This window comes from Pleuronectes platessa, chromosome 15, assembly GCF_947347685.1.
Source record: "Pleuronectes platessa chromosome 15, fPlePla1.1, whole genome shotgun sequence".
Classification (NCBI taxonomy): Eukaryota; Metazoa; Chordata; class Actinopteri; order Pleuronectiformes; family Pleuronectidae; genus Pleuronectes; species Pleuronectes platessa.
In genome coordinates this window covers 16989356-17061444 of record NC_070640.1, presented here as the reverse complement: position 1 = coordinate 17061444, position 72089 = coordinate 16989356, and the positions used below count along the sequence as shown (strand labels likewise).

The 72089-nt window shown below is 41.2% G+C and overlaps 1 protein-coding gene across 1 annotated transcript; it reads left to right on the top strand.

The window, feature by feature from the left end:
• Positions 1 to 43009: 43009 nt before the first annotated feature.
• On the top strand, positions 43010 to 65965 carry gabrb4 (gamma-aminobutyric acid type A receptor subunit beta4). The gene is made up of 9 exons (XM_053442419.1): positions 43010 to 43122; positions 45811 to 45878; positions 48133 to 48353; positions 57653 to 57735; positions 60927 to 61064; positions 62961 to 63113; positions 63732 to 63988; positions 64645 to 64734; positions 65058 to 65965. The coding sequence occupies exons 2-9, from the start codon at positions 45831 to 45833 to the stop codon at positions 65409 to 65411; spliced, it is 1344 nt and encodes a 447-aa protein (XP_053298394.1). The 5' UTR covers positions 43010 to 43122; positions 45811 to 45830; the 3' UTR covers positions 65412 to 65965.
• The last annotated feature ends 6124 nt before the right edge of the window (positions 65966 to 72089 follow it).

Sequence of the window (72089 nt, the reverse complement as noted above, 5' to 3'; positions counted from 1 at the left end):
AGCTGTGGCCCTTTTTAATTTGCACTCTGATCTGTTGATTTCCCTCTACATGTGTCATTTTGAGGGTGCTGTGGTCCATCAGCACTTTATCTAGAACATATTTGAATTTTCTGAACCATTTCAGAGAATTAAAAGGACTGAGACGTACAGACAAAATCATGTTTGGCAGTAAAACCAGCACTGTATCTCTGCCAGGAGAACCACTGTGATCTGATTTTCCAGCAGGGACATTTCCTCTTTGAAAGTGACGCCAGTGCCATTCCCGCTGCTGATGGAATCACACGGCTGAAATTTGAGAGGGACTCAGCATTCTGTTGAACATCACACGTGGGCTACAACTGGGATGTCCAGGACGTCAGCAATTGCACTCGCTGATAAATGGTGCCGATCATACCTATGGATGGATAATGAAGACACGGACCTGTGCATAGACGCCTCAAAACACCCCAATATTAAAATGTTTTTCTAAGGTCAGACTGAATCCGTACTGGGAATTTCCAGATCGGATAAACAAGGTTTGCCCAAAAGAACACGACACACATTTATTTCCTGCTGATTTCCTTCAGGCTAATTGTCCATTTAGAATCCAGCTTGTGAAGAAATGTGGCACGATATCGACTCGAACACTTAATGATTGGACAACTTATAGACTGGATTTGGTCACCAGTCGTCCTGTAAGGTTCGAGGACTAAGCCCCAGGTGTGAGTCCAAAAAATCCAATGAATATGATAAACTTGCCTTCAGAGGGCTGAAGGCAAGTTTATCATATTCATTGGATTTTCATTGATATTCATTTGATCTATGGTTTCATTTGAGCCTGTTCACGTGAGTTATAGGATGTGCACAGTGAAAAAAAGATGAACATGATTGGTTGGATTTACAAATGCAGCTCGCTGGTAGATGATTTTGTTATGCTTGCATTGACCGCTTCTATTGGCAGCTCCGGAACAACCATCATGAATGCATGTTCATGGTGGTCGGGTTGGCAGACACGGGTAGCTGGGAAAGCCAAGAGGCCTCACAACCGAGGGACATTTGCAGAAGCTGTAGTGTGTGCACGGTGACGGCTGAGGTCAAGTACCTTTTAATAGTGCTTCATTTAACAATCAACCTGGATGGATGGCCTCTGAACTGTCATATCTGTTTTGGACTTTGTCCATGGCTTGGCTGAAAGGCACCCTGGACTCCACCGCACTGCACAACACGTTGATGGTTATTGTGGGTCATTATACATAAACCTCTGGCCCGCAGCTGGTATCTGTTACTCCCTTTCCCATTAAATTGATGGTTCTCTTAAACAGGTTCTGGATAACAATGGCCGTCCTGGACTTGGTGTCCCTGTCCTGTGACCAACCTTTGGTACAGGTCAGCCAGTAACATAATGTGCTGGAGCGAGCCTGGATGCAAGCGGCTAAACTCATTGCTCTGGTAATTTATCAGTCCAGCAGAGTGGGTACAGTTTTACAAAGGCCTTCCTCAGAAGCGTTGGTTTGCCTGCTACCAGACAGTCCACCTTGAGGGGAGGGGATTCAAGAGTCTCCATTAACATCTCCACCAAGACAAGCATCCTTGGGAATACCCAGTGATGGGTTTCGTGGAAAAAGTAGGAATTGTATACATAATGGAGAAGGGGAAATTTTGGCACTTTTTAGCCGTGAGTAGTGGTGCACTAATGGAGCAGCAAGCCAGTCCACAGGAACCCATATGAATTCAAAGATTCATATGGGCCTGAATGTCAGCTTTGATAAAAATGAAGATTGAAGGCTATAAAAGAACTGAAGCAACATGATGAGTTACATATTTAGGCTCCTGAGATGAGTAGATCCAGCGGGCAATCACATTTACCTGCCTATATCTTATACTAAAGATTTTAGGAATTACAAAAAGGATTTCTTTGCTACAGAACCTCTCTGCACCTCAGCAGTGGATTCCTTCTAAAGCTGCAGCCCTGAAACATGGCTCTTTTTACAGAAGCTGGTAAGTGTGTCAACGGGAGTGGACATGTTGACAGCATTTGGCACGCTGACAGATTGGCTGTAATCTGCTGTTGGGTCTGGGTGAGGGTCTAAAGGTCAGCAAACAGCTGTGTCTGAAGACACGACCTGAAGCATGTAACACCTCTACCTCACTTTTACTACCTCACATTTAAAGGGTTTAAACGAATTAAAGGAACTGACAATATTAAAGAAGATCAACCCGTCTCTTCTAGTTCAGTGGGGGTTTGTTCTAGTACAATTATCCACAAATCAACATTAATTTGACTTACTTAAGTATTTTTCTTGAAAATGGATTTAAATAGCAGGCGATGGAACTCATATGCATAAGAACAAATGAGTTAATACAAAAAAAGGGAATAAAGAATAACAAAAAATTGAAATCAGGCAGACGCTTCAGTGAGGGCTTTAGAGTTGTTGATTCACACTGGTTCACATGCAGTGTACTGTAAGTGAAGTGCACTTTGTTCTATTTGGGATCGTCTCGTCTCCAACACAAATAGAAAAGCTCAGTGTGGCTTGTACGTTTTCAAGTGTAATCTTTTACTCATTGTGATGCATCAAGCCATAATGGGCTATTATTATCCTCTGAGGTCAGGAAGCCATAAATACACTTGAGTATTTGTCGGATGGTGAAAACTAAAGTTTGCATGATCACAACTTCATGTAATTTAGTTAACAGCTCAAAAAACTTGTGTAGTATCTCTTTAAATTAAAGACAATTCTTCAAGGATGAAGACAAACTGGTACATCTGTCTAACTTCTCCACATTCATCTGCTTCAATGTGCTTTGCCTAGAAAAATCCCAAGATGATCAAATGTGCTGTATTGCACTGTATGTATTTATTTTTTAATAATGTAGATACTAACTCCACAAAGTATTGTTCACACACAAATTTGTTAGAGGAATTCTTTAAACACAATAAATACTGTTTCACTAGCTTCACATTCAAAACCCTGAAGACAGCCCTTTTTCTTCCATTTGCTGCTGACCAGCTATATAAAAAAATTGTAGATAGCTTTTACAACCCATAAATTTCAGTGCCATTTCACTTCAGTGGAACTTTTATACTCTTTATCTGTATTCATTTTGAGAACACACGTTTTGTAGAAAAGTTAAATGCATTTTAACTTGTTTTCTCTCAGGATTGTATGCCACATGTGCAGATATTCATAATAAATTAAGTATGGTGATAACACAGCGGCTCAGTTTACAACCACAGCTGATTCAAAGCTGAATATCAGGCTAAATAATGTCTGCGATAAATAACAGCTCCACATTACAGTAAAGGGGTAATAAGTAAGATTTTACTGCCCCACCGCAAAAAATGAATATAATATATCTGCGGTTGGCTGACAGGATTATTGATCAATACCAGTGAATCAACACAACTCACCAGACGCTGAGATTTCATCTGAGTTCCTAAATGATTAATCATAGCTGTTGTTTCACTGAGGAATATGGGAAGTCTGATATGTGTTTTTCCTTTTTGATGCAGATAAATAAACAGAATATCAGATTATTGATGCATCTCGGGCATTTTAATTGAGATTTGAAAGTTCCAGTCAGTTTAGAGCAAAATGCAAAGCATACTGCAACGGTGAGAAATGTGAATTGTATGTTTTGGTAACTACTATAATTTCCAGTGTAATAATTTCCAAGAGACCAATATCCTTCAAGATAGTCAAACAAGCAAGATCTGCAAGTCCGAGGTAAATATGTCGGACAATTTACAATCATTGATCAAAGCATTAGTTTGCTGATCAAGTTTCTGAAGATGGTGTTGTTATCTAAACAGAAATAGTGATTGATTGTGTTGACGTTCAACTACTACCAGCAACCTTTGAGATGGAATATTACCATGCATATTCCTGAATGTACTGGCTCGGATTGTGAATCAATCAACAACCTTTACATATCGATATAACAGCTTAAACCATTCCATTTGTTCTTATTGGCTCTCCTGCATGAAGTACGCTTCATTTATGATTGGAATATGAACTGTGAATATTCCACTTCTCTACTAGGTTACTTCACCTTGTCCTCACCCTACGTGTATTGGGACTCTGATATTTCTTCACGTCTTTCGTACTTGACAAAGATATTTGTTTTATTTCCCTCAAATTTCAGACGCTAGAAATCAGTCCCCTCAATATGCCTGATTTTAAAAAACCAAGATCCACGATTTATTCTCTGAGAAATCAACAATAGGTTTCAAGAATGACATATCTCGCAATGTTAAAGAAAATGGGAAACAAATCTTGGATCCACCCCATGATCCAGATCGACACTAAAATGTTTTTTCATCAACACATACGCATCCTTCAACCAGGTTTCTTGGAAATCCTTCCAGTAGTATTTGTGTCATCTTGTTACCTAACAGAGAGAAAAACACACAAAAGATCATGGCGGACGTGTATGTTTGAAACTAAGCCTAAACTTAAAGTTTACATATTGTACAATAAGATCACATTTTCACTGCATTGTATGTGTTATTTAGTGAACTTTTCATGTTTTGGAAAAAATGATACATAAAAAATTTATAACGTCATTATGCTAACAGAAAACGTTATCCTGTTAAATAAACAACATATTTATTGTTGCCATTTATTTAGATAGCTTTGCAGAAACATGATTTGTATGAGACATGGTTGAAAAACGCTCATAACATAATATATACAGTGTGATCCAGAGGCCTTTGAAAGGGATCCTGGTGTATTTTGTAGATTTTTCTCAAATAAAAGATTGAGTTTCCGCACACTGTCCGCACTGATTGTATTAGAGACATGACATTCTGGTCACAGACCTCTGAATTTGATTTCTTGGAAATATTAATAATTTAGATTGAAGGTCTAAGAAATGTGCCTTTAATGTCTCGTCTGCATGTCGCTATAAAAGCGTAGCCGCGTAACATCTAGCTATAAAAAATGATGGTGTCCATCCACAGCTCATTTAGCAAATCCGATAGTATCTTTACCTGCCTGACAAAGTCACAGAGCCTCCCACTAATTTGTGTTATGACTTACTTCTCTGCTCCCGTGTGATGAGCTATGATAGTCACCTAATCTTGTAACTCCTGGCAGCTGTGAGCTATCTGGTCAATTAAAAATTCCCAGTGGAGAATTGGATCCCGAAAGGAATTGCTAAAAAAATGATTATCCAGTTATGATCTGCTTTCAGCTGTGTAATTACACTTGACCACAGTTCGTCCTGCTGTGCGACGAGGGGATTGGTGAAGTCCGTCTCTTTTTAATTAGCCCGGATGAGCGTGGCTGGAAAACTTAACACAATAGGCTGATGCACACGTCGGAGCTGAAATTATGAACTGACTGATCCTGCGTGAGCCGAGACCTGTGACATTTTCTGGCTAATTATAGCCGAGGTTTGTTGATTCCTGAAAATAGCTCAGACTCATTTTTTCTTCGTCTGTGACCGTTTGATTTCATTCTCATGTTTAGTTTTTATTCTCATTTTATCAAATGGAATATCACAGACAGAAGAAGCGTCACTCTGATCCTTTCAAAGCAAACTCTCTTTCCTGTGGAGAAATTTAACACAATGCCGTGACGCTGCAAAACGAAAAACAAATCCCTTGAAAGATCTGGTTTTCTCACACCTGCACAACAGAATGGCCTTTAACACAAAGCACGGAGATTATTGTTGTTACAATATCGTGCAGTTGTCTAAAAAATTGGAGCGTGCTACACATTCAACATCCAGCGCAATGGACAGGACACATGCTGATGGAATATGGTTCAGTTCCTGGGAGAGCTCCCTGCTCTTGTTTCTGATTGGAGGAGGAAAAAAGAAAACAACAAGCTTGAGTGCATGACGGCCTTTTAGTCCAACATGGAGAGAAAGCCCCACGTACCGTAGTTTCCTTAAAGTCTCGAGACGTGCTTTGCTATGTTTTTTAATGTCTCTGCTTGTCCCTGTTTATCTCCCCTCGTTGTTTGTTTAGCGAACACCCCTCGCTCGGCGCCCGCTGCCCCTACACTTCCTTGCATCACCGTGCCGGCTCCTCTGTATGGACTTTAAAAGCTTTTTCAATGCATCTCAAAATATTTATGAATCTGAATACAGTTATTTTGCTCCGGCAACTGAGTGCAGGCAGTGAATGCCGCAGGAACCAACCTATAGACTCATATTTGCAGACTCAAGCATTAAGCAGTGAGAGTGTGAGGCTATTGACTTGCTATTGGGAGGACGGCTAGGGGCACTGAAAGTCTGAATGTTTGTTTGTGTCGCGATGGATTGGATTATCCCGCCGTTGCTGCATCACCTGTTTTGAAACAAAGCAACAAATGATTATTGCATGTTGTGTGTGTGTGTGTGTGTGTGTGTGTGTGTGTGAGTGTGTGTGTGTGTGTCCCTTAATCTATTCCCTCTTTTTCAGCTCAACCGTAAGGCACATTGCCTCAGGTCTGTATCATATTGTGAATTAATTATTCTCTGCTGGAAATTGTGTTAGAGCGTGTGTGTATTTTCGTGTGTGTATACTCCTGCCTGTGTGTGTGGGTATTTTGTTATTCCAAAGGAAATGACAGAGCAGAATATTGCTTCCCATCCAAACACATCCAAACCTTATATTTTTTTGAATGCAACAACTCTGTGATGATTTCAAATGCATCTCCAATGCCAATCACAATTTGAGAGACGGAGAGAGAGAGAGAGAGAGAGAGAGAGAGAGAGAGAGAGAGAGAGAGAGAGAGAGAGAGAGAGAGAGAGAGAGGGGCGAGGAGGAGGACATGGGGTGAAGGAGCAAGGTGGCCGCTCCTCACTCTTTGTGGCTCTGTGCTTGTTAGAAAAAAAAAATCTTAAATGCAGCTGTGTGGACTGGAAAGCCTCCGCTCACTGAATTTTAAAATACCTTTGGCACCATTGTTTTTTTTTCCCTGTGTGTATACAAGCTGCAAGCAGTCACGCAGCTGTTTCCATGGCAATATCTATCTGTGTGAGGAATTCATTAACCCTTTCTCGTAGGAGTTCCGTGTAGAAATCCCACGTAGAATACAGATAGGGAAAGAGGAAGGGATGCTACGCTGCTATTTTTGAGAAGACGCCACTATTTCTGAAACAATACACGTTTTCTGAGGCATACTGGGGGGGATCTGTGTTTGTGTTGTGCTGTTGACATCCATTGTCTGTACTATCAAGGCAATCCGGGCTGTTGCATCGGGCTCTGACATTTGAATGGAAGGAAAACTGAATTGAGGACACTGAATGCAAATAAGGGCATCACACGAGTCACCCCATCGCCAGAGGAACCACAGAATGACCAAATGGCGCCTCCGCCTCGCAGCCTCAAGTCGTGATATGATAAATCAACGGCGCACTCAAATCAAGCATAAATGAAATCTAAAACATGCCAAAAGCAAAGAGGAATATATGACACGTGCGGACAGGATGCACTTACACACTTACATGCACTCACTCCCAAGAGGGAGGAAGAGGTAATGCTGCTTCTAAGTGAAGACTTTGCTGGACGACACACGCACACAGATGTGCTGTTTTGATATTGATAAACCATTGGTAAGATTAACCTCATGCCAGACCTTTTACAAATGCCTAATTATTCACATGGATTGTATCAATAAGAGGCCACAGGGAGGGGGGGGGCCCTGGTTAGATATGCACCACGCCAAATGTCCCATACATGAAACGCACTGAGAGCTGCAGAGGGACACGGTTGAAGTAAGGGCCGGTATTACAGATTCTAATTTGTGTTTGTCCTTCATCAGTAGCGAACCTATTTAGCATTAAGTGTTGCGCTTCATCCATGTTAATTCCGGAGGCGGCAAGCCATGTGCCATGTTTGTGAACATTTCTCTGGTGGGGAGGACGAGTGTTTCAGGTCAGTTGGTTGTGCGCTTGCCTGCGGGATGTCAAAGCTAGTTTTCTTATTACCTTGAGGGTTTAACAGGCAGACTCTGTATTAAGTTCCTCACCGTATATAAACTCTGTATAGGACCTTACAGGGACCACCCACTTTAAGAATGGGTCTGGTTCCAGGAGTAAATTTCCAATTCAAGAAAATCCTTAGGAAAAGAGTTAAAAACTTGTAACCAGGACGCCCAGTCACGAGATGAATGGGACCATAAAACAGTTGATTCAGAGCAAAACAATCTAACAAAATTGAGAAAAAAAAAGTCACCATGCTGGAGGTCCAAAACCAATCCAAGACATTATTATTAGACCTGGGGATTGTGGGTAGTGCAGTATTTCTCCTTGACATTGTGAATAAAAAATGTTTCTCTTAAGCCATGGTTGATATCATTCAGGCTTTTAGAACATTGTTCCACAAACTCGCAGCTTGTTGCAAGTCTACCTTGGGTTGGTTATTACATTACAGCTGATAATCAAAATCTCTATTTAGAAAATGTTAAACAAAAATGTGTCCTTTTTTTTTTTTACACACTGACTATTAAAGATAATTGCACAAAAATAAATGAGAATAATTTCACCAAGAGTAAAGTGACATATCTCATTGCTCAGGCTGATTATTCTGATCCCCTGTGGATAAGCACCTCATGTTGACATTATTGATCTTTGTAAATATATATACCACTTCCCCTGATTTCCACCAAGGGCCATGGTTTTTCTGCTTTATGGCCAATCAGCATGTGTTCATTAATTTTCCATTATACCTGAACATTTGATTCGTCGCTGTGAGCGATCCGACATGAGAACAACCAAGCATGAACTTGCAGCGGTAAATGTTGAAGTCGAATGTCTTTCATTTTTATGTCAATGTTGAATAATCATGAATGCATGTCCGGTCTGATGTCACAAATCGAAAAAGGGATTTCCATCTGCCCTCCTGTGGCGTATACACTTGATCGCATACAGTCTTGTGATCAATAGCGGATCTAATTCATGTGCTGTATCGCTCTGGCTTGTTTACATTGTTATTTCCCCTGCAGAAACCTGAGGTGGAGCAAAGTGGCGGCGTTCGCCTGCACTCTCCTCACGTCTTGTGTGCCATCTGTGGCTTTGAGTAGAAACAGCGCTCCTCACAAGTATGTGGAACAAACCTCGACGAGCAACACGTCGCACTTTGATTGGGCTTGCTGCGGTAGCGTAGCAACAATTGCCCGGGCGCCTGCGTTGAGGTGGTGCTTCAGATCCGTGTGTTTTCAAAGCCTCCAATCTCATCACTGCGGTGAGCGAGTGGCGTAATGTGCATTGAAGTCGAACCCTCATTTTCTCAAAGCTCGTCGGCTGCACTGTCGCACAGTGGGGAAGTGAGCTCTCAGGCGGCGCTGCTTTGACCTGCCGGTGTGATCACATCGTAAGATACCACGCTGAACAGCGGGTAACCATGCCACTAAGTCCCACAGTACAGACATGCTCCATACATATATACACCTGCTGTCAAACTGGTCAATGCCAGTGGTGGCCAGTAACGAAGTACAAATAATGTGCCACTGTTCAGGTATCTGTACTTGAGTATTTATTTGTTATCTGTACTTTCTACTCCTGACACTTTCAAAACGTGTATTACTCTTTTGCTTTAAGGCATTTGACTTTCTCATCACTGTGAGCCGTATCAAGAAGAAAGAGACAAGAGACGGAGACTAAACAGTCTTAAAATGGCGCAGTGCATGTGTCACAAATCTTTTCCAGCTTTAACCCCTGTTTTGAGTAAATTTTTAATTTTAAGTTAAATTGGGTTTGAACTTTATTAATGTGACATGACTCCTGAGTTTTTAAAGCTTTTACCAGTCAGTCTGAATGAATCCATGGGTCTGATGGCAGATTATGCGCCTCACTGCCTATGTTTTGGTTTCTTCTGTGATATTTTTTTAATTATTCATCATTATTTCTTCCAGCTATCTTCATCTACTTCCAAGAGAAGACGTTAACCTATTAGTTGAATCTTGCATCCGAAGGAGTGGGGCAGTCTTGCCGTAGAAGCAGTGTGCCAGAGGTCCTGAATGGTTTACATCGTATTGTTGAGGTAACCCACGCCTCCCACCTAGTCTGAGTCTGTATAAGTAAAAAAAGAAATACAGTATGAAACAACATTTCCATCACGGCCTCTCAGGGGAGTTCTCCTGATCTGTTTCTCCACAAACTGTGAGACAGTGGTGAAACCGATGGGATCACACTGAACTGGTAAAGAAGAGCAACCTCTCCCAGTGGGACTGACCAAACGTGAACTTAAACTGTCACCGCACCTCATCGTTTCAGACCACGCTGCTGGAAATGAACCTGAACGTCTTCATGAGAAGCCTTGATAGTGTTCTCTTATCAAAGGGAGTGCATGAAATCCCACAGCACATTAATGTTAAGTGAACGCTCATTAAGTCAACATCCCCCCTTTTTAAAAAAACGAAAAAACAAAAAAAAACACATACTGTAAATTCACTTAAGTTGGAGATTGATCGTGAAGTTCTGTGAAAAAAGGATAAAAAAGGTTGAAAAGTCTCAGTTAAATCTGTTAAACGTGTCATCTGTTACCTCGAGCCGAGGGGTATTTGACAGCTATGAACAGCAAGAGAGTGACTGGAAGGCACCAATGCATTAACCATGTGATACTATTTATATCAGAGGAGCAAGGGTGACCCAGTAACTCACATGTGTTATGCAACATATGAATGGAGCAAAAAAAAAAAAAAAAAGAGCATGGTACATGTACATCTCTGGGGCTTTGGATCTCCTTGTCATAGATGCCAATTAGATTTAATTGCAGTAATCAGGGAATCCTGTGAATGGGAACGGTATTGCGAGTGCAGCCAACCATATAGAGGAAACTGGAGACTGAGCGTGCTTAGGATCATCGTAGCATGCCATCAAACAGGTTGCAACTCCATAATACATACGGAGACATTGTGACTCTCACCAACATTACCTATGGGAGATGAACTGCTTTCAAAGAATACATTCATGGACTGGTCTGTTTTTTTTTCTCTAGCCTGCACACACTTACTTTTGCCTCGTCACCAACACCGGGATAGACTGATTAGAAAATAAGAACACGTTAAAACACCAGTGTGTAGGGTTTAGTGACATCTAAACATCTATGTAGCAAAGAACGGCTCATTTTAACAAAATCACTGAATGATTCTTAATTTCAGATGATTCATGATAATGAGTATTCAATTTCATTTATTCCTATAGATCCCACAAAAATCCTACATGTTGGTCCTTTAAGTCAGTTTATTCTCAGATCACCCCCGAGGGATAATTTGCATTTAAATCACTGAATCACAGATGTCCCCCCCAGTGTTAATCCACCGTCTGGGAAATTCTGTGTCATGAAAACCATTCAGATGTCAGTAAGGTCACACACCTGTAGGCTGTCAAGTCTATGCCAAAATCATGGTAACCACAACAAATTGTGTATCATGGTCATCCCAGAACTGCTAAATTAACATTATTTTACAAGTATTGTAATGTTAATACTTTCCCTTTACCTTTTTTAGTGGACCCAGTTGAGTAGTATTGAACATGTATTGTACTGGGGTTATGTTTCATGATGATTTAATAATACAGTGGGTCTGTTATATTTCACAGCGAAGACAACTTTGTCTTAAGTGAAAAGAAGACTCCTCAGCTGTTTGTAAAAACTGATATAATGCTTTGTAATGCAATGATGTTGTCCCATGTATCTGGAAAAATACACCTGAATGATCATTAGTACTAAGAAATGGGATCATTTTTATGGTAGAAAAGGATTAAAAAAAAACATTTTGAATATTATATCATCAAAAGTTGAAGACCAAGACAGTTCTTTCTTGGCAGAGGAAAATGTCCTTGTGTTCACTTTGAACTGTGGAATCCAAGTGGACCTTCTTTACTTTCTTTTTTTTTCACTTCTTCTCTCAAACTAGTGTTTCCAAGGTCAGAAATAAACTCTCACACTCAAATTGATGATTGAGGCCCTGAAACTTTTTCACAAATTTAAACTCATCAGCCATTCAAACATAGGGGTCGTATAACTGTTCACTCCTGTGTGTGCAACAAGTATAAAGTATGTGGGCCTGTCTGACTGTTACAGGTCATGTGATGTTAAGTGCTCACCCTTGGGTGCCAGGTCACGTCTAGACCTGGTGTTGCCCTTTGACGGACAGCATGTGACCGCAATTATTGCGCACAAAAAAAAGCACTGTTAATGTTAAGGTTTCGCCCCAAGCCGCAACACAATAATATAATTAATCCCCTTCTTGTGTGATATTGACATTAAGGTCACAAAAATAATCAGAGATGTATTTTGGCTGTTTTGCCATTTCCTAGTTTTGTTAGGTGCTGTGACATTACCTCTATGGGAGGGTTACACAGACTTTTTATTTCTGGGTTTATACGTGGGGCAGAAGAGAATATCCTATAGCAACAACCGTCTGTTGGGCTCAACATAAAGTGAGGCTATGGACTGATTGACCCGGTGGTGTGTCACAGCGCTTGTGGCCCTGACAATGATGGTGATGATGATGATGAGGAGGATGAGGAGGAGGAGAACAATGATGATGAAGCAGAAAGTAGAGAGCGCGATGCCCCCTGACAGGCCACATTTCTTTCTTTTTTTGAACACGTATTATTGTAAAGCCATCATAGCAGAAACGGTTGTGTGGTGCCTTGGCTGCATGTCTGCTTTTGTCCCACTGACACCACGGCGGTGACAGCATCGGGTCTACTCCTTTAAAATGAGCCTTTGCGCATAGCCTTCGAATCACCACAACTGCATCAGTGCTGGCTGGGGTTGCCTAGCAACTGGACAGCACAGAGATCCCTGAAGAAAACCTCCTCCTCTGTATAAAACACAGGGCTCGTGTGATTCTTGAATTGTGTGACGTGCGTGTGTTTTGCAATATTCCAGTAAGGATGCTCATGGTTGACAAGGAAAAGCGATCAAATATGTGTTTACACTTTATTTGTTGACATTAGAAACGGATAAAATATTGTGCGTAAAATGCGTGCGTAAAAAAGATGTGCCAAAGTGGATGAAAACGCACCGACACACACACTCGCGGCATGCTAATGTGTGTGTTCATGGAGAATAGACACACAATTGAGCGCATGGACAGGCTGTCGCTAAGGAATTCACCTTAGGTGTCCCCCCCCCCGCCCCCCAGCACCTACACCACTACCCCCAAAACTGAACATCAGCCTATTTTAAATTCCCACTAACAATCAGAAAGGGGGGGAAAAACAGGAGGAGGAGGAGAGAAATAGAGAGAGAGAGATTCCCCCGATCATGTCTCTTTGGACAATGTTCGGAGCAGCGGAGGAGCGGAGAGCATTAAACGCCCTTTAGATGCCGGACAGCGCATGCAGGCGCGTGGACCCCTCCAGACGGGCTTAGCATCTCTGATATGAAACCTGTGATACATGCGTCCTGCGTATCAGAGGGGGCCATCCATATTTCTTTGGCATCTCGTTTTTTTCCCTCTCTCTCCACCCGAGGAGTGATATAGCCTGCGTTGACGTCTGCATCAGATATTACCCAGTGCTTCTTCAATGTGCATTTTCCCCTCAGTGACTTTGCGCTGATCTACATCATCATCATCAGCAGCGGCGGCAGCAAGCAAGCAAGCAGCAGCATCGGTGGAGGTGGGGGGAGAAGAAGAGGAAAACAAAGGCAGAAGGGAAGGAAGATTTCATTTTTATTTTATTTTTTTTAAACCCACCGCTCCCCTTCCTCTTCTTCTTCTTCTTCTTCTTGAGCCGACCAGCGTTCCCAGTTCAAACACGTATCTGTGAACGGCATCACGTTGTGGAACAGACTGGCGCCGCGGCACCGCTGGAACCATGCCTCTCCTGCAGATTTGGACCGGCAAATTTCACCCGCCGATCTGATCCACCGGGAGGCTGCTGCTCACTCACTCATTCATGCTCGTGTTTTCTTTTTCAACGGACAGAGAAGACTTGTCATCACTTTTTAAAACTATTGTGCGAGCTGCTTTTTTCCCTCTCTGAGCAAGATGTCTGATCTCCTGGTGCTGGTCGAGGGGCTCTGTGACCTGCACGGATTTCCATAGCTGGGGAAAAAACAGCGGGGGACAGTTTACCAGAATATTTCTTTTTTCTTTTATAACCAAATAAAACAGATACATCCAGCAGCGTATTTCAATGAAGACACCGCATGCGTATAGAAGTAGGGTAGTTGGACATTTTTTTAAATTGGCAATTATCCTTTTTTTTTGATTGCCAGTTTTTACTTTGGGGCATTTTTCTGGGAGGAACCACGGGACTGGTTGGATTATAGAAACTATATCTGAAGGATTAGTGGAGATGTTGGGTCGTCAAGAAGATCAATTATGTGGAATTTTCTCTGCTCTGGCGGCTTTGTCCTTCGTTTGCTTTGTTCAAAGGTAAGAAAACGTCGCTGGGAGGAGAAATGGAGAAAAACCTGTCACACCAGTAGACGTGATTACCGCTCAATGAGAGGCTGAGATCGGGCAAATCGCATTAACGGGGTACCCGGGCCTTCTTATTAGGGGCATCACTGCCGATATATGCCCCATTAGACCGAGCTGTGGCGCGCGCGAGCGTAAAAACATGCGCGTGCACGGCTTCGAGCCCTATTGTGATTCGTAACCCACTCGCGATATCAAAATGCATGCGTGTAGTGGTCAGTGAGATCCTGCTTAGATGACAGCCCCCAGACTGGCGACATGACGAGATGACTGAATCAATCATTCGATTATCGATTGACGAAGCAGCGATGTATGGCTGCACAGGGCTGGAGCCAACCCACATATGTTCCATCACGTGAAAACTGCAGAGTAATAATCGTATCTATGCAATCATCTCGACTGCCCGTTCTATAGATTAACCAAATAAAATGATCCGAATCAAAAAATCCTCCCAGCATGCCACCATCATCACCATCATCATCATCAACATCATCACCATCACCATCATCATCATCATCATCATCAGACAGGCTGGGTATCAACATGTAACCTTTTCACTAAGTAAGCTCTCTCCCCGCACAAGCCCGTGTGATGTTTACAGTGTGATTTACAGCACGAGCCTTTGTGCTCATCATCACAGCCACAATCTCCTGCTCAATCCCTTTTATTGTTTGCCTGATGAAGCCACTGATAACCGTCTGAATGCCCCAGTGGCCTGCTCATCCCCGCCTGCAGTAACCTACAGCGTCAGTGATGAAGACTTAAGTGCCCGCCGAGGACTGGGTCGCACTCTTTTTTTGACATCTCGATCCCATTATCAGACTACCCCCTTCCCCAATAACAGATCAAATACAGGGGGGGGGGGGGGGGGGGTAATCCTGGGGTGCGTTTCAGGTGTCAGTGTTGTTCTCTCATAATGACGCTCTCAGGTGTCAGGCCCACAAGTCCTATAGCGCTGGCCGGCTTGATGAACAGCTGCACGGCCTGCGAGCTAATTGAACAGTGCTTCCCTGGCCGAGCCGAGGGCTAGTGCTCCCATCAGGGGAGCAGTTTTACCCCCTATTCTCCCCCCTCACTCTCACCCCACACCCTCCCCGTAACTAGGAACCTCAGCTGTGGAGCTGCACCCGGTCAGGTGACGCAGGTCATGGCACCGAAGTTATAGGCGCCAGTCAGACTATTGAGGGCTATACGCTCCTCCTGGGGATAGTCTGTCTCCGTGCCCAGACCGGCGAGGGCCTCCACTGTGACCCCGAGCTTATTTAAATATATGCACGTGTCAGGGGGTCGACATCTATAATAAGCTGGACAGGTGTATTATCATTAAACCCCCTCGATTGATTATCTGGATGTACCGTAGGTGGGGCCATGGGAGGAAAATGTATATCTTTAAACCTTTTTCATGGCAACATAAGAGTCAGTGTGCTTTTAAGACGATGTCCAATACGAACTAAAAAAGTGCTATCGTTGTCAGGTGGGGAAAAAAACATAGTGCAAGATTGAAACTGAAGCTGACAAAGGCTTAGAGTGAGATATGTCTAATCGGTGCAAGCTTTGACAAAACTGCTTGTTTTACATGAACTGGAAAACGTGGAGGAACATGTCCTCTTCCCCTTTGTCAAAGCCTCACCATGTTGACGTAAGGGCTTCCTCTGCAATGTGCCATACTAGTGTTCTTTCAGGCATTAATCATTACAGTAGGTGTGCAGTAGAGAAAACAAAATGACTATGTGTTTAAAATGGCTCTTACACTTGTGCTTTCTGCCCCCCAGCTCCTCCCCTGCAGGCTCCGGAATGTCTCTGGCCAAGGCCACCGTGGACAAATTGCTGAAGGGATATGACATCCGTTTGAGGCCTGATTTCGGAGGTATGTGTTGTGAGCGCATCTGTTATTTTGTGTGTGTGTGTGTGTGGGGGGGGGGGGTCTCGAGCGCTGTTGTCGAGTGTGTTTACAAGTCAAGGTTTGTTCACAACGAAACAGTATTTATGAGTCACTCCCCCTGGAATCTGTCGAAGAGTTTTTCCCTTGGAAAATTATTGGGAGTAGGTTTGAAGTTCTTGCTACCGGGTCCTTACCATGCGTCTCTTCACATGTGGGAGATGGCTGCTCCTCGAGAATCGGGCAGAGAAGAGCAGTCAAACATTCAAATCGGAGGTTCTGATTGTATTGATTATCAGAAAAGGGAATGGATTTTTGCCCCATTAACTTTTATTGGAAATTGTGCATGTTTTACATCCACTCATTAGAATACTGGTATTTTGATAATTGCAAAAAAAATAAAAAAATAAAAGGAAGGCGTTGAGGAGACGTCATTAGTTTATATCATCTGGGTGGATTGTTTTACTGACGCTAGTCACTAGGGACCAATTATGTGCTATATATATGCACTGGTTTGATAAGGCGTTTTCAAATTTTCTCTAAAAAAAAAATTTACCAGCAACTTTAGCTTTTGCATTTCCTGACATTTTGATTTGAGGATTATGAGTACACATCCAGCATTACGCCCCACATCAACCAGGTACTGGGCATAATATTAGCGAACAAAGACATCATGCTGTACTTTTCATGCTGTGGATGTTCGTTCTTACCGTCTCCTCTCACATCCTTGATCAGATATGGGCTCAAACATGAGATTTTGTGGTTTCCAATCAGTTACGTTTTTTTAATTAGTTACCACTCCTTGTATCTTAGTTTTAGAGTTTGCTCTCTGATCCTCACAAGCCCCATGGCAGGCTTCTGGATGTTCTGCAAGTCAGAGACCTCACTTTGTATGAGGCCTCTTAAGGAGGCCTGAGCTAATATTACTTGTAACAGTCAGCGGCTCAGCTGACGCTCTGAATAAAAAGCAGTTTAACATAAATAAAGACTTTTTGTTAATCTTGAATCATGCAAAGCTTCTTAAGTGATTCTATTGAAAATAATAGGTTTCATTTAACCACAATACATATTAAGCAGAATAGAAATATAAAAATGTTTACGACTTACGTACTTACAGGGATACTGATGTTAAATCTAACATTGGGAAAAAAATTAATTGAATAACTGCACAACATATAGGATCAGTAAAAATCTGATAATTCCATTTTATGGTTTTGATTTACAGCCTCTGAGGTTTGACCTGTTCAAGGCCACTCAGTGATAACGTCATAACAGTGACTGACAACCAGAGCGACGGCTCTAATCCAGTGCAGTACACAAGGTTGTACCTATTAATTTCAGCACCAGCTTTATTGTTCCTGCTTTGGACGTGCGTTCAAAATCTTTGCACTCAGAAGACCTTATGGTCACATATACGGTTGCTGCCTGGAAAAGAAGAACAAAGGAGGCTTTTCACTACAGAGGCACGTTAACGGAGGGTGATGTTAATTTCACAAGAGTAAACAACAGAATAAAGTGTTGCCATTTAAATTTGCTCCTGCTGTTGTACTGCATGGCTAAAAATGTACAGTATTTGGAAATATACCGACGCGCGGAAAAACCCCATGCTGGCAAATTAACGAGTCTCCCATTGTTTTGCCACGATTACATAAAATCTTAAAATTGCTCAATATGTGGTTTGAGAAACATTTGTTTTGATTAAATGTAAAGACTAGCAAAGAAAATTCAACTTAATGAGACTATAAACTGGAATGAAGGGTTAATAGGGACGATGCAGCATGACTCACTTCTAAAATATCTGAATATGCTGTGCAGCCGGGTTATGTGTCCACAGCTTGGACAACATTAAACAAAATCATGCTGTTATTACTTGTTGCATCAAGAACTTCACCCGTCTTTATTCTCACTGGCACTTCGCATTATCTCAGCTAAATAACACGATATGTTTAAATATGAAGTATGATGATTCAGTTCTTAATGTAGAATACCTACATTTACACTGTGTAGACATAATCTAATCACTATTAAAACCGACAGATTTAAAGTAAACCTTGCTTATAAACCAGTATCTTTGTAAATCGTCTGCAGGCAGCTGCCTGTCAGTCCTGACTCTTCACTATTCTTGATGAGGATGAGAGCAAGCATTGAAAAACATATAGCAGGTGCGCCTCCTCATATAACCTTCCACTGGTTGGATGCTCTGCCAAAAAAAGATGCTCTGATGAAGGCTGATGTGTCAAAACATGTTAGCTTGACGTTTGCCATTGTAGAAAAAAATAGGTTGTGGTTGAGGTTACTTCGTCGTTCTGTGTTTTGGAGTGCTGCCATTCCGGAGTCGTTTCAAGATTCAGTGGGAGGAAATGAGAGCAAGCAGAGGAATGTCTGACGAGGTGGCGGTTCGGTGTGTAGAGATCGATTGCGTGTTGCTTGTTCCGTCTGTCTGACTGTCACAGCGATTACTTGGGTTGTTTTAATCCATTTCAGATTCAACTTGGTTAAATTGGTTGGGAACAGGGTCAGGACCTGTGCTATTGATTCTCTTTCAAATCTGTCAACGTTCAAGGTCACATCATGGCTTCAGAGCTCAAGTCTGATGCTAATAATTAGTTTACAATACAAGATATATATATATAAAAGAAGAAATACATCCATACATTCATTCAGTTCCAGATTGTATTCATAAATAGTTACACATGTTCTTCAGTGACATTGACATTGACATCTATAAGGTGTGAGTAATAAAGTGGGAAACTGGGGAATACAGGGAATTTGCATATTTATAATTCCTTCAAAGACATATGTGCTGGAATGATTGAGCAATGAGGCACATATGAGAATTTAAGAGCACATACAGTGTGGGAGTAGCATTGCGCTGAGTGCATCTATAGTTCACTGTGTTTCAGAAATGAGCTGTTTGTTTGCTGAAACAAGCCTAATGCTCAAACAGTGCTTTTGAACATTTCACATTGAAGACATTTCTATTTACAGACTTGTCAAATGGAGAGACATCAGCTTGTAAGACTCGGTCTTTTCAAAAAAGTATGAAATATAACTCAAATGCTGAACAAACAAGTCAATGTTGCAACATTATTTTTTGCTCCATTAATGCTGCTATATGTAGCCCCAAATTCTGCAACTTCAAAATTGTTTGTATGTCTTTTTTATGTTTTGAATTGTGCCATAATTTAGAAAAAGGGATCCAAGTAACTTTAAATGGAGAAAGGATGGTGCTTATAATGTTTTTATTTTTCAGTCTTATTGACTTCTCAAAGCGCTTTACACTCCAACTCACTGTCCCCCAGTCACACACACACACACACACACACACACACACACACACACACACACACACACACACACACACACACACACACACACACACACACACACACACACACACACACATTCATACAACGCCTCTATAAATGCTCTTCATACACTGTTAGCTAAGCGGTCAGGAGCGATTTGGGTTGAGTATCTTGCCTTAGACTCTGGAGGATTTTGGGATCGAACCAATGACATTCTGGTTAGTGGATGACCCTATCTTATAATACTTTACTTAGCTTTACAGTGTTAGTGTACATATAACAAACGCCGTAAAAAAACATACATCTTGCCCACAATTTCTTAAAGTATGCATTTATTATATATATATAAACTTGGGTAAAGGATGCCTAGATAGTGTATATTTGTGTATATGGAGACAAGGACATATTGGTTTTATTACCATTTACCTGCAACAGAGAAAGACACAGAGTCTTAAGTATCACATCAAAGAATGAGTGAATGGGAAAAAAACAAATCTTCTACCTGTATCACTTAAATTGCTGTAAATGTACTTATTTTATATCGGGTTTTTGATACATTTTGTATTAATATGTACAATACTGTATAAGCCACTGTTGTGTAGCAGCCTTTGAATTCACCGGAGTGGGCAGAGCAAGTTTTATAGAGTGTGTGTCCCAGGCAGAGAGTAGCTGTGCTTTACCCTCCGGCCAGAGAGCTGTAGTCCATCATGCCTTGATATTTCCTACATCAGTCAGCTACTTCTGGCGTGACACAACTGCTGACGACCTTCAGCTCTCGAGATTCAACAAAGAGGGTTTTAATTTACCACAATGCTGGACTCTGACTGTGCTCCCATAACCGCCCGGCCAGCACCCCACATTTGTCAGTGGTGTACACCAGTGGGAAAATCCTGTGGTTGAAATGGAATGGTGAGAAAAAGGTGGCCAATAATGTGTGGTGGCCTTACCATCGGTGTTTTGTAAAAAAAAATATAGAGAAACTTGTGGCTTTGTGAATTTTTTTCTCAATTAATGCAACAGAAATGAATGGTGGATCTATTTGTTCCTCTTCCCTTATTATAACCACGGGTTGAAACATAGTAACAAGTTGCTCATGGTCAGTGGGCTGAATCATACAACACAACCTTGGATTTATACTGGATGCCCTTTGTGATGCAACCCGGGGTTTTGGAAGATAGTGAGTGAACAATTCAACCGTAAATCACAAAACATATAATAGGCTACTCTGTACCTACAGTCATTTTTGATGTGGGAGTCATTTAATATGAAAGTTTGAAATTTAAACGTATTCTACTGCTGTTTCTAATACTCAATTAAATACCTCAAATGAAAGATGTGCTGTGATAGGAGGAAAGAAACCTACCGTGACATGCTTCCAATAATTTCAGGTGGCCTGTGCCGAGTGAAAGATAAAATCAGAGCAATGAAAAGAGGCCGCCTGTCTAAAGCCTCCTGTCTTTTTTGAGTTTCATTGTAATGCATTATTTCACGGGTAGTACTACCTACTGCACTTTGGGATGTAGTACTACAGCCAATGTGAAGTGTGAGTGGAATTTAAAGTAGCGATGGTCTTCAAGTCAACTCAGCTGCCCGTTAATTATGACGCCAACATTGAGATAGGCTATTACTGCAACGCTTCCTACAATGATGTCAATGCAGCTCTTTCAAAAAGGATGGCCGGCACGGAAAACCCATTAGGTCTGCCTCATGAGCTCTGTCAGAAACTGAACATGGTTAGACGGTGGATAGAGAAGAATTGTATCCTGTTTTTCCTCTGTTGCCACAAAGATGGTCTGAAAGATGTAAGAGACCAGAATGGTTGTGTCCCCTTTTCCACCTAAACACAGTGGTCTCAACTGTAAACCTCCTGCTATTGAGTTAACCATGTCTCATACGTCTTTGACACCAACATTAGTTGGGAAAAGTAGCTTATTTGAAAAACAAAGGCGATAGTATCCTTTACCATTGGCAGAAGAGGAGTTTTCCTTTCTGTTTCCCCACAACCAATGATTCATGTTTATCGTCACAAACATGCCGGAGACCAAGACTTCGGGAGTGGCCTGCATCTTGCATGATAGGTGCGGGTAAGCTGTTAAACGCCCAAGAATCAATCTGCCAAAATACAGATGAAGCACAAATCAGCATCTTCACCAGGGTGGCTTGTTTCCATCACTGCTAACAGGAGCCGGAGCCAATAAAGAGCCATGTGTACTGCTGAGTCATTGGACTTGGGAGTGAATGCCAATTGTATCTATTCCCATTACAGACAAGCGCTGGGTGTTCGTTGGTGTCAGTTGTTTTTTGACCCTTGGAAAAGGGGCATTATTGTTAATTTATGTCTGGTGTTGGTTGGTGGCTTTTTCTATCACAACAGATTCTCCCAGCACAACTTGTCATGTCCAGATAAATGGTCAGGTCACCCCGGTGTCACCTTTCAACACTGGGTATCCATTTTGCATCATTTTTCAAAGTATTTGACTCTGCATTTATTAATGATAGCAGAGTTGTGAGGTTGGGCTGGATGGTGGATGTACAAACCACACTGGTGTCCCACCACAGACCAGGGTTCAAATCCGGAGTTGTGTCTGTGGTCGGGCCTAGGCATCAAGAGCACTTAGTTATGGTTTGGGAAAGATTGTGGTATGTTTCAGCACATATAAAGTACGATTTCAAAACCATAATGCTGCCACACCTCATGCCTGCAGACTCTTGGCTGCGATATGCCTGAAATGTCATCATTAATGGGGTTTTTTCTGATATGGACATATATTACTTAAATAGGGCTTTTGTTTTCACATTAATTAAACAGAAATACCAGAAATAGAAGTGTGTATTTTCCACGATCTCACATGAACCTAGCTTGGCAGTATGTTACACAAGCAAGCCCTCAACCTGCATAGCCTTATAAGTTGTATCTATTCTGGAGCCATATGATGAATTTGCACCAGCTCCTATCAGAGAATATTCAGATAATTTAATCACTGATCAATCTCAAACCAGAAGTCTTACAGATAATATTCTCTACTTCAAAAGAACACAAAGGCAACAACCAGGTGCAAAAAGATCAGGTTCAAGGGAATATTTACAAGAATAACAAGGGCAATATGCAAAATGAAATAAATGAGCCATGGAACCATTGATAAAAAGCAGATTGGGTTAGTACTTTTTTATGGTTAGTGGCGTCATGGTTACAAGTCCTGTGGTCTTTAAACTCATTTATCCACCAAGGACAGTGTCATGACACAGGGAGATGAATACACAATTTTGGCTTGTTTGTTATGACAATAACTCCCATTTCTCCATAACATGTCCCTAGTACATACATGATGCTCTGCTGTATGATGAGGTAGCTCACATGAAAGTGATGACCCATTAAATGTAGCTGGATCATTTAATTAGGTAGAGTAATGAAGTTTATGACTTGGCTAAATTTAATTAATAATTATTCTCAATATATTTATCAATATCCCACTTAAAAGCAACAACTTGTGTGATTATTAAGTAATTTTGTTTGAGACGGATGTGCTGCTTTGGCATAATCACACCCAACTACAAACCTATTCCACTTTAAGTTTTGTATGTAACATAATATTTAAAGTTCTTTGTCGGAAACATTATAATTGTATTCTTTTCATTTATTTTTAGTCTTCTCTGCTCATTATCTGCTGCTCTGTCCACACGTTTTTGCAGATTTCCAAAACCTCTGTTTCTGTGTATCCATGTACAAATGTAAAGATGTGTATTTGGGAAACAATCTCATGTCAACTTACCTCGCTCATGCCCACTGTTGCTTTGTGTAATGCATCAGAAACAACAACAATGGCGGCTCTATACCAGTTTCTGTATGTTTGGTTTGTGTGTACATTTGACAGCATTGCAGCATTGACGTCTGCAGAAAGTTGATGTAAAACAAAAGATTTTTTGGCGGGGAGGGGAAATTATCTGTTCCAAAAAATATAAGCAGTAGTGTATAAAAGGCATGTGTACTGGGAAAGACTTTTTTTCCAGAATCAACAAATTCTGCCCATGATACAGATGCCAGTCACCAGATAGCCTGTTTAACACAACAGTGGTGACATGTTTTAGATTTGCCAGTTACTGTAGATATGCCAATTTATGAATGATCAAATATCTGTTTCTACATGTGATCTAGGAAGGGATTATTTACTTGCCTGTACTGAGTAGGCAAGTAAATAAAACTTACTTGGACTGAGCTGAGTAGGGTTGTGCTGTCGGTCTGGAAAAAGGGAAGGGAGCTCTGACACCACTGGTGTCGCCATTACTGATCTGTACACCTCACTGCAGACATGTTGAATAGTGAATCACCAGTGTGCAGACTGGCTCAGGATTCTAGCCAAAACAAACTCACAGTGTTGAGCTGAGAAAAATCAGAAAACAAATCTGATGTCCAGTCAGTTGGAAGAGATAAAAGGACCCAGCTCACCTCTCACCTCATTCACACATTTGTCCTTCTGGAGGACATATTTCAAATCAAGCTGTCATCATCACAGGGATAGGTTTTATGGTCTCAGCTGTCCCCATTAACAAAGCATGAAGGGTGACATATCACAAATGCTGTGAACATGCCAGTCTCCCCGCTGAGCCCCCGAGTGCAGGGACCACAAACGTGTTAAAATCGGCTTTGTGAACACTCTGCACTGCAGATTGTTATGAATACTTACACAATACATGTGCCGTGCTGGGAACTTTGTACGACACTTTTATGCAAGTAAACAGTACGTGTTTGGTTCCTAGCATTACAAAATATGTGTAATAAGGGGTGGTAATGGAGAGAGTCGAGTTAAGTCCAGGGGGTATTCTGAGGCAAGCACTTCAAATTAGGATGCTTGGATGAGCTTGTAGGGATAGAGAGAATCTTTTTTTTTTAATAACCAACCCAGTGCATTTCATACTCTTAAATCAGACAAGGATTAATAGACAATTGATGCACATGCAATGAAAAATGTACACAATTTGGAGAAACAGTTTATTAGTAATCTGAGTATTAGGGAGATGGATATTTTCCATTTCTGTAATTTGAGAAGAATAATGTTGAAATACTGAGTTTATACTCCAAAATCGTGAACCAATCTCATTTTGAATCTATGAAACTCTTTTGAATATACTTATGATAATGTGGTGCTGATGTGCCAAAATATTAAGTATTAGGTCTTTTGAGAAACATATCCAAATGTATAACTTAAAAAGACGCTCATTCCTCAATTCTAAGGCAGGCGACAGGCTCATCTTTTGATGTTCCCCTTCTGAAATGACACGTCGCCTAAAATGACTTTTTACATGTTATGTTACAACTTTATTCTCGTAATCTCAGGAAAAGTTTGCAAAAGCATCAAAAACAGTTTTTGATATGTATTTATTCCCACAAGACAGATTGGAAGACAAAGTGGACTGAACTGATTTACTAGTTATTAACATGCAGTCAATGATAATGTTCTATACAGGAGGTTTTGTATATCATAGTGTTTTCACACACTGCAGTAGCTGCATCTGTATTGGATGGTCCGTTTCATGCTATTCAGCGTATTTGCAGTGGTTGTTGATTATCTCAGCATTTACTTTGTCTTTCTCTCCTTCCTACACTGCACATGGAGCATCATTTAGATTATCAGCACAAATACAGTTCTGTGATGCCTTCCTCAGCTACTCTCATTCCCTATTTTTTCCTTGTCTGATGTAATAAACAGTGATACAGGCTTAGTGTGTCTTAAATGGTATATTGTCAATTGTGCAGTGGGGAGAAAATGACTTTTGCTGAGCTCGCTGTATATGTACATAAACAGGATGGCAGAGAAACTGGAGAGCCTGGAAAGGTCTAAGAGAAGGTGCTGCACTGGGTAACCTTATGAAGTGTTGCCTATCGCTGTAGCTGGCCCTGCAGAAGTTAGAAACACGTGTGACTGTTCAGAATTGCGCGTGATAATCTCAGTGATTATTTTGGATAACTTAAAATGAGGTGCATGTGGATACAGAGGATGTTTCTATACATGCTGTAATGATAAACGTTCACCTAGGTAACCTTGTTTAGGGAAAGGACAGAGAAGAACACGTCCTTTCCTGGAACCGTAACGCCACAGCAATGTGACATTGCAGTTGTATCGGTCAACTAAGAATAAAACAGAGAAGATTGACGAGGTGAGTGTTAGAGTCCCTGATAGCTTTACTGGGGTTGATGGATAGATTCCTTTGTTTCACCCCTATTATTTTGGTCACAAAAGTTTCATGTAAATATCCTCTATGTCTCTGAAGTCCGCTATATTGTTAGTTGGTGTAGATCAAGATCAGTTTTGGTTCAGGCTAAAAAAAGAGGCTCTTGGATAACGCAACTTCCCTCCTCGTGTAGCTGTAATGCTAGATTGTACCCAACAGTAAAACTTAACTATGGGTCGTTAATAAGCTGCTTGCACAGGCAGCCATTGAGCTCCTCTCCTTTAGAAATGTGTCGGTTTTGATGTCATTACACTGTCAAAATACTGTGTTTGATTGTTTAGCCCCAAAACAAAGACAAATTAAACATGGCACTTTCCCTAAATAAATTTGAATTTTATGTTAAGTGATTATGTGAGGGGAAAAAAAGTAATTTACCTTCAGACAATTCTGTTTAGGGGATTTATATTAAGGCTGTGCGTTCGAATGAAGAACATAGGTTCCCACTGAGAAATGAACGAAAATCTGATATACCTAGAATGACACCAGAGTGCATGCCTCCACCAAAGTCCAATACTCCCCTAGTGAGACCACATTTAAATTCACTAGATTCATATTTTCATTCGGATCTGCACCAAATTGCCCACACTCATATGTATCAGTTCCCTAAAAGTCAAGTTTCAATCAATTATTCTTTGAGAAATCAAGGAAAATGTGCAATCTTGTGTGGTATATTCACCTAAATAGACCCCTTTAACACAGGTATAATCAAGAATGACATGTTTAAGCATGCAGCCCCCATCCTCAGATTCTCAGTAATTCTTTTATGCATTTCTCGTTAGTTCTCTCCCCTAGGGAATGATCTCTGATCTGTTAATGGATGAGTTTAGAGCATGGGTTTTTGTCTATTAAGCACGAGGCATGTCCTTATGAATTCATCGTTTCATTCACATGTTATGCACTCAGACACATGCAGTCATGCACCTCTCAACCATGGGATGTGGGACGTTGTCATGGGCGTAGGCAACCTCTTTCTAGAGTCCGTCCTGATCTGTGAGCTTCTTTGTAATAAAACTTAACTATACAAGCAAGTTCTGGGTCTATGGAGAATTCTTCCTTCAGCATCAACTTCACCATCATCTACTTCTCGGCTGCCCAGAGTATACGATACTTGCTTACAAACAAACACGCGGACATGGACGATAACATAAATTTCTTTGTAATTATGCAAGGCAAGTTTATTGTTTGTATTGCACCTTTCAACAACTTCAGAGATAAATATAAATATTGAAATGTCCGTCTATATACATAGATAACCTCAGCTAATGTGCAGATAGTGGGGCAGTATGTCAAAAGTCATGGACCCCAGTCATGGCCGGGCTGTGTATCCATCAAAATGATCTATGGAGTAATCTGTTGTGATCCGTCGATGATTCCAACTGAAGGAGCGTAACTCTATATTTTGCTGTTTAACAATGCTAACCACTAAAAACAGCCAATCGGTGCCAGGACCACAGGAACGCGAGTCGGACTCTATCTCTACGGCAGCGTGTGGCCGTACCTGTAATCACCTGATCTCATGGCTACCGGCTGCATTCACGTTCACCAGTCTGATGCAGCTCGGTGCCAGCTCAGCCTGCAGCCATGTCATCAAAGGGTGGTCACCTGTCTCTGTCTGCCGTTTAAACCGCCTGCGCTCAACTGATCTAATTTTCCATTGACCCAAATGAGTCCCAGCTGCGGCCTGATCTTGTTTGTAACGGAGAAGCAGTAAATGCAGCCGCCAAACTGCGGGTCAGTTGCAGTGAGACCGGTGAGCAGAATAGATACTTAATTGACCGAATATGAACGAGTGGGGGAGCATGTGAGCAAACGCAGGCGCCGCAGCACTTCATATCCCGCTTCCGATGTATTAGACTGTATGTAACGTAAGTGTGATTGATCCTATAATATCATTTGCGTCCTGTGAGATAACTGAGACTCCATGCTGTACACGCGCCGCTCGTCTGCAGGCTGTTTGCGGAGCCCTCTTCCTCGCGCAGCACTTTTACCCTCTGTGAACATGGCTGCTGATTGATGGGCGCGGGAGATCAGCAGCAGCCTGCGTTTGCCAGCCGCAGCTATTCAATGATATATGAAAGCAGTTCTATCAGGACCGGTGAACACTTTTGCAATACGGAGGACAATCTCTTAGTCCGTGTGCCGCCACATGTCAAATGGCGCGGCTGCTTTGCATAGGGGCTGATAGTGCAGGCCGTCGTAATTCAGTCTCAAAGTAATGCCCATTCAGCACAAGCAGGAGTGCGTTGTCAGAATCCCGGGATGGATGTTGGGGCATGTACAAGTGATATCTATCCTGATGAAGAGAGAACGCCCAGTGATTTATTACGGAGCGAACACAGGGGAAAATGCTGGAAGTGCGCGCCTCACCCCCCTCCCCTCCTTTGCCTTCACTTAGATTTTCTATTTGAATTAAATGAGGTGTGCATGTAGGCAGACAGAGGAGGGGGCAAGGGTGCTGAGAGATAGCATGCAGCAGAAGGGACATACTTCATCTTCCCGTTCAAAGTGTTGTTTTCAGCAACTTTGAAATGAAGGAGAGAAATGCTAAGAGAATTGCAGCAGAATGCATCGCAGTGAACTGAAAAGCATAGGCACCCCAGGTCAGATGCTGGTGAGGCGTCCCGCACACGGGGCTTTTTTCTTCCCCCCCCCCCAATTAATTCTCCTTCTCCTCTTAAACATCCCCAGTGTCTTCACTTTTTGAACCTGGGGTGATTGATGGGAGGCGTGTCCTTGACAGGGCCGGGAGAGGCTGGCCAAGGGCAAAATGCGGCGGCTATCCAATTGTTTCACATAGATAAACAAGGAAAGAAATGTCATTTACAGAATCAGGAGATAGATGCGGCCAACCCTCGCTGCCGGGAGGTGGGCTGGAAAGCCCATCTCATTACCAAACACCAACAGTCAGCTATATGAAAACACGCTTCCACACAAAGACGATGTGAGCATCACATGGGTCCAAAGTCAAAAACTAAAACAAGTTGGTGTAGTGTAAGTATTCTAACCAACAACGATAAAATCTAACGATAAAACTAAGAAATGTATTGTAGGCCTACGCTGTAGTTATATTTGTAGTTATACTAACAAGATTTTGCATAGTAGGAAAATATGCTTTCCGTCAATATAATACTGAAGTCATACTGATGACAACTGCACTTTGGCATCTTTATAAACCGTGATACGATCATGACACTGCACTCCGAGGTGATCTGGATTAGAAAAATAACCTGAAAACCGTTTCGTGTTTTTTATTACTTTCATGCAACTGTTGCATTTTTGATAAAACTACAATAACTTAATAACTAACTCATTCAATTTCTTACCAACTTAATAACTTAACTCAGTGCAGGAACTCAGTAGTAAAACTTCAGTCAAACTGTAGTTGTTTGTTGTATAAGAACACCTTCCATTAATTATCTTGTATAACCTCGTATCCGAAAGGACGAGATCGCGGGTACAAGCGGCCGAGATGAGTTTTCTCAGAAGGGTGGCTGGCGTCTCCCTTAGGGATAGGGTGAGAAGCTCAGTCATCCGTGAGGAACTCGGATTAGAGCCACTGCTCCTTTACTTAGAAAGGAGTCGGGCAAAGGTGGTTCGGGCATCTGGTAAGGATGCCCACTGGGCGCCTTCCTTGGGAGGTGTTTCAGGCACGTCCAGTGGGGAGGAGACCTCGGGGAAGACCCAGGACTAGGTGGAGAGATTATATCTCAACACTGGCCTGGGAACGCCTCGGGATCCCCCCGTCAGAGCTGGTCAATGTGGCCCGGGAAAGGGAAGTCTGGGGCCCCCTGCTTGAGCTGCTCCCCCCGCGACCCGACCCCGGATAAGCGGATGACGATGAGATGAGATGATGAGAACCTCGTATTCCACATGCGACTGGAGAGAGCAAACAACAGGTTTGAAGAAAATGCCCCTTCCTCCAGGATCCCATCAGTTTTGGAGTTTCCGATCAGAGCTGCAGGACAACGCTGCCAAAATTCATGTGACTCGCAGGCTTGCAAATGTGTGGGCAAATCTCTGAAAAGTGGGTTGTCGTAAACTCAACTCTGAAATAACATCCGCAATGTTTCTAAATAACAATTGGCCCTTTCAAAACTCAGGTTTTAGAACTTAATTTTTTCATCGTACGTACACCAAACGGATGAGAGACGAGAGATGAAAAGAGTTCTGAAGGTTTTATAAAGGAAAACTCAAAGAACTTTTCTTTTCAGCCAAACAAAAAAATTTTCAACTCTTCAAAACTTAGTTTAAATCACGCAAAACCTTTTTATTGCATTAAAACATTTCAGTTTCAGAATATAACCTCATACTTATCTCAGAGTACAGGTCAGGAACCGACCTATTAAACTTCAGAGCAGATCTGGATCAGCTAATCCAGAATCCTTTATACCATCTTGGATTTTATGAGATACAGCATTTTTCAACATTGTCATCGATTTCAAGGAGAATATGTGTGCATGGATCCAATGTATCGAGCACTTATTATCTATTCTAGGTAACCACTGTACGTTGCATTAACAGATGGTCTAGATGTTAACTTACAAATTGCACAAAGCCTAAAGTACTTATCCCAACAAGTAAAGAAGGTGTCTGTCTTTAGTTCTCTCATCGAGTTATGACTTTTAAACGTAGTGCGAAGTGGTTCATAATCAGATCGTCTCCAAATATTCAGAAATTCAATCCGTTTTACAGTATACCTGTAGTGTATATTCATTGAGGAACTGGAAGGTCTGCTGGACTTCCTTCATTTACAGCCTGCAAAGTGCTCATTTATATTGTCCGCTCTCCATTAAACGCTGACAAGTCCATGAAACAGATCCGTCCATTTTGTCTCCAAGGTCTCAAACCTCTACAGTTCCAATACAGAAGTCCGTATATCTCACGGATGTTTTCCTGTAGTAGCACAACACACCTCTATGTCTCTCCATCTCCGTCCTTCTTCTTTTCAGTCTTTGAACCCACACTGTCACATTGTCCGTTTTTTGTCTCATTGTCTCGAGTGTTTTCTTTTCCTAGCTTTACATTTATGCGTTTTGTTTTTGATATGCTATTTTTCCCCCTGTTTTTGAGTCTGTCATTTAAGACTTTTGTTCGTCTCGCTGCCTTTGCTTTGTTCTTCCGTTTGAGGTGAAATGTTTTTCTGCCTCTTTTTTTTTACCTCATCGCGACGACGTGACTTTCTCTCCTTCTTTGTTGTATCATTTCATGTGCAAATAAATGAACTTTAAACTCTAGATGGCAGTGCAGGAGAAGCAAAGGGTATTAAGCAGTGAGATTAATATGAGAAGGAAATAAAAAGGTCTCAGAGGTGAAGATTTTTTTTTTTGGGGGGGGGGGGTTTGCATACAACTTTCTCATAACTCTTGTGCACTTCATGTGCAGTGATGACGGCATCACTAGAGCTGATACATTTGTCTTTAATTACATTTTTGGGCATTTCTTGCTAATTAAACACCAAAAATTCAGTTTTGGGCATTTATCTGATCGCCAACATTTATCAGATGCCAGGAAAGGAGGGGAAAGAGATGGGATATGACATGGAGAGGTCTTCAGCCATATGTCACTGCTTTATGCTTTTAGGGCACTCCACTCTCTCACATTGTATGGCCTGGTTGTCTTTATTCTTAGAAAATGCTTTAGTTGCTGCATTGGTCCCAACAGCTTGAACAAAAGAGAAGCTTGCGTATTGGTCACAAATTAATATATTAATGTACTAATAAAGAGCTAATTCATGAGATAATTCATGTGTGCTACTGTCCTACTCTCCTGAGACGTATTAGCCATGATCATTGAGGGAGATCTACACATAATTACCATAGGTTAATATAATTATGCAGCCAGCTTCAGAAAGGACGTTGGAATACACGGCGTGCCACAGAGGATTAACTGCACATATAAGGTTACACAGGAGATTAGCTTGGACACGGCATCGGTTAAAAGAGACAAAGACGTCTGCTTTGCCAGAGGAAAAAAAAGAACAGTATCCACAACATCTTCAGCTTTTTTACCTGTGCAGTTGAGTTTTTTTCCTCCACAAAAATGTTCACTTCAAGATTCATAAAACTCACGGTCATAACGGCAATAATTAACACTGTCAATCTGTGACTTGCTGAATAAATTAGGCCAATAAGTGAATTAATTATAAGTTGGAGCATAAAAGGACTATTAAATGAATCATACACTTCTTTAGCCAATGGTTTCCTAATGGCTGCAGGATAAAATCTAGCACTAGGGTACACTTTGTCCTCAAGTGGCATTTATTTTCAGGCTGCCTTTCTGTTAGAGCCTGACTGATATATTGTGTTGCTTATATCTAATATCGACTGATATGAATCGGTATAGGCATTAATGATTATGTTGATATGTGACAATAGAAAACCTTTATTTTACAACATGTAAAATGCAGAAATATATCCGTTTATGTTTTATATTTCATGTTTATTGGCTTGATAAAAATTATATATATATGTGGTTGTATTTGCGTTATCTTTTTATTTACAGTTATTCATTATACAGTTTATGGTTAAACTGTAAAATATCAAAGATATTTCTTTGTCACAAGGGTTTGATAAAGGCATCTTAGGAATCATGACAATTTTTTAAATAATATATATACATATTGTCTAACGGTATCTGAATTTTTCGAGTCCCTAATATTGGCATCGCCATTAAATCCCAAAACTCCATAAGGCTGGGGCTATACTTTATTATAATTATAGATTAAAAACCACCTTAAAGAGTCTCTATATATCTTTTCTTTTAAAATCATAGTTTAACACAGAATGCATCCCACACTTCATATTGTGTTTGCTATAGCAATAGTCTTCATGCCTGTCAAATCTATATCCAGCTCTATATGTCTATTGACATAATACAGCATCATTTTAAATTTTTCTAAATCTTTCCATACTCAGTAAGGAACTTGCAGGTTGAAGCTACTGTTTAACCTAAAAATAAGTTTTTGATTCACTTCCATGTCCAGATATTTCCATAGAGAGAACGGACAGATTATTTTGCATCTTAAACACGACCATTTCATCAACTTTATACATTTTCAACAGTGTTTTATTCTAAGAGCATGCAATTGAACTAAAATCTACTAAAACTGATTAAGGTTTTAGATTAAACTAAAGCTTCTAATTCACTCTTCATCCTTTTGGAGCCCCTTTAATAATGTTCCTCTCGGGATTGTGATTTATGAGTCGGAAAGTCCACTGGTAATCTGTGCGGTGTTTCATAATTCACTGACAAAGTCTGTGTATGTATGTAGGAGGCATTGTTCATGTGCGGCTTTTAGTGTGGAATCTAATTAGGCTTCATATATCAGGTCCGAGGTTTGTGACAGGATAGGACGATAAGATGAGGCCACCTTTACTTTATCCCGTCTCTCTGACTTCCTGTGATGTACTGCCTCTGCTCTCCTGCTTTACCTCATCATTTTCTTTTGCCCCCTCTTCTGTCCCTTTTTCCTTCTGTTTGCCGGAGCTGCTTTAATGATTTCCCTCTATTTACCAGCAAACAGCGATCTTACAATGATGTTTCCTTATTCGTAGTTGCCTAAACAGCAAACTGTATTTTTTACGGCTGCTCGGCAGAGTTTGTTCGAGCCATTTTTCAGATAAATTATTATTCTCTGACAATAGTGAACGCTGCAGTGATGCCATGTGACCTTTATTTAATCAGGAGAATCCCAGTGTGACTGAGATTTCATTTTGAGGGGGCCATGTAATAAAAAAAAAAATACAAGGGTATAAATATCATCATATACTTTAGAGAATAGAAGATAATCAGCAAAGTACTGTTTAATGATCAACATACAATTACAACAAGAACATTATCACAATAAAGTCAGTGGCTGTGTGCAATAAATATCTGCAACACTGTAAACTAGAATGGCATTCAGAGCACGTATGCCAAGAACCAACAGTCATTGTAAATGTATCCAAGTCGTATGGCAAAGCCAACAAAACAACACAGCTCTGTCATAATCCCTATCAAAATTACGAAAGTAAGATTTTTCATCACGATCCATGAATTAGATCCATGCAGGGAAATCAGGAATATGTCAATAATCTTGCAATTTTATAAAATCCTGGATCTGCCCTTTTGTCCAGATCTACCCCAAAATGTAATGGGTTCTTTCTCGGCCCCCGAGACCCATCCTTCCATCAAGTTTAGTGGGAATCTGCGATGCAGTGTTTTCACAATCCTTTCGATATTAAGCTAACAAACAAAAACAAAGGGACAGGAGTGAAAATATAACCTCCTTGGCAGATATAATTCATATTTTAATGAGATGGTTAAGTTTGAATTAAGTGTAACACACAGGTATAAACAAAATGAGAAATGAGTGTTCACGGTGGAGACAGACAGGACTGCAATATCGTTGTTTTCATTAACATACAATAAGTAATCCAAACATAACTCAAAACTAAAATATATTTAACATACACTTTTACTGTTTGGTTAGCAAACATGGTTATTTCAGCTAATGCTAACTAGTCATTAGTTAAAAGACACATTGTCCTCTATTAATTAACACATTAATGTAGGACGTTGTCGCGCTGCATGCAGCAAACAATACGCAAAGCTAATTTCGACATATTTAAGTTAAGATGCACGTTTCCTTGATCTTGAATTATAGCAATCTAAATGATGTTGCCTGGCCTCAGCAATCAAACAATCACCTGATTATTTAACTTGCCCGTTTTTTGTTGTCTCCAATAGACACACATTCAATTCTTTGATTAAATAAAAAGCATACAAGGTCTTTTGTACATAGTGTTTTCCATTTTGACATGCAGGGAGTCCTAAAATTAGTGGATCCTAAACCTTAGTGAATATATTGTTGTTCATCATGAGCAGAATGTGTTTTTTTTCTATAGATTTGTTTGAAATACTTTATTTGGGCTATTAACATCAGTACCACATCAGTACCACATGCAAAGCAAGACTTTTATTTTGAAAGTTGTCTACAAAAGTTAAAGATGAGCAGAGACACAATGTATCAGCCTAAAGAAGTGTTGTTTGTTGAAGGCAACTTATTAAACTGTTTGTATGTTATGTATGAGCATGGTGGCTCAGTGTTTGGCAAGAAAGTCTTGGGCGCCAATCTGTTCTAAAGTGGAATCTTCCTTTTTGGAGTTTGCATGTTCATGTCTGTGTGAGTTTCCCCTGAGTGCTCCAGTTTCCTCCCACAGTCCAAAGACGTTAGGCCATAGGTAATCATGGAAACTCTAAATTGCCTGTCCGTACGTGAGTTATCCCTGTGATAGACGAGCGGCCTGTCCACTGCACCCAATGCATGCTGGGATATAGGCTCCAGCTGCCCACAACCTTGAGCAAGAGCATGTAACCTATAGAAAATGTATTATATTATAAATTGCCAGTTGTCCCGGGTCACAGCAAACCACATTCATCACTGTGCGTCCGTGGTACTGGCCCGAAACTGCCATTAAACCTTTTGTTTGTTATTTTAAAGGTGAAGTTGATATCAAAAGTGTGTTTTGCGAATTTCTGAAGGGTGCAGTTCCTACTCTGGTTCTGTGAGAACGTGGGGATGTTTCAGGTCTTGAGGGTGCGGCATGAATAAATTCGGCCAACACACAGTAGTTCCCCGTAGTGACCTAAATAGATTCATTCATAAAAGCAACGTCCACGTTCACTACCTTGTGGCATAATAAAGCATCCAAACTGTAGACCCGCCTCCCTCTCAGGGTTCTCCAATGAGTTCCTTTAATGTAGTTCAGAAGCTTTACATACTTTTAGACAGATATTATTGATGAGACAGTCTTTAGATGAAATATATTCATTATTACAGTGAATGCCTTGTTTCATGTAGGCTACTGCATTAGCCCACCTTAGAATGGGGTAGGCTGCGTTCGGGTACCTAATGAATGTTAATAACATCCTGACAACAACCGTGGCCTATTTTGTTTAGTAATGATTTCATCAGTACATATGCATCAAAGTCGAATTTGCCAGCTTGTTTTAATGTTAGTGTTATTTATGTTTTTTTTTTTGACTGCACCAAACCCCCTGTAAACTTTAGAATCAATTCATCCGAGACAAAGGTAGCTGCGATGTTACGTGTGGTCACAAAACTCCGACGTGACCGGAACAGCAGAACAATGCCGGTGTTGAATTCGTTAGACCTGCCACAAACACTGTTAGTTGAAGCTGTCGTTCCAGCTCCTCCTGTACTCGTTCACATTCGTCGATGATACGTTTCGGTCTCATTAGCTTTGGCTTTGTGAGGATCTTCCACCCTTGATTCTGCTGCTCTCCGCCACGATGGAAATAATTAATGATACTTTTGTGTTAAACACGGAGGAAAGAATTTCAGCGCGACCAAACATATTGTTCCTTTTTTTTTTTTACATTTATTTTTGCGAAAGGGGCTTCGTGAGCAAGGTGGCCATTGAAAGCAAAACCAAACACCGACTCGACTGGATAAATCATCGTGCTTCTCTCGCAGCACTGTAGGGAAAATGCTGCACAGTTGCTATGGAACCCTCTGTTGCTAGGCAATGGGTTGATTATCTGAGTTTTTATATAAGAGGCAGAGTGGTATTTTCTCTGCTGTCCTGAAAATTTGTTTTTCAGGGGCGGTGCGACTGACAGGATCTGTGGATTAGTATGACAACGCTATCCTGGATTCTGATGAAATGTTTCCAGTTTGATGTGTGTGCTCTCTGGACTGCAAGGTGTGGCATGATGAATATTTAAACTCCACATTTACATGAGATACAAACATCATGATAGATTTCACTGTTGCCTTGAAAACAAAAGCACGGTGCCTCTCTTTTCCCCGCGCACTCCTATACAAACCATATGTCTGACTGCGGAGCCTCCTTAAGGGGCCACTTTAATCAGATTCCATGTGACGACGCTGTGCGCTGCGCACCGAGACCTCGACTCATCAGCTGGAAACTCATTTTCCTTGGCAACAGTACAGAATCAACCCAGATCTGCCAGAAGAGTTAACTCGGCTCCTAATCTCGGCACCTGTTTGCTGGTAATTTATTCTGCCTCATTTATTAAATATCCAATTTATAAGCAGTGGAGAATGGAGCTGGGGGGGAGGGGGGGGGGGGGGGGTAATCCTTATGTTGCCCTCTTGTGGTCGCGTTCAGATATCAGACTAATCAATCCTTTTTGTTTTGTTCTTTGTTCTTTTTTATTAATTTTGCAATGCACATACGTGTCGTGGGGTTAACGGATGTGTTGAAAAGGTCTTCCTCTCTCTGCGTGCTGTCTCCGTGTCCCTCTGAGCCTCAGTCCCATGCACACGTAGGCTTTACGTCAATGTAATATATTTGACATTCATCGTCTGATGGAGGATTTACGCAAACCTGAGTTTCTTTGTTTCTACTCTTTTCAACAGTCCCTGGTTTACAGATACCCATAGTCAAGTCACCAGCAAGTATCCAAAATGCAGATTAAATTTCACAAGGCTGTTGGTAACAGTGTTAATAGTAATATCTTATAAACTGATGAACTTTATTTGTGTTATTGAATCAAATGCAGCTCAAAGTGCTTCACGTAAGATGTTTAACAATAAAATGTGTGAGAAAAAATACTTTTTTTAATTTGTGGTGTCTATAAGTACAGACAGACTCTTCACTGTTTGATCGGGTTTGTTCACTGACCTCAGCGAGCAGAAGAACCCGATAGAAAATCGAAACGATAAGAAGCTGCCAGTCCCTTTTTGGCTTTAAAAACAAGTATTTAAAATCAACCTGGAAACCAGAGAATTGATGCCAATGCCAGTAAAGATAGAAAGATTCTTGCTCTTCAATTTTGAACAAGTTGCAGCTATCGATGTTTGTTTTTTTGGTAGGCCTTAGCGCATTCCATTAAAAAAAAGGATGACGGACTATGGAGATCAACCAAGTGTAACATTCTTAACATACCAGAGGATTAAAATTGTCGTATTTTGGGGGGGGGGGGGGAATTCCAAGAAAACAACACGTAGACAATATGTCAACTGGCGATATGTAAATAATACTTTCATCAAATACAAAGCAAATGTATAGATGAATGGAAGGACTTCACAAGATAAGTAAAAAACAGCATATTTTTACAATGCTGATTGTTGAAACTCCTACCACTGTCAATAAAAGATTAAATCATTTTTAATTATTATTCATTTTTGCATTAGCCTATTGATGTACATGATCATACAGAGGGAAAAAGATTTTAAAAATAGTATAATTATCAAACATCTGGCAGCGCTGGTGCTCACGACTGATGTTATCTTTAAAGGGAGTGAATTCTGTTTACAGTCACATATCGGATGGTTCCTTAAGCATTTTTATAAATTTCTGCAACACTGACCCAGGCCTTGTGATTTGGAGATGTTGAATATCTAATGTCCAGACTTGTAACAGGTCAGCCCAAATTAAGGTCGGGTCACACATACAGGAATGTTTTAGTGTTGAACCTTCCCCTCCTGTTCACTTCCAATCAGTGCGAGCAAGGAGGCGAATAAAACAGTAGCTTCCCGGGGCGAGGCAAATCGCAGCATGTCTTCTCAACTTTGGAGAACTTTGACTTTTCGCGTACGTGTGACCGTGCCCTTAGAAAACCCCTATTACGAGTGAGGAGCTCCAGTGCTGCCAGAGGCCTCACCCTCAGTGACAGATCTGCGCTGCCCTCCGTGGAAGTCAGGATGCGGCTTTAAAACCTACGACCATTTCTCTGCGCCGGACGTATATTGTTTTGAAATGAAATGCCATTACCAAAGAAAACATTAAATAGAGCGGCCTCGCCGCCCTCTAAATCTGTTTAGCTTGTTTGCCTCGAGGCGAGATAAGACTGTCAGACTGGAAGCCGAACGTGGCGACACATTGTTGGAGCTGAGAGGACGGCATAGACACAGATAATAAGTAAAGGAGGAGGACAGCTCGGCTGAATAGAAAAAAAAAAGAAACTGTCAACAAGGAGTGAGAAAATGATAAGCGCAGCGAGATGCATGACCGGCTGGGTTTTCAACACAGCAGCGATCGTGATTGCTAATGATTCCTTGAGCCGCGATCCAGGCCAGCAGTTCACACACGGCTGAGGTGTTGTGAGAATGATGTAATCACGAGGAGCTTTCCCAGGGATCATCAGACGGGCAGCACCACTGAGGCACCATATCATGTAAATGTTCCAGCATTTAGTCTCACTGTGCAGGTATGTAAATATTAATAAGGGGGTATTTCCCATTAAAATGAGAGGAGCTAGGCCCACATCAACCCAGACGCCTCAGCATTCATTCTGACACCACAGCTGCCCTCACTTTAACCCCAGGGTGCTGTAGATGATCATTCTTACCACATTCGCCATCTCCCTAGTTATTTATTGTCTATTACCAGGTGGAGCAGAAATTGAAAAAGAGGGTGATCGAATGTAGAATAGAAATGTTTCAGCTTCTAACCTGATGCATAATCTCTTTTATTAAACGCCCTATCTTGCCAGATAGAAACTCAATCCCTGGATCCACCCATTTATCGGGTTTTTATTCCAAACTGTAATGGGGTCTTCCTTGAGTCATGCTCCACCCTTCCACAAATGATATACGTGCAACCCCCTGAAGGCGGTTGTTCTGTGTGGAGTTGGCATGGTCTGTGATTGCCTAGGTTTTTCTCCAGGTAATCTGACTTCCTCCTGAAGTCCGAAGACATGCCGCTTAGGTTCATTTGAAACTCTGAAAAGGTTTTTTCTCTACGTGTCAGACCTGGATGGATGGATGGTCTAGCCCCTGTTCTTTGAGGGCCCTAAATGATCAAGATCAGTACAGGTTGTTTTTTTATCTAGTTTGTTTTAATGCACCATACTCTGTTTATACACAACAGCAAACCAGAGCTAGTGAAAACATTGATATGATAGAAATATTTGACAGGACTTCAGGATGTCTTTCACTCACTCTTTTCTTTTGTTTCACAAAATTCAACCTTCAATAAAGTAGAAAACTACAGTTTATTACACGACTATATTTAGGCCTTTTCCTGTTCAGTATCAGTACTGTTTTAAAAAAATTTAAAAATGTATTCAGTGGATAAAAATAAAGCATTTTCATGACAATGTGGGTTTTTTTTTTGTGTTCTTTAACACCGAAAGAATTATTTCAAGATGTTTTATTTAAAGTTGTTTTTAGATAAGTGTCATACCTCTCACAGATTTTGAAAGTGCGAGTGCAGGTCAGGTTTTATTTTGAGAACGCTGTGGTGACAAGGTGAGTGCTCCTGTATCACTGAAGCAGGGTCAACATATGCAGGGAGAGAAAGAGCGAGAGGGAGACGTTCAGTGCGTTCTGTTTTCATCTTGTGAACGAATGTACTTTGACATCTCCAGGGAAAACTTTTACTGGTTGCCTTCACAAAGTGCAATAGGAAATGGCCCTACATTTTCCTGTGTTTTCGTCAATTTTTTTTTTTTAAAGAGACGGGAGATGGGTCGGGGAATATGTCAAAGCTTCTGGGCGCTCAGTGGTCGTGTGAGCGGTGGGAGTGGGGGTGGGGGTGGGGGAAATAGGATTACAGGATACAAGAGAGGAGAGATGGGCCTTTTCAGTCAAGTGGTTTGCCGCATGGTTAATATTTTACCACCAGAATTTGAAGGGGAAACATCACAATTAACCAACATCTTCGGCAAGGGACCCATTGCAAAAGGGGATGTTTGAGACATTTACAGTAGATGGATCAGATTCAAGGGAAACAGTAGTAATAGATTTAATTTTAGCTGTAAAGTTTCTCTTCATTATCTGATGTTATCGTCATTGTCCATTCCAGCAGAGCTTTACAGTAGAAAATCTTGTACGTCTCTTTTTTCTCGGTGATGTCTTAGATGAGTACAATCGTGGCGGCCTGCCTTCAGGCTGCAGAGGTATGTCCTGATGCTGATGCCTCAGCATCGTGGGGATGGCACAGGATGGTACACAGCTCCATCGGGAGCAAAGCGCACAAATGTCGGCTCATTTAACTAGCTTCTATTTTAGACATCTGTCTGTATGTGGAACACAAATCTCGGGAATCCTATAATCTTTTCGACTAATCACTTTACATGTGTATTGTTAATATTCCAGGGGATCCAGCAGTCTTGAGTGTGGTGCGATCTGGACGCAAGTGACAAGCGCTCTGCAGCGGACAGTGGGGGGGGGGGGGGGGGGGGGGGGGGGGGGGGGGCGACAGTGTGCCTTCAGGCTGCGGATGTAGTCCTCGGATCAACAGCAGTGGTCCCCAACCGGGTCACATCGTGGGTCAAAATCACCACCATATCAATTGATTATTTTTATTCCACCATTCAGGCATATCGGGTACTGATCTCTGTCCCTGCAGCCTCATTCATAGAATCACTCCATTTTGGTTATAGCACAATATTTAATATTTCTTCTGCCATGCTTTATATCAAGCCAAATTAAGGAGACCATCTTTGAAAACATATCACCAGTTAAGTAAATCATTCCAACGTTGACATAAACCACACACAGTCACTTTCATTTTAGGAAAAATATTGACAATAAAAATCTCCACTGCAGTTAAACCCATTCCAACCAGGCAGAAAGGATACTAGTGGTTAAGGATTTATTTGTTGAGAACCAACTTGCACCGTGTCCATTTGTTAACCTCTGCATTAACTGCTCCTCACACAGCTGCCACGGGGTTTACCACGCATTCTAAAAATGTTTGAGCCCAGGTGGTGCTCAACACATGCGTGTGTGCCAATACCATTTCATTTCCAAGCTGCATCACAATAGCGTCCAGATGGGTTCATGCATTAATATGTTTGATGTAAGTTTGTTGAGGTTTTTTTTAAATGTGCATTCATCGGCACGGTGCTTAAGGTGAGAGACTCTTCATCACGTCGTGCGATGGGATTTATGGAGAATAGTCCCGGTGCCGACACAGACTGAGGAGTGCACAGGGCGCGATGCAGGATCCGACCCTGGCAGCGCGCCCTGCAGGAGGCCGCTCCGAGCCGGTTGGAGTATGCAAACGTTTGTTGAAAAATATGTTCCAGCCTTATTCCACGATAACCTTGGCTTCGCCGTTGCTCCGGGTCAGTGTGCCTTACGGCTGCAGATTGTGTGTGGGGAGGGGCTCACATCCTATTAGGCTTTCATTCAGCTCTATTCGTTTCAGAGGGTGGGAATACACTCCCTACAAATGTTTGAAATCATGCTCATTATTCATTTTATACAACCGGATGTACAATGAGCTCCATGATCTAAATCCATGAAAATGAAATGATTTAGTGGATTAGCGGATCCGTGCAGTTATTGCGGTGATAAACATTATAGTTAGTGAGGGTAAAGTGCAGCTCGTCGTTATTTCAGGGTGTTGATGGTGTTTGGACATCCTAGGGTTATATTAGGAATTTGTATAACTCATCAGTTTCCACGGGCTCTGCACTGTGCACGTCCGCAACCCGTGGACATCGCTGTGACTGCTTGAAAGTTGCAGATCTGCTCTGGTTAGAGAAGACGTTGATTTAATTTGGTTTTTCTCTCTCCATTATTCCGTCTGTTTTGTGATGCTGTGCGGTGCGTGCTTCAGCTCAGTGTTGGAATGAATCACCCAGTCCTGTGTGAGTCACAGTGGTCCGTAACTGTCTGTACCTCATCCTGCTGTTTTCGCATCAAACGTGCAAACGATATCACATCACATTGTTACAACAAATTAAGAAACGCTGACTCCAGTGTGACACAGCGCTAATTATACCTTGCAAATATATGTAAGGCTTCATGAGCACTCGGTGATATACTTCACAGATGCCGGCAGCCACCCTGTACAAATACTTGTGTGTATAGGGAGTGGAGTGAGGCCGTGTACTTGTGACATAAACTGATGTTCAAATGCAAAATAGGACGCAAAACCAACTGGAGCACTTTTGTCGTTCCCAGCATCTTCTGTTTTATTCTTAATTTGTGAAAGTCAGCGAAAAGGACGCAGGGAAACGAAGCAACCGAGAGAGAAGACGGGGGGGAAATGAAAAATTCAAATACATATAAACTGCACCGCAATCACGGCTCCATAGGTTCTGTCCCTCTTGAATTTGATGACATGCAGTAAAGTACATACTGTAGTGGAGCTGTTTTCCGTGTTGTTTATGACCCTTATGCTAATGGCATTTCCACTATACTACCACGGAACACTGTGTGGATGTACTGATTCAGCACCGCCACATGAGCCAATCACTGAGCTGTTTCTGCTGCTTCTGCTGCCTCTGCGTCAGCAATTCATATTTCCTGCTCGGATAGTTCTGACTGAAGAGGAAGGGGAAATGGGGGAAGCTGTTAGGGACCAAAACTGTGTAGAATGAGAAGAATTTCCAATAATAAAAAACTGTGAATCATTGTCGACACGAGGTGAGTGGCTGTGGTGCAGAGCACTTCGAGTCCCCGCAGTTCTGCATCGAGCTTCTTCAGCGTTCCCGCCTGCGTTGGCCAGGGAGAAGCTGTGGTTGCAGTGCGATGCAAGTATTCCAGAGTTTGTTTGGATAAAAACCTAATCTGAAAAGCGCTGACACCAACCAAATTAATAAACTCTGGGTGAGCTCAAGGCTGAGGGAATACCCCAGTAAATGGTCATTTATCATGGCAATTATTTTAACTATATTGTACGCACAGATGTTGAGTATGCATTTTTCTTCCGCTTATTTCATCACCGCCGCCACGGAGGTTATGTTGCCGTCCGTGTTTACTTGTCTGTTAGCAGGATTACGCAAAAACTACTGAAAGGATTTCCATGGAATTTTGTAGAGGGGTGGGACATGACCTAAGGAAGTACTCATACAATTTTGACTGGAATTGTTTTACTGTCTTTAACATTGTGAGATGAAAAATCAAGTATTTTTAAGGGACTGATATTGATTAAGTTGTGCAATTTGTTGCAGGACAAAATAAAAATCTGGATCTTGTGAATTTGTGTTTTCATAAAGGGACTGTTGGGCTGTTGCGGAGGAATGTACTCTGCTGAGTTAAATCAGATTTTCTTTTACTTCTCAGAAGTAGAACTACTTTCCTCACTTGAACACATAACATAAACGGAGACCACTAAATCAGGATTTTCTGGAGCTAAATTCCTGTTTTGTTTTTAGTTTTTTTTAAATCGAGACAGTTTTGTGCGTGTTTATCTCGCTCTCTATTTGACATCATATGGTCTGAAGCCGGCTTCCGCGACTGTGAGTGCTCAGGCCCAGTGAATGGAGAATCCTTGTAAGCCTAAAGTTGTCTGAATATTGAAGTGCGCTAAGTGTTTAGTGTACATGTAAGCGAGTCGATGTGCACCGCTGTTTACATGTCTGAGGCGTGTACCGTAATCATGTAAATGAGGCTCGGTTTGCTCGTCTCGTTCCTTTACATGAACCGCTAGCCCAGAAATGAGTGTGGATGAGTGCGTTTTCCCAGTGTTGTTTCATAAATTTCTCAGAGTAACTGATCTCTACTTCCTGCTTCACGTCCAGTGTCTGAGAAGCAGAAACAGATTTAAATCTGCTGTGTCCCTGGCACATTGTGCACCATCTTGAAACTGGAGATATTGCCTTGCTGATAGGGACGTGTGGAATGCATAGGTTTGAGTCTTGCACCATATATCATTATCAAATAGTTTTAAGTGTAAACCTGAGTTCAGAACTTAAAATACTGTATTTAAGAATTTAGTTTGAACTAAATTAAGTTAGCTGTGTAGCCACTGGTCAATAAGTGATGGACTCAATGGATCATTTATCTAAACATCTTTATATCTATGTTCTTGGCTCTATACGGAGGATAATAAGCAAACAAAACTAAAGCGTGTGAGTAAACAAAGAGGAACAAAAGACATATCGGAAAATTTAAACCTTTTTAATATATTGACCCCACCTCTTTTAGTTATTTCAAATGAATTTTTCTTCTTAAATTTCCTCTACACTTACACCCAATTTTGAAGTTCAGTTATGTCAACTGGGGGCCAATTTTTCTTGATTTCCTCTTTACTCCAAATGTGGAAGAATCCACTAAAAATAAGGAGTTGATTCATTTTTTATTGCCTTTCTGTTTATTTGGTCCAGTGCTTCATGTTTGATGTCACAAACGCTAACAGCATAAAAACAGAATCTCTCTCACCTCACGGTTTTGCCAAATAACACCTTCACCCAGGTGTCGTGTTTCCATCACTGTCGATCGGAGCTACAGCCAATTGAAACCGACTCATTTCACCAGAGAGTGAATGCAGATTGTATCAATTTCCATCGCAGACAAACTCCAGATGTTAGCAGGTGTTTTTGAACCAGCGGAAATGGGTTTCAGATTATGTGTAACCCAAAGGAAAGAATCCAGGTGAAGGACCTGGGACGTGCAGCTCCCTGAGTGGCTCATTGACTCCTGCAGGGACTGTTGTAGTGGTGGTCTGGTATCCACCCACTGACACTCAGGCACAGTCGTTCTCTTGTAGAGATCAGCCATTAAAAAAAACACCTGCATGCGTGTTATCTTTAGTTGCACAGGGCATGTGTGTTATCTTCAGATCCCGCTCATATCCAGCTTGCAGTTATTCTTCTCTGACCCTCGCTGTTCTTTTCAACCGAGGCACAAAGTGTAATCACAACTACCAGAACTCTCTCGACAGTCACTGCAATAAAATGATCCTTTTTTTCTTCACACAGTCCCAGTCATTAAACTATCACCACTCTTCTGATAAACGACACGTTAGCTGTGCCTCGTGATGCTTGCATCAGCTTTTAAGCGGCTAACATAACTTTACTCATTCTAATTTCAGGCTATATCTTCTCCATTGTGCTTCCCTATGTTCCCTCCGGTTTTGTTTTTCTACTCCCTCTGCCTTTTTTTTCTCTCCGCAGATGTTCATCGTCGTCTTTTAGACATTAAGAAGAGCTGATTTAATAAACCTGTCATTCCATTTTGACCAGTTGCAGGGGAAATCCACATACCTTTCCATTATCAGTACTCTGTCTCTATTACTTTGCTTGGTGCACACTTAAGAGATTTCTAACTACAACACATCTCATCCTATTTTTACTCATGTGTTGACACGTGTGTTTGGTTGTGCCCCTTCAGGTCCTCCAGTCATCGTAGGAATGAGCATCAACATAGCAAGCATCGACTCCATCTCAGAAGTAAACATGGTAAGTTTTGGTCTCATGTTTTTTGCTATTAGGTTTCCTTTTTTTTGTCTCAAATGTGTCTACATAGTGCAAGCTTCTCTCTGCCGACTCTACTACTGACTATCCTGCTGCATTCGTCACATACCTCCATTCAGCTTGTCTGATGAATATATGATCCCCATCCACAAATGCTGCAAAGCGTTTTTTTCAGACATGTACTCTGTAAAATGCCCGCACAATGTACAGTGCATTCACAACAACGCAATCTCCCAAGTCTTCAGGCCAGGGATGGTGCAGCATGCAGGACAGAACGTAGTCTACACACACAGAGTCGGCTCATATCACAAAACCTCTTGAATCTTGGTGTCATCTTCGAGTAGGGTTCCTCTTCTCAGGCACCTCCTGAGATATTTTTATCATTTTGATTCGTTTCAGTTTTCTGTCATGTGTTAAAAACATAATCAAACGTCCTGCTGTATTCTAACATAAGCTCCTTCGGACATTATTCTGAGTTTTTACGAGGGGGTTGTCATGAAAAACTCTGCAGCAACCGACTTGGACATCTGCGTTCTGATTTATAGCCCCTCAAGAAAATTACAGGAGAACATCCTGAGATCAATGCATGTTTGAGAGCAGCTCAGACCGGTTTGATCTTTGTCAGCGGGCAAAGTATCACATGCTTTTACTTAATTAATCTCTTGGCTGACAAAATAAACATAAAAGTGTATTTGTTAGTTTTTTCTCCTTTTGTCCGGAACTATTGTTAATTCAGTGACGGTAACCATTCACTGTTTTGCAAGAAATGCAGCACATGCGCTTCTGGTGTGGCAGAGATTTGGTAGCAGTGAGAAAAGCAGGCTGAGGAGTGAGGAAGGCAATATGGCAGCAGGGAGAGCGACGACGTCACTCTGTCTATTAGCACTCTCTTTATTTCACTCAGCGTCTCAGTCGCTCAGAGTGCAGCTCACTCCTCCCACATTTCTCCCTACATTTATACACTAAAGATGCAGAGTGGGAATCTAGCAGAATGTAATTAGTGTATTAGGTTCTCAATGACAATGCACGCTACTGATGTTTGCTTTAAATATCAGATATTAGAAATCCCACATAAGGATTCAACAAAATCATATAAAATGTAAACTTTCTAATATTTTTTTTGTCGGACTGGTGGAGATTTCCTTTCCGTTACTGTATTTGAAATAGTTAATTGTTAATGATAAAACCACGATGACAGAGTTGATTAATTTGTTTATCGATATTTTGGCTGAGTGCTAATTAAGAGCTTGGTGTTAATTCATTTTTTGACAGGTGACATTTTTACATTTCAACACACTGTATGATTAATAATGAATCAGGACATAAGGGACACACGATGTCTTATAATGTTGAGACTGCTCAAACGTGTGAAGTGTGGCTCATTTTTAACTGTTAAAATAAAAATTACTATATATATTACTATAACAATGTAATCAAAGTATCAAGATCAGTTATTGATAGAAAAAAAAGAGCAGTACTGACGACATTTAGAACGACTGCCGATAAATTTAGTCTCATTATATTGAAGGTGTGAGGCAACTAGCCTGAAGCGGGTTGACACAATATTTAAATCTCTTTGCATCATTTTCAACTGCAGAGGTTTTGCATGAAGTCAGTGACACTGATACGTGCTTCTCATGACTCGCACTGTGAACAGTCCAGTGCTTTGACTAAAGGGGCAGTGATGTATTAGCCTGCGGACATGATACCTACACTTGAGTGCTTTTCCTGTTAGATACAGTATTGTGCAGGAGCAGTAGAACAGCTGTATTTGTTGGTTTGCTGCCCATGTCCTATTCCACAACTGCTGAGTGGTTTAGTTTCCCTTATTGCATGGAAAGACTGGTTGTGGATGCATTTATTTGTTGCTGACATAGTCTTATCAAAGTTGCTTTTTCCTCTTTTTTCCACTTCTTCATGGTAAAGCACTGAATCAAGTTTGTCTATTTTGTCGTATTTTCGTATGTTGCACCTTGTTTTCCAAATACCCTATGGTCCTATCATTGTGTTTTTATGCCTGATAGCAATTGTAAACCATTTATTTTTTCCTGTGATCTGCTCATAAATTCATCTCAGTTTGATAAACCAGGTTTACTGGTTTTGAAGAGGTCAATATCTGTGTCTAGTTTCATCAGCCACTGGCAGGAAACAATAAGATCAACACAAAATAGAAAAGCACTTCTTGTCTAAATTGTTTTTTCTTGTCTGTGACTTCATACAAGTTTTCCCATCTCCCCAGGACTACACCATCACAATGTATTTCCAGCAGAGCTGGCGAGATAAGCGTTTGGCCTATAGTGAGCTGAACCTAAACCTGACTCTGGACAACCGTGTAGCAGACCAGCTGTGGCTCCCTGACACCTACTTCCTTAATGACAAGAAGTCCTTTCTTCATGGTGTGACAGTAAAAAACCGTATGATCCGACTGCACCCAGATGGCACTGTCTTATACGGGCTGAGGTAAGAGCAGCACAGACTCTGCAATCTATCTATCATGTGCATTGGTGACGTACACTCTGTGTGGTTGATCCAGTGGTTTACATCAGCATCTCTCATTTTAACATGTGGCTAAACCCACAGAAAAGCAGTTTGATGCAGTTTTCTCCATTTCAACATGTTTCTACCTAACACCACGAGCATGAGGTCATTTTCAGACACGCACCATTACAGTCAGCAATGTTCAGAAAAGGTTTGAGTGTTCATTCAAGTGCACAGCTGAACTTTTTTTCTAAATTGGGTGAGTGAGTTAAAGGTAGGATTGGTAATTTGTTTCAGAAACATTATTTATCCATTTTATTAAAACCCCCTTCACATCCTGATAGCCATCAATAAATCAAGTATTCTGAAAGGTATGAAAAAAGGGTGTGTGTGTGTGGCTCTTGCAGTACTGTAATAAACACAACAGCGAATCTGTCTGTTACTAACCAACCTGCCTGCCGGTGCTGCATATGACCAGAGCCTTCAGCTGGAGAGACAAACATTGCTACACCAGAGACAACCCCAGTTTTAAATTGATACTATAGTCGTTTTCAGACGTGACCTACGGATAAAGGTTTCGGAGAGTGTGCTCCAGACTTTACCCACAGTTTGCTTTTCCCACATGCACGATGCAGTGAGAGATTCTCTGCACAAACGTGTTCACAACAGCAACAAATCCCCCTGCATTATTCAGGTGAGAAGTGATGCAGCTGGGTTGAGCAGTAACAGGCAGGAAGTAACATTTTAATTTCAATGCGGCGAAAAAGTGATTTTCTTTACAACACAGACACCGTTGTCAGCTCTTATCGCCGGTGTCTTCTACTAGCACCGCTTGTTCACCGGAAGATATTTGTTTCCTTTTTGTTATTCGAATGTTTTAGTCCGTCACGTGTTAGAAGCAACCCCCCTCCACTCCTGCTGTGTGCCCACATTGGATTCTGCGCACACAGGCACCTCCTAACCCGGAGAAAGTGCAGAGAATCTACGGAATTCAGTCTGAAAGCAGCTTATGTGACTTTAAAGTAAGAACTCATACTTCCTCTAACAACTCAAATGATGAGTTCAGATGCAGTAAAAGGCAACGCAGCTCAGCTCAGTTCCCTCAGCTTCTGCTGCTGCAGCTTTGCTCAGTCTGGTATATGACCAGTAACTGGCAGCTAATGCAAACTCTGGGTTCACTGACTTTATGACTTTTCTCCACTTGTGCTACTGTCACAGCACATTATAGTATTAAGCATGATCCCATTATTGTCAGTTGCGGACGCTATAGTCCCTGTTCAGTAAAATGCATCTTTGTCATATTCCGTATGTCTCCTGTTTGCTCTTGAAGTCCAAAGACGCACTCTAAAGTTGTTAATGGGAGTGAGAATGCTTATTCGGAGCTACTGTCTGGCAGCTGGTCCTGTGTGTTTCTGTGCCTCGAATCTGGAACAGTTTTCGAGAAACAATGAGTTTGTCGTGTCTATTTAAATGTTAAGTTTGGAATCATTAATGATGCTAGGCATGTATAACGCCACCAATAGAAAATAGGGATATACAAGTAAAGTATGTCGTCTATGCTTCTCACCCTGTGATCATAGAGTATTTAGAAATCTAGAGCAAGTAAAAGTAGCAAATACTCAAATATGATTTTTGACCAGTAGTTACCCACAAGGAACTATAATTTGTCCAGCAGGAGACAGCTGAAGACCTGATATGATAAGTTTAACTAAACAAGTCTTGAATTGTAATTGGCCTCTGTCATTTGGCAGGAGGTAAAACAACAACTAAAAAAAATAACCAATAATTCCATGTGACACCGATTACACAATATCACCGCTTCATCTATTTGCCATTTTGTTGTGTGGCATGATGAATCATGACATATTTATTTTTGGCAAGAATAAAAAGTCTTGAAACTTTGATTTTTGAAGTTATCACACTACAAACTTCTAAGTTTGACTCGAGTGAGGAATATTTAATGCAACATTCACTGACCCAGAAAGGCTATAAAAAGGTTTGAGATGTCCGCCACCTAAATGTCCCAGAAGACTGTGACAAACTAGACAATTCAATCAACAGTACATGTGCGCAGAGGGACTGAAAGTAAGAACGCGTCACAAGGTTTGTTCGAACTCAGAAAGCAGCGCTGCTTTTTCCTATCACAATTCATTAAAATAAAGTAGTTTGATCGGAGCAAAGGAGAAGGGAATGTGTTTTGTTCTGTGAATAAAAGAAAATGAGTGTTTAGATCATATGAGGTAATGAATTATTAATGCAATGATCAGTATTCAGAAACTTTGAATTACTGAATTGGTGATAACACAAAAGAAGATATGATGGCATCACTTTTTTTTTTTTCCTTTATGACCCCTCAGAAGACTATTAACAACACCATTAAAATGCAGTCTCAATGCTGTCGAAGCTATAAATGTCTGAGGACAAAAATGTATACTTAATATTTGTTCTTTTTAACCCTGCACATGAGTGTGGCAAACTAAGTTTAGCTGCTCACGAGATAACTAAGAGCAATCCTTGAGCAGCACGGTGCAATCCTGAGAAAGGTCACGCCTCCGATTAATTAAAATGACACCTATTCTGCTTTTATTCAGGTTCATTATTTTATTTGGGTTATTACCTCTAAAGGTTTACATGCTCTAATCTGAGAAAAAAGGTCCATTGCTGCAGCTCCTCTTTTCAGCCTCTGTCTAAAACATTTGGTTGTAGCTCCTGTCTCTTTAAGGTCACCCTCTGATTGGCCAGCAGACCTACTGTGTCGAGATTGGTCAACTGCTACCATGTTTAAAATGTCGGCCTCTGTTCCTGCTTTGTTAGGGGGCCTGCCAGACTAGCTAGATGTCATGTGGCCATGGTGGATGCAGGGTTGAGGCCTTCAGCTTAAATCTAAAGAGCCCCTTTCCTGTCAGTAGCAATAACAATTTAAAAAACATATTCAATGATGTCTGGCTTTGCTCATAGAGATAACAATAAAGAAGTAACTTAAATGCACAGCATGCTCAAGCAGGACTTGTGCAAATTGGCAACTCCTACGGCCCCTGATTAAGAAAAATCTTAGATACGGCCCTGGTTATGGCATCATAACTTTAGAACTTTGGGTTTTTAAACCTTGCAGACCTTTCATATACACAAAAAACTATAACACACTAGAGGAGAGGGAAAAACTGAAAGATTGTATTAAACCTCATATTGACTACAATCGGTTGAACATTTTATTTCAAGAATAAACCATGTAAGTGAAACTCTGCCTTTCAAAATGTACCTGTTTTTATGTTTGTACTGGCCACAAAAACAAAAACATTTGCGTGGCTCCTTCAAATGAAGCAGGAGGAAACAGGATCCATTTCATGCCAAAGTGGTACCACTATGACAATACATCACCTGATCTGAATAAACATTCCCAGCTGCTCCACTTGGCACACCTCAGCACACGCAGCTCTCCCTGGAGCTTCAGAAGCACCAAGCAGGCACGAGTGCCATAGGATCGCATGGAAATTGCATTACACCTGCGTTTTCACCTCTGTGCTTGCATGAAACTGAAAAGCCATAGATGTGACGCATTGCACGTTGACCTCAGCCATTCCTCCATCATCTCCCCTTCAAACGCACAGAGGTTTATCATCACCCTCTGCAGTGACAGGATATGGCAGATGGCGTCGAACCGTAACTACAAGGCAGTGAAAATTCCACATGCGTTGGTGATTCCAGGACCTTTACAAGCCTCCTGTAAGCATGTAATTGCATCGCCTTGGTGGAGTGTTTGACTTTACCCCAGGGATGTGTGGACCTTTTCCTCCAGAACAATGGATGGAACTTTAACAATAGATGTTGTATTCTCAGTTCATTTCCATGGTGCTCCCCTCGCGTCTGACTGCTCGAGGTTTTTGTTGTCTTAAATGTGTTTCCTTGTAAAGAGTGCCTGTTCGAATCTATCCCCTGTGCTGCACTTGAGCACAGTAGAATGCAAACTGTGGACAATCACATTTCACACCCTGCTGCACCTCATGATGTGCTCTCACCTATTCACTCACTGTGTAATGTGCTGATGCTGGTGTTTGTCTTTTTTTATGTAGCCTTTATTTACCTTATTTCCTGCTGCTTACATCGATTTTGATCTGAGCCGTGCTGATCGGTGTTGATCAACCAATTCTATTTTTGTGTTCATTTTAAGTACAAGCTCGCATTGTCTCTGCTTTACAATGGTGTCTTCATGTTCTTACCCACTGATCTTGTGTTGGGTGTTGAGAGGTGTCTTCTCTGTACCTGCACTCTTTGTTCTGTTGCTTAAGTCGTCAGATTGCATCCACTTTTTAGAATTATCTTATTTTTGGACCAGGGTTATTTAAAGCAGGGAAGGAAACCTTTTTCCCGTCAAGGGCCATTTCAATTTTTAATAACATCTGTCACAGGCCATAAATATTTATTGAACATGTCACACTAACCTGTCTAATGTGTCAGCTGGAACTGCTCCTTTTTGGTGAGCCGTCTGATGTCAGATGGAAATTATGATGATGACTCACTGTTCATTTGAGCCAAAACAACTTTCTGAAACAAATCCCTTGCATTGGTTTGTAAAGACGTAATTTCCTCTAATGTTAAAAGCTCAACAGTGATCCCTTGCCCAGAAATGGCTAATTGTTTGGTGCACTGGTTTAGTGCAGGTCTTTGCTGGTCGATTGGATGGTTTTGCTCTGCCCACAGAGGAGATGGGTTTTGCCAGACCCCAGTTCATTGTTGAGGGGACTTTCCTGCCTGAACAAAGGAAGTGCTCCCTTCCATCGATGAGGGGAAATTCATACTAGTTGACATGTAATCATCTGTTAACATGGCATAGGAGCTTCGCACTAATGGGCCTCTGAAGTTTTGGGCTGACGTCAATTTACACCAGTTCACTTACGCTAAGAAAGTAGCAACCAAGGTGCTCAGTATGTTCGGATCAACATGCACATGCACAAGCTTGTCACACGTGAATTCAATAAAAAGCAGCTCTTGTTGCTCCCTGACTGACAGCACTCTTCACCAATGCCTTCGGATTTCATTGACATCCTATGAAACAAAGCTACTGCTCTTATTCAGTACCAACTAAGAAACTCAGCAGGGTAGCATACAAATCAACATAGTTGTTTTTTGTCTTTGATTTTCAGTATACACTATATGGAAAAAAGTTTTGGGACACACTTCCTTATCATCAAATTCAGGTGTTACATTCCATCCCCTTGCCATTGTTGGAAGAGGCCCCTTAGTTCCAGTGAAGGGAAACTTAATGCTTCAGCTAACCGAGAGATTCTGGACGATTCTATGCTTCCAACTTTGTGGGAACCATTTGGGTAAGGCCCTTTTCTGTTCCAGAAAAACTGTGCCCCAGTGCACAAAGCAAGATCAATAAAAATTGGGTGAGTTTGGTGTGGAAGAACTTTAATGGGCCTCAAAGAGCCCTGATCTCAACCCCATCAAACACCTTTGGGATGAACTAGGACAGCGACTGCTTGCCCGGCCCTCTCATCCAACATCAGTGTCTGACCTCACAAATGCTCTTCTTGATTAATTGGCAAAAAATGTCCACTAACACACTTCAAAATCTTGTAGAAAGCCTTCCCAGAAGAGTGGAAGTTACAAAGGGGGGACCAACTCTATATTAAGGCCTATGGATTTAGAAGGGCATGTCAAACAAGCTCCTGTAGGTGTAATGTGTAGGTGTCCAAATACCTGTGTGTAGTCTGAACTGTACAAATATAATATCAAACAACAAAAGAAAATAAATATCAGTGGAATTGTGCAGATAAAAAATTGAGGTGTGGCCGTGCCTTATGTGTGAACCTTATATCCCAAATCAAATCTGGAAACCCAACCACCATCATAAACTTAATCTTGTTTTTGAAAACCTTGCTTATCTTGTAATTTTCTGAATATGTGAGATATAGTGTAGCTAGATTTCCACCTTGTGCTTCTTTATGTGGAGGGAGGTAGGGGAGGAGGCTGTTTCTGAAGAATGCTGAGTGGTGCAGGAGAGAGTTCGGGCGTTGCAAACAAAGAAAGTCATTCCAAACATCAATAAAAGTCTGTGTCAGTAGAAAGTGTAGAGCCTGGTGTGCATGATAGAGCAGGTTTTTCCCAACTTGCCAGCGACATGAGAGGCTGAATCACTGTTCACTAGCTGACTATCCAATTCTGTCGTGCACGGGGTCCTGAGAGTATTGAGGGCTTTTTTGGAGCTCAGCATTCACCAGATGGTGTTTTCTCTCTTCCCGTTCCTGCAAATCTGCTCTCTTGGATTCCTCTATTTATTAAACCACAGTGTTTATTTTGTGATAGTACAATGATCTCTGTTTGGTAAGCACGCTTCCTCACAGAGTCGACTGTGTAGGTGTCAAAACTATTGCTCACATATCTGAAAATCTCCCTGTCTGTAGTGCTGGGCCCTTTGGGATCCGCCTCCAGGTTGCTTTTAGTTGTGTGTTATTCTGGCATGATGCACAGTCTGTGGAGCCAAGCGTGGCCTGTAAAAATGAATGGATTTCCCTTTCATTGTAAATGTAAAAGTTTTTTCCCTCCTCTTTGTCGTGCATGTTTTGTACATTGCAATAATCGTAACATCTCTCACAAAGGTTCCTTGAAATTAAAATGTCCCTATGCAGATCTAGGAGATAAAGACAAATCCAGTGAGATAGCCCCCCCCCCCAAAAAAAATATGCAAAACAACTCGTATTGCATATCATGTTGAAATCCACGAAATGAAGAGAGTGCTGAGTGTTGCACTGCGGTAACTGCTCAGGTCTGAAGCTGCTTCTGACCATCTCTGGTGGGACTGGAAGTTGCTGACCTACATCTGCTGACATTTCCAAATCCCAGACCCTCACCTTGGGCCGTTTCCTACTTGTGCCGACTCAATGATGATTCTCTCCTGACTTGTTAAGTGTCAAACATAAAGTCAGTTTTATTTGTAGTGAGGTTTTTCTTTCCCCGCCAGGGTAAAGCAAGCTAAAGAATTCATTTCTTTCCATTACGCCGAGCTGTTGCCTCAGCCAGGATTTGACTCCATCCCCGTGCTATTGTACCAGGGGTATAACTGTAACTCCTGACAGGATATACACCATCATCTTGTGCACAGGAAGCCTACGGTTTAAAGCGGCTCATTGAATGGTTCTTCATGTTATAGTTTCTTTAATTCCTTCAGTTTTTAAGATAAGAATTAAATTTGTTAAACTCTGAATCACTTTGTGGGCCAGCTAAGGTTAGAATGAGTTAGAAGATACCTTGTTTTCTATAAACCCTGTTCTCAATCAGCTTCTTAATATGAATTATACAATCCATTAACACACATTTGTTAGACACGTTTGATTATTAGAGTTTTCGGGTTTTTCCTGTAATTGTTTGAATCTTACAAATACATATTGAGCTAAATCTGAATCAGACTCTAATGATAGTTGGAGACTGAATAGTGTGAGGTGTTAAACTACTTAATTAATACATTATCTAATATGATGCAATTACAAAAAGTAGTTTATGGCCTCTAAATCATTGTTTTAAATCATATATATATATATATATATATATATCGTTCTATGTTAAGTCAGTGAACAAACTTGAAATACAATAGCTGATGATTCCAGTTTGTGAAAATAGAAAGTGTAAAAGAATGTGTTTCTCTGGCTTGTAGTTAAACAGGATGATAAAGGACGTGTGGTTACTGAGAGAATTTCCAGAGTCCAAGGAAAACCAGAGAGACAAAGAAAGAGTGAGCTGGAATATTGGTCTTCTTTAAATCTTAAATACTTCTCAATTTTAATCTTTTATATCACCTAAATTGTTAAGTTCGAAAAAAAGCCCTTGTTTAATATTGTTACAGTGGACATACAGCACAGAGAAGACACATTATGGAAAACATAATGAATGTGATTCGGCACAGTGCTGTGTGACAGTGTGTACGAGAGCTAGCCGTGCTGTACTGACTGCATGCAGGGAGTTGCGGGACACTAGAGATGGAGCAGGATGCAGTTAGAGCAGCTTAATGCTTGTGCAGCAGATTGCAGCTCGGTGTCATTGTGAATAATAAATAAATACCTGTCACCCATTTTGTTTATGTATTATTTTTCTTTACCCTTCTGGTGCCTTCTGCTATCACGAGCCCAGAGGCCCCCCATTCACACGCTTGTGTGTTAATCTGGTCCAATCAGCTTGAGTAGAGCATATTTTGTTTTCCAATTACCCAGCGACAGCACTCTGTTCAGTCCACCATGACCAATTTACAAACTCTGTGTTCATGCAGTACATTTCCGAGGCTTATTATACTAATTCTAGGTAGTGTAGATGGCTGTGTTATTGTGTCTTTGACCAAAACATGATTAATAATCTATCCAAACTGTGAAATACGCTTGAAAGGGTAAAACTTGCTCTAACGTGCACAAACCGTGCACATAAAACTTTCCGGCTGTACATTCTGACAACATGGACGATGAGCTGGAAATTAATGTATCCGCCTCATTCACACAGGAAGGCAGTGAGTGAATGAGAGCTGGTGTGATGAACACATAGCAGCTGGTATGAACCACAGAAATGTAATTACTAAAATGTGCTGCACTGGTAAATATGCAAGTTAAATGCCAAAGACCCGTACATGTATAATTTGTAGCTAAAGCCGTTTGCCGGGTGCCAGGATTTATCGGCAATAATAAACTGCTACGCATACAAGCTACCTGGCAGAAATGCACATCTCAGAACTCGCAATAAATAAACCTACATTGACAAAATCGCACACGGTGGCTGAGCATTTAGTGATCTGCATAAAAAGAAATGACGTCTCCAGAGTAAGGAATGATAATAAAACATGTTTAAGAGTCTCTGGGGAAAGAAATATTAAAGTCGACCTAAAAAGCCAAATCTTTAAAATAAGAGAGCAGTGGTTTATGTCTCTCTGCCGTCTGCCTTAGGAGCACGAGGGAGAGTCTCCAGCTCCTCTGACCCTTGGGAAGTTAAAAAGTGTGAGAGGTTAAAGAGGATGGATGTGCACCGAGATACATGTGGTATTGACAAAATGTCTTCAATGTGATATAAGCTTAAAAACTCCCAGTGACTCATTGAACCTTGGCAACATTTTAATGTTTCCAGTGAACGACCGAACTGAATGAGTAACGGACACGATGGTTGACCATATTGTGTCGTATCTTCTGTCGCATATCATGTCCCTCTCTCTTAAGCTTCTCATTTGTTTCAGTAAAGAACAATCATGTATGGTATTTGTGTTCTTGTGATATCATCTAAGCCTCTGTTCTGTTTTCTGTTCTCAGAATAACCACTACTGCTGCCTGCATGATGGACCTGAGGAGGTACCCTCTTGATGAACAGAACTGCACCCTGGAGATTGAAAGCTGTGAGTAATTCAGAAGAACCTATGTTACATATTTATTTATTTGACCTATTGAAAAAGACACATTATACTGAGCTTCAAGCAAACTTCAAATAAAAAAAAGCACAATTGGCAGAAAGCTGATTACTGTTACAGTATTTGATCAATACCTTAAAACCACCATTAAACATGACATGTAATTAATGTTTTCCTAAGTGAGACATTTATCAGATATTTTGCGTCTGTACTTGATGACAAGAAATCATGTAGTGCTTGATGATGTGCATTGACTGCCCCACCCTCAGTGACAGAGCCACCACTGGATCTTTGAATAGTGAAGACAAACCGATACCATTAATACTAGAAACCTCACTTGACCTTCAATATGGCTCTTAACTCCTAGATCACAGTGGTGATGCATTGTCTGAATATGTTTAATGTGAGCTTAGGTTACACCCACCACATCCACAATCATCATTTGAATGAATCATTCATAACTAGAACTTAAATATCAGATATCTTGTTATTTATGACAACATTTATAATAACATCAGAAGTAAAAAAGGAAGTAGTCAGAATGAGTGTATCTACAGTTTAATAAGATAATATATAGCAGTTTGATCTAAAATACAGAGGCTTCAGAGGCCAAGATATCCTGAATGAATACACACTACAGCCAAACAGATATTTTCACCACCACACAACCTCTGTTTTACAAAATAACTCCATCCAGAACAAAACATTTTCTACAAATGCTCAAACAAGTTTCCCTGGCCCGTAGATGGCGATAAAGCCTATATCAACGTTCCGTCGAATACCAGAGAAGAATACTGTGGTCGTATCAGGGGCTGCATCCTTAGGATGACGAGCCAAACTGAAATGAGACGATCTGGTCTACAGAGGCTTTCCCTGATTGGCAGCTCGTACCGCCCTCATTGCTGTTGCCTAGCAACAGAGCTGAAGTTGGACACCTTGGTACCCCTTGGTTTTTTAACATGTCTGTTCAGTTAAGTTGAAGCATGATACTCGAGCACCAGACATCTCATCGCCTTTGAAAAACTGTTTGTCACTGAGGTGCAATGAATCCTGGGATAGGTTGGTCTGGGAAGGATCCAACTGTCAGAGCTTTCATTACTCAGGGTTGAAAGGAGGAATTTGTACTTGTTGGCCGTATTTGAAGGGAACCTTTAAAATGGGACAGGTTAGGTTATTACCTTGTAATAACACCTAAAAGTGCTAACCAGACATAGGGACATTGCTATTTAACTGCCATTGTCGTTGTTTCTGGGGCCTGCTCATTACAAAAAGCTACAAAGGGCATGATCAGTAAGGATCATTTCCCAAACGCTTCTTTTTAGAACCATTTGTGTGGATAGGGCGTTATAGTCTTAAGTATGGGTCAAGCTTCAGAAACAGTGGCTTCTACATTTCCCACAGTGCCTTATTTTCTGAGACCCTGAGACAACTGGTAAATGCCACATGTTCTAAACGCCCAGCTTCAGTTTGTAGCACAAGCTTTCTGTCGTAAATGTGTAATCCATTATCCCAAGTTGACATATCCCTGATGACATCATTAGGGTTTTTCTCTCATATTAAAAATATCTCCCCCCAGAGCCACTGGAGTCGTCTCCGAGCTCATTATGGGTTGTAAACAAATGTGGCAAAAACGCAGACTTTACATTTTATATCATTAAATTTAATTGACAGTTGTTTCACAAGTCTATTTTTTTTTTCAAATGCTTTAATTTAGATAAATCATTATCCAGGAGGAAAAAGGTGCTAGTGGTGTAATTAAAAATTGTATTTGCTTGATCATTTTCATTGACCGCCTCATCAATCAACCCACTTGCTCAATACACCAGATATTTGTGGTGGTCGCTGTTCAGGATAAAACTGTAGCGTGTTTAACCTCAGGGATGCTAGCAAGCAATGAAATATGGATGCACATTGAATTAGAAAGTTGCAAGAATATCTGCTGTTTATGTTCGGAGGGGGGGGGGGGGACAGACGCTCTGCACTGGTGGGAGCTCTGTGCACATTAGCCATCAGTGTGATAGATTCGGCAGGCAGTTGTTCCAATGTCGTGGACAATGTCACATTTCCCTACCCTATAACCTCCCGGAGAGATTTAATGGTAATGAATCCTGGTCCCTTAGTGAGTTTAATGCCATCCAGGTCTGGACAAGCGCTCGCAGAATGTGAAATGTAGTAACACTCCCCGGACTGAGGGATTGCTCTGCGGTGAATGCACACCGGCCTGTTGGCATAAATCTGCTGCCGTGGTCACTTTCAATTGCACTGCCAGCTGAGAATGTGTGGGAGCACCTCACAAACTGACACATGTTAATGAATATTCATGCTGTAAGTAATGCATGTAGTGATATAGTGTGGCTCCGTAGGAGGCTGGACGGTGGAGCATGTGATTGCAGGAAGAGAGAGCAGACAGATTGAAGTCCTTGGCAGGATTGCACTCCTCCTGGAAACAACAGACTGATTTCTCCGAACATTTCTCCCTGAACATTTTCTCTTCACACTATCTAATGCAACTTTCGATTGACAAATTTGAAATTGAATCGAAATGAAGTACGGAGATTAAATTAAAGCTATGACAAATATGAATGTGTTGGTAGCATTAAAATTCATGATGGCAGTGGCATTGCATATTTTGAGCTGTGATATCCTTTGCAAAAATAAGCTTTAGTCGGTTCAAAACGACGACCTATCTCAAAAACACAGTTCTGGTTCTTTAACCCAAAGAGCATGCAGATTTTTCAAAAGGGCACTTTTATGCCCTGTCTAGACTAGTGCGTATATTTTTTTTAGATGAACTTTTTCCTCTGCATTTGAGTTGCTTCGAGTTATGAGCATGGGCCCAAAAAAACTAAAATGGCGGCTATAAAAGCAATTTTTTGCACCCTAAGGAAAAAAACTATTTTACACGGAAAATCAATATGAAAACATGTTCCGTGTAGTCACAGATGGTTGCAATGCCAGAAGCCTCTAGAAATCAACGTATAAATATGCTGCGTTGGATGAGTGTAATGCAAGATGGCTTTAGAGAGTAACATGTATATGATGTGTCAGAGCGACCTCCACTCATTATCCAAACTCTAGCAACAGACTTAAAATAGAAACTTTACTGGTTTTCTCCTCCACTCTGACGCTCCACGTGTTATTCTCCTCTCTCCTCTGAATGTGCCCTGACTCTGACACAGATGGATACACCACAGATGACATCGTGTTCTTCTGGCAAGGAGGAGACACCGCCGTGACGGGTGTCGACAAGTTAGAGTTACCTCAGTTCTCCATTGTGGAACTCCGCCTGGTGTCCAGGGAGGTGCGGTTCATTACAGGTGAGACTGCCATGCAACATTTCTGAACTGCAGTAATTAGGCTGAGGGTTTTCAAAATGACTCTACCACTGTGCATAAACACCTATGCATCCGTGTCCCTGCTGTGGCTGTGGGCCCCAGTAAGCACGTCATCATCACTGTGGGGAATGTGATTAAATTTGGGTCATGTGGAAAGACAGTTTCCTTCTCAGTGCAGCAGATTGTAGGTGGCCTTTTCCAAATATTTGTTAAAAAAACTGAGTGCAACTTAAGTACCAGATGCTGACGCACAAGCTTGTCTCCTTGTAATTTGTGTTAGTATGACTCCACCTCATATACGGAGCAAATCGACTTACTTCAACTTAACATGCTAACACCACATGCGCATATGATTTATGGTGATACAATTATATGTGATTTGACCTACGATGGACAAAACATTACAATAAATGAAGTGTAAATTACTTAATATAACATTATTACAATATCCAACGAAAAGGCTATGTTTGTATTTCTACACATTTATTTCTTGATTTCTACATTTATTTATTTCTAAATGTTTTCATTCATTTGTTTGTTTCTATAATTCATGTTTTTTTATTTTCACATTTCTACATTTAGATACCTTCTGCTTTACTCCATCTAATGCTGGAAAGCAGTGTGATCATCGACCCTACTACATCTTTCCTGAGCTAACTCTGTCGGTTGCTTCCTAATTAGCGCATTAAAAGGAGATTGGTCTCGATCATCTCATCTGAGTTTCAGAAAGAACATGTTATTTTCCACACTTTAACTTTAGATCAACTCAGAACAAATGGTAGATATTTAAAGCCTTAAAAACAAGGCAAGAGTCAAATATAGGGGTGATCCTCGTGTCTGTGACCATGTGTGGCAGACATTATTCTTCAAAGCACTTGGGTGATCCAAGGCGTTTGCCTGGGCCTTGATGAAGTATGTATGCTAAGGTATTGATTCATTAAAAGATTTACAGGAACCTGGAGATGATGAGGTCATTCATCATTGTGTGTTCCCCATAGCAAATAGCCTTTTAGATTAAAACCATCACACTTATCTCAACCCTTTTTTCCTTAGGTGACAAATTGTAGGTACAACTGTGGATAGAATATACAAAATAGAATTTAACTATTATTTAGAGCAATTTGTATAGTTTCCAACCTCATAAATATCTTAGTGTAGCTGTAGGGGAGCGGCACAGCCTTGATGTTTATATTGCTTTTTGCATCAGCATTGCATTGTTGTGATTGTTTTAATTAAAGTGCAAACAAAAGACTAATTAATGCTTTGGCACAACCGGCTGATGTATTCCTGTGCAGTAGAATACCTCAACCACCACCACATACCGCGTGGTTTCCTCCCTGTTGTAGTGTAACAGCATGCGTTGCAATTATGCCCCTCTAAACATGCGCTTTTGGTCTAATGTGTCGAGGACAGAGAAAGTGCAAAAAGGGAAGCAGAGCAGCTCTCTGTGACAATCCTCGGAGGGATGCTGGAGCTGCCTGCTGAGATAGGGGGTTGCAGAAAAATCTGCCGTGTTTGCGACTTTCTGCCATGTTTAATTGGAATCGAACTTGTCCCTGGAAAGGAATCCATCGCTTTGGGGAAATTAAGTGCTCCATCTGAACAAATGGAGAAATGACTACCCCTGCGCGTTGTCAAAGTGCAGACTTTGGAACTCTTATGTTGTGCCAACGTTTCCCCTTTTCTCCCTGATGTTTTCCCTCCTGCCCCGCTATTGGGAGACATTTGCCTTCAGGACTTTGTGCCTGAGAACCTTCCTGGCAAAAGTTTGGGCAACAAAACTACTTGGTTAACCACCTGTACTGGATGTCTGATGGCCAACTTATCCCGTGTGCTGCTATTTTCAAAGCTATCACTCCATCGTTTCTCCCCTTCCAGGTTCATATCCAAGGCTTTCGCTAAGTTTCAGGATTAAGAGGAACATTGGATATTTCATCCTGCAGACGTACATGCCCTCCATCCTGATCACCATTCTCTCCTGGGTCTCCTTCTGGATCAATTATGATGCCTCTGCAGCTCGGGTGGCCCTGGGTAAGATACATCCACCACTGGGTTTTTAGACTTCACGCTGACCAAATTTACTTTAAGACTTCTTCATACATTTTTGTTTATTTGATAAGACAGTGGACTTGGACAGTAAATCATCAAACATCAATATGAATAACACAGAAAATGTTTATAGAAAAAAACAATACACAGTCGACCACTACCAAACATTTCCTCCATAATGAAAGAGAAACTTTTCTTTAAGTCTTTGTGTTTTTTCTTCAGAATACACTTATAATACACACAACACGTTTCCTGTTACTTCTCCTGATACTTAGTTCTGATGAAAACATTTATTTTATGATTTGTGAAACTTATAGCAAAGTAAAACTTAAGAAGATTCTCCACATTCCTCATTTTAACACATGCGTGTTGAATCAGTATGATCTTCTGATATTGCCCCTCTAGAATGACGCATAGCCTGAGACCCCCAATGCTTGGTTGTATCATTGTGACTCTTACTTAAAAAGACGAACTGAATTCTTCTTCTATCACTGAACTACATTAATGTTGATCAGATGTGTAAATTAAAGTATGAATACAATGTAATTTCTCTGACGCTAAATCCTCTGTTTGTGTGTGTTTGTGTGCTGCTGTGCTCAGGTGTGACAACGGTGCTTACCATGACAACAATTAACACCCACCTTAGGGAGACTCTCCCAAAGATTCCGTATGTGAAAGCCATCGACGTCTACCTCATGGGCTGTTTTGTGTTTGTGTTCCTGGCCCTGCTTGAATATGCCTTTGTAAATTACGTGTTCTTTGGCCGGGGCCCTGCGCAACAGAAGAAAATCAATGAGCGGCTGAACAAAGCCAACAACGAGCGCACAAGATACGAAGAGAAGCGCCTGAGGGAACAGGTTTGCAACCCCGTCTACTGCCTCTCTTTCACTACTACTCGTGTGTGTCAGTCAGGGTTCATGTAGAAAACAACAGTGTTGTGCACATACGATTTCTAGAAGTAGTCCTTTTCACCAAAGACATATACACAGTTATTTCCCTGCAGTAATCTTCCAGGAGCATACTGATGCCACCACAGCCCAATATGCATTCACCAGCCATTACCCATTGCTTCCCCCTCAAGCACTAAAGGCTTTTTACCGAGCATACCCCTTTTCATTGAGATAGCGATTCATCGAACTCAACAGTGGTGTAAACATTCTCATTTCTTATTTAGGTTGTTGTCTATGTTTATGCTGGAGGCTTCATTCGCTCTCTCTCTCTCTTCTTCCTTTGTGGTTTAACACGTGTCAAAACAAAATTAGACGAGACCTGAAAATGCAGGACGTGAATTTGGCGATTTATCAATTTGTCCGTGGCAGATGCTGAAGCAGTCGGACTGAATGAAGCCCCCCACTCAGTTGTTTTTGTGTGTGAAGTGCTAAATGCTTTTATCAAACTTGCTCCTGTTAACTTTATGTCCGATGCATTGAGTAAATTCTTAGAAAAATGTGCTTACTTGCCGGTGTTGCATAGCCGTTTTAATGTTCTCTTCATTTTTCTTTCACATTGCAAGGACTCCATTTCCGTGCCGTTTCAAACCAACACCTTCAGGTCATTTACACAGCGAAGAAATCTGTATCTCGAGGAGCAAAGAAAAGTTGGGGTACATCTATTTAGAAATCATATCAGCTGTAGGCCAGGGTCTCACAATATAGCCAGATGAAATATGATTTAATTTAATTATAATTATTTGTGCCACTTATTTGAAAACTCACTTATAGTTATCTGTTAAAGTAAGTTAACTACCTTTTGTTGCATGCCAGAAATGACATTCCACATCATCCCTGCATTTTGCTTTAGCTTGACAGCTTGTAGGATGGGTGGGGGTCAGTATAAATCTTATAGTTGAGGGGAATGTGGGGGTTGCTGCTCGACATGTCCGCCCCGCTGACTCTCCGTGTCCCCCCCCCTCCACTCTCCTCGCAGGTGGATGCATACGGAAACATCCTCCTCAACACGCTGGAGATGAACAACGAAGTGATGCCTTCTGACGTGGGGAGCAGCGTCAGTGACTCTCGGAATTCGGTCATGTCCTTCGACAGCTCCGGGGTCCAATTCAGGAAGCCCATGGCGCCCAGAGATGGCTTTAGCCACCACTCGCTGGACCGGAGCGCCATGCGGAGCCGGGCCAACTGTCGGCTACGACGACGCTCCTCCAAGCTCAAGTTGAAAATCCCAAACCTGTCAGATGTGAGCACCATTGACAAGTGGTCCCGGGTCATTTTCCCCATCACCTTTGGATTTTTCAACCTAATCTACTGGTTGTACTATGTGAATTGATGTGCATCCCACTAGGAATCATGGGCCATATTTTGAGAGCACATTAAATTGGCTTTGATACAGTTCCAAAATATGTATACACATATACAAATTGAACATATGTATATGCATATTTCTATATATTATATTTATATATACACGTGTGAAATCTGAAGGACCTTTCTGCTGTACAAAATATTAATAGGATGACTTGAATGTTTAAGAATAATTGTGACTGAAGAATTTCAAGGCTTTGAGTTTCTTTTTCCTCCTGAAACAAACAAACAAACAGACGAACAAACAAACAAACAAACAAACAAACACGAGATCCCACCCCCAGGGGTTTTTGGAACTAAAGACTGCATGATATTTTTGCTAAAAAAGAAAACAGGAAAAAAGAGAAAGTGAACGCTCTAGAGAGAGAAAAGATGTCTCAGAGTCCCATCGACTTTTTATTGAAAACTTATCGTCATCGAGAATCCTCTTCTGCAGCTCATGAAATCAGTGGTGGCTCGTCCGCGCAGGCATCAGCTGAGTGAGGTCCTTGACGCCACACTCCAGAAGCCCTGCCCCACCTCGCCGCTCTCACTCAACTCCCATCCCGCCCACCCCCCTCACACACACACACACACACACACACACAAAAAATCCCTCCCATCACCCATGGATAACATGCACGGAAATCTCCGGTTCTACTATGTACAGCAACCTTGTTTGGATTGTGTGTTGTTCCTTGGGTTTTTTGAAGTGGTATCGTTCTCTTTATCAGACATCAGCTCTGGCCTAATGGTCTCCGTTGGAGGGCCCAGAGTCAACGCAAACTTGTATTCCTTTCTCTTCTCATGTTATTTTTAGAAACATGTCCTCGGGGGGTTGGGGGGGCTGTGGGTCCTTTTTTTCATTAGGGTTTAAAACAAATGCTGATTATTGTAGATATGATTTTGTCTTGAAAAATACTGTGATTTCAGAGAGTATCGGAACATGTTCTAGAGCTAGGGCATTATGAGATAAAAGAGTCTAAGGTATGCATTACTCATTTTGATTGTTTGAAGAAAAAAAATTACATATTCTGTACATTTTATCATTCAGTATTCTCATGAAAGTATACTTGTACTGTTTCTTTCCTCCTATTGATTGATTCACATGCTCTTTAGATGCCAAGTTCATCGATGTCATATTCTGCTTTGTGTTTGCTCTAAAAGGGACATGGGGGAATTGCTTTTGTGATTCGTTGGAGATTATTCCACAGTGACGATGTGAGAACGTGTATATTCAAAAAAGTGTCAAAATATCTGCCCACAGTTTGGCCAGTATAGAGTATTTATTTGTTCGGCGAGCCTTTCCTCAGTGTTGGCGTCACAGTTTCAGAAGGCAATTGTTGTTTGATCGAGGTTAGTGACGGGCAGAGGACGTGGGGGAGGAAGGATTCGACGTCTCACTCTCAAATTCAGTCAGTGCCACCCCGCAAACGCTCTGAAGCCTGAGGATCAGAAACATCGGCATGATAAGGAATGATGCAGTGATCCTTGGGGGGGGGGAAGTGATAAATAGCCATGAATTCAAATGTCGACCTGGAGGCCTATAATCCATACGTATTAATGTTTTGTTTCGCTCTCAAACACACACACGCACATTTTTAATGCTCAGGTTCATTCGCAAAGGGAAATGAGTACACTTTGATTTTTTATTCATTCATTATTAAATCAGACTGGATATAGCCACCAACTAAAGTTACAAACACATGACGGCTGCGGCAGAGGGACAACGTAAGGACGATAGGAAAGAGCTCAATAAATAAACATAAGTAAGATCCTCCCCTGCCCGTTTAGCTCCATCTGAAGTGCAGATCAGCATCTTCCTCGGTGTCATCTCCACTTCAGGTGCAAACGGGCTCTGCTGGGACCAATTGTCCCCGAGCAGGAACCTACACAACCAAATAGAGTGTCGATTTCTCCAGCGGCAAAGTGATTGACTCATTAGAAGACGAGCGCAATGCGGCGGCCAGGAAATATGCAAAAGAAAAAAGACAAGGGGGAAAATTGGCGTATGTACTGTATACAAACACGTAGAGACAAGAGGAAGATGGAAGAGGCCTCGGGTAACGACTTGAAGATGGCGAAGCAGGAGTATCAATTTATCATGAGAAATACCCCCCCCCCTCCCCTTCTTGGTGCAGTATGCATAAGATGTCTTCGAGAAGGAATAATGATCAGAAACCAATTTGTCTCTGTGAGTCGTGGTGAAGTTTGTACAGTGACGTGGCCCAAGCTGTGATCCGAGTTTAGTATTCATTTTTGTTTTTCGATTTTATGCATCATGGTCATATTCCGTAGAAGCAAATAAAAAAAAAAAAGGAAAAAGAAGAAAAAACACATCATGGCGTAATCCATACAATAAGCAGGGGAGATGGTGAAAGTAGAAGAAAGACATGAATGTCATGTTTATGTCTGCAGCTGAACAATCCACTGTTTGTCTCTCAGTCGACTGTGAGTCCAAACTTATGACCAAAACGTTGTGATTTGTCCGAAATGTGAAGAGTTTGTTGTTATTCATGGGAAAAGTAACAGCAAGTCCAAACGAGCCACAATGATCTCAGTCAGAAGCAGATCTTGTGAGAAAATGGTTCCTGGGTTTTTACGTAGAAAATACATATTCAGAATTATGCCGTAGGTGAGTTGTTCTAAAGTGGCCAGATGGACGTGAGTTAAGGCTGAAATGCAATGAACCTAAAAACCATAGCATCAGTTGTTTCAACATGCAGTCATTTGCACCTTGTTTAAAAAAGAGATCTCCTTTGATTTAGAGTGGATCATTTATAACAAAAATGATCAAGAGATATTCTCTATTTTTTACTATTCCACGTGTCCTTTCTATGTCCAAATCTGTTGCCTTCAGTACCCACAATCCAACCTGACCACCCACACTTCAGTCAAGGTTTGTTATGCTATAGGTGGCTAATGTAGCCTCAAGCAAGGGATGAGGAGCGGGCTCCAGGGGCCCAGTAAACTCACATTGTTTGACTGAGTCCACCCCCCCCCCCCCCCCCAGGGATTGTTTTTCCTTTTGTCATTGTCAGACTTGTAGACTTCAGCCAACGCTGACTCAAGTGACATCACTCGAGGGAGTTCTATCCAATCTCCTGTGGACAGACTTTGATGTGTGCGGAGTTCCCCTTTAACTCATATCACTATACATCACTGGGATACGTATGCTGCAATTCAAAAGAAGAAATTCAAATGTGAGAAGCGCCAGTGACATCACAACGAGACACGATCGGCTGTTGGTTCTTGTGATCAGATAAAGGAACAGCTTCCATTACTCCATTTCTGGTTAAAGGTGTATTATGTTAGATTGTAGCACCTGAGTCAGGGGCATTCAGGCTGTTTGGGTGGTGATTCATTCACATTCATGTTTCAGGTAGCATTGTCCTTTAAAATTTTGTAAAGAAATAAAAAAAAAGAAAGGTGGCGAGAGTTAGTGGATGATGAATGCAAGTTTATCGAAATACCACACTTTAGAAAGTTATTCTTTTCTTGTTTTTTGATAATTTCATGCAGGTTTGCGTACCAACAGCTCGTCCAACTGTTTAAAGGAAATGTGATGGATCTGTCAGACAGTGAGGATATGATACTATCAGCTCCAGTGCAGGAAAAGCACAAAGATATGGGACTTAAGGCAAAATAGGTGTTGAACTAGAAAGAAGTCTAATCCATCTACTCTGTGCTTTCAATGAAATGCACTTGCAGTACTTATTTTATTACGTAAACTAATGCAAGGTTCAAGTTCTCACTGAGGTTGCTTTATTCCAAGTAATTAATACAAAATGCCTTTTTTTGATTTTATTTCTATATATTGATCTATTTCTTTTGAAATACTTGATGCATATCTTAAATGAGCTCCAGACACACACACAGAGGAGAATCATAAGCAGCTCTTGCATGCTCGCAGTAAATGAATCCACCACTCATTTCCCTCAGAACATGTATTTACCTGCTTTCTGGACATGGAATCAGCACATTCATCCCAATAAGCTGTGAGGATGTTCCGTTCTACACTCTTACTTTCGGATCTTTGCTTATATATATGAGATAGAGAAGAATACATTTCCTTTATTGACACACGTGTTTTGAGGAGAAGAGGAAGAGGAGGGGAAAAAAAGTGTTGAACTGATTTCAATGTGAATTTTCTTGCCTCTAGTGTATATGTGTAATTACATGTGAATTGTACTGTAAATATGATATCTTTCACTTAAATAGTTCTTAATGCATGAACAAAAACATGGCAGTTCGTAATACCAGCTAGCCTCACTGCTAATGGCATGGACAGCTTCTCTAGCATTGGCATACTTCTGCAAACGAAACCTAAAAAATGAGACACAAGAAATACACAGTGTGGGCAGAGTAATGGAGAAGTCAACGCAAAGTCCTCCCGAGGTGAAGGAGTCCCTGGTGGCTCGTATAAGGCTAACAGGCTATTGCTGCTGATGATTGGCGGGAAGTACAGTATCGCCTTGGTTCACTCTCAGCGAAAGGAATGGTGCCATCTTGGATCAAGTCCTCTTGTTGAGCTTTTTTTTCGTTTTTCACGTCTGAACCGACAATAGGATTTCAGCTCGGCATACCCGCAGCGTTTACCTCAGCTATCAATGAATCACACAGTTGTCCGTTTAATCTACAAACAAATCAAAGGGCATGTTTGACTAGCTGGCTTACAGAGGCTAGAGGAGCAGGGTTGCCTTAAGAGGGCGAGGGGGATGTTTTTTCCTGTTCCTCATTAAGACAGTCATGCATGTGTGCCCTTGACCACGTTACCAAGTGCAGCTTCTGAACACAGAAACTTGTGCAGACCAGGTCCCAGAAGTAAATATGCGTAGCTCCCTGTGTGTGAGTATATTGCAAGAAAATATTTTCCTGGGTAACTGCAAAGAACTGTCCCACAAATGTTCTTTGGTTCTGTGCAACTAAATTAAACCCAGTATTGTAGCGTGTTTCAGTGGCCTAACTTTTCTTTTTGTGGAACACACCATGTTGGATGCTGTTCCTCATTTTGCCATAAATAGCGGCTGGGATCTGAACTGCACAAATGTATGAACCACATCTTAGTCTCCGGTCTTAACGTTGGGGCTTAACATCCAGGATGACACCATTACCCCAAAAATGTAAGCTATCCGTGATGGGCTGTGAACACAAAACTGTTCTGTGAGGCATCAAGAGAGTGAACCACAACCATGCAAGCAAGTTCATCCACCAAACTACCAGTACACAGCTGACAGCCTCCTCACCTGTTGGAAGGACTTTGCCTGGTGCATTCATTATTCTGTGTACCTTGTAGGTTTTGTTTTGCATGACCTGAGTTTTGAAAGGTTTATTTTCCTATATTTTTACTCCACGCCATCTGATTCATCTCCACGGCCAGGAAAAAGAAAGATCCAGTGTTTACATGCTCAAATTGCACTTGTTTTACAGCCAGCTCTATAAAACCGTGTGAAACAAAACTGTTTGTTTAAAAAAAAACTGGAGGAAAAATGTAACCGCGGAACGTACATCGGTGTGATTCGAACGCTAATCACGAGTATGTACGTCTGCAAATGTATTGACTATACATCACGCAGTTTGGGATAGATGCACCGAGTGCATGCTGTAGCTTTTATCAGGTTCAGCATACGCATCAACATCAGTCACCCCTTCAACTACAAAGGATGTAGAGGATGCTGACCAGTAGCATCTGAACGTAAGCCATGCGATTGCACACTGAGTGGGTGTCCCCTGTATTTTCTCTTTCATAAGTTGCCTCTGGTTATGGTCCGTTGTTGGCTGTGCGATGATACCTGCAAGAAGCTGTGCTGATTCCCAGTCACTCGTCAGTATTCCTTTCTCTTTGAAAGAGTTGAGCAGGGAGATGACTTTGTGTCTGACCAGCAGGTGAAAGAGAGACATCCCAACGCTTTTTAAAGACGAACAAAATTTAATTGAACGAAAAGAAAGAAACCCACAAAACCAAACAACAACCCAGTTATTGTTCAGTTGAAATTAGTAAATGATTTTCTTAATTTCTGTGTTCATTTCAGATTTTACTGTATTTGTTGCATTTGTTATGCATTGTTATTCTTACTGTTGTTGTTGTTTTATCATACGAAGGAAATGTAACTCATCTGATATACTGGCACTGGAAGAAAAATGCATTTGGTTTTTTGTACTGTAATTGTTTTGTTCACATTGGGCGCTTATTTGATTCAGTTGTTTAATAAGGTGTTTGATTTCATTCGGGGTATTAGTACTCATGGAATCAACATTTCGTGTAGTATGAAGTTGTATTTTTTTTGTCAGTGCAATTTAATGTTATAGTGTCAATCAGCTTTTTTAGGTGTTTGAACAAAATGTGTTTTTTACAAATACAAGGTGTTCAAGTATGTGGTATAAAAAGGGTTATCATTCAAACAACAGACTTTTTACAAATAAAGGCTTATACAGTAAAGAAAGCTAATGTCTTTTCATTTGCCGTTTGTGGACTAATATGTGACATTGTTTCCTTTGACTTCGTATTGATTTGTTTTCAGATATTAGTCCCCAAAAGGTAAATAGCATATGTTGTTGCATAATGAGAGGATAAAATCAGGTATTTCACCATTGCTATTCCAGGTTGTTGTCGGAGCTCTCACCTCTTAGTCAGTGTCTTGCTTTTGATAAGGACTGTCGGATA

What these genes read in the sequence shown, in the direction of transcription:
- gabrb4 (XM_053442419.1), top strand. Translation starts at nt 45,831, where the DNA reads ATGAGCATCAACATAGCAAGCATCGACTCCATCTCAGAAGTAAACATG. An exon ending in ACTGTCTTATACGGGCTGAG is followed by an intron (nt 48,354 to 57,652) that starts GTAAGAGCAGCA and finishes TTCTGTTCTCAG; the next exon opens with AATAACCACTACTGCTGCCT. An exon ending in AGGAGCAAAGAAAAGTTGGG is followed by an intron (nt 64,735 to 65,057) that starts GTACATCTATTT and finishes CTCTCCTCGCAG; the next exon opens with GTGGATGCATACGGAAACAT.